Genomic DNA, 61,734 nt, shown 5'->3' with positions numbered 1-61,734 from the left:
CAGTATATATTTTCAGTTGAGTTCTGTTAAGTTTCGGTTCTAGTTTTTTTTTCTTCTTCTGTTTTTCCTTTCTTTTTCTTCCTCTAGATATATATATATCAGAGGTCTCAGCTGTACGTAACATTTTTCATTGAATAAGAGAGAAAGATTTCTTTTCTTGCTTATCTGCTGCTATACTCTGTTTCATGGTATCAGAGCAGAAAGATTGAGAAGGTCCACTGCAATGTCTACTTCATCCATTTCAATGAGCAATATGAATGAAGAAAGTAATCCATACCACTTACAAAGTGGTGATTCACCAGGCACAATGCTGGTTTCGAATGTCCTCACCGGGGAAAATTATCACACATGGAGTAGATCCATGATGATGGCTTTGAAGGCGAAGAACAAGATTGGGTTTGTAAACGGAACAATTGCCAGACCATCCTCAACAGATGCTTCGAATGCTATGTGGGAAAGATGTAATAATATGGTATCTTCTTGGATCATTAATTCAGTATCAAGAGAAATTGGGGCTAGCATTATTTAATCTCACACTGCCAAGGATATGTGGCAAGATCTCAAGAACAGATTTACACAAGGAAATGGACCAAGGATTTTTCAACTTCAAAAGGATTTATCCAGTTTAGTCCAAGAAAATATGTCGGTAAGAGATTACTATACGAAATTTAAATCTTTATGGGATGAATTGGCTGCTTATAATCAGATTCCTACTTGTTCTTGTGGTGTTCTAAGAACATGCACTTGTGATGCTATTCGGGAATTCTTGAAATATCAAGATAAGCAACATGTCATTCAGTTTTTGATGGGATTAAATGAAAGTTTTTCACATGTTAGAGGATAGATTTTGATGATGGATTCTCTACTAGAAATAAACAAAGTTTTTTCGTTAATAGTTCAAGAAGAGAAACAGCAAGAGATCTGCAAATCTGGTATAATTGATACAGTTGCTTTTATGAGCAGAATACCAGAATCAAATTTTGCAGGCCACAAAACTACTTCTGGTAATCATTTTTCTGGAAATCAGCAGCAGCAGCAGCAGAGGAGAGCAAAATTATTTTGCACTCATTGTGGATTGAATAATCATACTGTTGATAAATGCTACAAAATACATGGGTATCCTCCAGGTTATAAATTCACCAATTCTCGACAGAAGGGAAAGTCTTCATCAATTAATCAAGTCATAAGCCATCCTATTGATGCAAATTTTGAACCTTATAACAAACTGCCTTTTTCTCAAGAAGACTGTCAGAAATTGTTAGCTTTAATCCACTCACAATCTAATGAAACCATCAATCATCAAGCAGCTAATGTTGTTTCTAACATTCTTCCACAAAATACCCAAGGTATGATACTTTCAAGTTTTCCTTCAAGTTGTTCAGTATCTTCATCAACATCCCAACATCTTTGGATCGTAGACACTGGTGCTACAGATCATATTATTCATTCAACTGATACGTTTACCTCTATTACAAAATCTTTAGACACTACTGTCATGCTTCCAAATGGATATACTGTTCCAGTCACTCATATTGGCACAGTTCAATTGTCTGAAAGTTTAATTCTCAAAGATGTACTTTGTGTACCATCTTTTTCATATAATTTACTTTCAGTTAGTAAACTTACTTCATCTCAAAAATGCAATTTTATTTTCTTACCTGATGTTTGTTTTATTCAGGAATTTACCCCATGGAGGATGATTGGGATTGCTAGAAAATCTGCTGGGTTATATATTTGCAACAATTGGCTGTTCATGCTGTTAGTTCTTCACCAAAATCAACCATTGTACATTCTGTCATAAACTCCAAAATCTGGCACAGCAGATTAGGGCATCCTTCCTTGTCTCGTTTGAATTTTCTTTCAAAAACTGTATCAGACATTAGTTTCCCAGATAAACTAGATAATCATTGTACAGTTTGTCCTTTAGCAAAACAGAAAAAGCTTCCTTTTGAAGTTCATTCATATAATAAAAGTTTTCCTTTTAATCTTGTTCATGTTGATATCTGGGGGCCTTTTTCTGTTCCAACTCATAATGGGTCTAGATACTTTCTTACCTTAGTGGATGATCACTCCAGATTTACATGGACCTAATTAATGAAGCAGAAATCTGAAGTTACAAATTTTTTTACTGTTTTTTACAATATGGTTGAAACACAATTTGAGACAAAGATTAAATGTATACAATCTGACAATGGTTTAGAGTTTAAAATGATAAATTTTTTTAATTCAAAAGGAATTTTGCATCAAGTTTCATGTGTAGAAACACCTCAACAAAATTCTATAGTTGAGAGAAAACATCAACATTTATTAAATGTAGCAAGAGCTTTAAAATTTCAATCAAACATTCCTTTAATTTTTGGGGGAGAATGTATACTGACAGCAACATATATTATCAATAGAATTCCATCATTGATTTTGCAAAACAAGTCTCCACATGAAGTTTTGTATAATTCAGCTCCAGCATATAAACATTTAAAAGTCTTTGGTTGTTTATGCTATGCATCAACCCTTGTTCAACACAGATCAAAATTTTCACCAAGAGAAAATGTATGTTTATAGGTTATCCATTTGGTATAAAGGGCTACAAGCTTTATGATTTGGAACAGAAAACTTTCTTTGTTTCTAGAGATGTCATATTTCATGAATCCATATTTCCTTTTTCATCTGATTTCAATATGATTTCTACACCTAAACATTCATTTCAGTCCATCACACCTTCAGAAAGTTCTATTACAGTTTTTCCCAATCCAGTTTCAGATTCTAATAAGAATATAATTTTCTCTGAACCATTGACATCAGCACTTCCTACTCCAGTTTCTGTTGTTCCATCTAACAATAATTTACCTTTCCATGATATAAATCAATTTCCACCATTGAGAAAATCAACTCGACAACACAAACAGCCTGGTTATTTACAAGCTTATCATTGCAACTTAGCTGCCTCTAAGTCTCAATCATCTACCAGGGATCCTGTTAATATCTCAGGTAATAAACATAGCATTTCTGAACTACTTTCTTACTGCAGATTATCTGAATCACACAAAGCATTCTCCATTGCTATTTCTTCTAATTTTGAACCTGTCTTTTATCATCAAGCTATTCAGCATGCTCCTTGGAGAGCTGCTATGTCTACGGAATTGTCTGCACTTGAAATGAATAAAACCTGGGTTCTCACAACATTACCACCTAATAAAACTCCCATAGGTTGTAAGTGGGTATATAAAAACAAATACAATTCTGATGGTTCAATAGAAAGACATAAGGCAAGACTTGTTGCTAAAGGTTATACTCAAATGGAAGGCTTGGATTTTTTTGAGACTTTTTCACCTGTTGCAAAGATGGTTACTGTGAGGTGTATTTTATCACTTGCTGCAATACATGATTGGCATCTCCATCATTTATATATTAATAATGCATTCCTATATGGGGAATTAGATGAGGAAGTTTATATGAAGCCTCCTCCAGGCTATCTTAGTAAGGGGGACAAAAGAGTATGTAAATTGCAAAGATCTTTATATGGTTTAAAGCAAGCTTCAAGACAATGGAATTCAAAATTCACATCCGTGTTGTTTTCAGTGGGTTTTTCTCAGTCCAAAGCTGATTATTCTTTGTTTACTAAGAAGGAAGGAGGATCTTTTGTTGCCTTGTTATTGTATGTTGATGATATCCTCTTAGCTAGTAGTGATTTAGCTGTTCTTGAGAATGTTAAAAAATCAATAGCTGCTGAGTTTAAGTTGAAGGATTTGGGGTCTACGAAATTCTTTCTTGGAATGGAGATAGCTAGGTCGAAAAAAGGTATATCTTTATCTCAAAGAAAATATTGCTTGGAATTAATTTTAGATGCTGGATTACTTGCTGCTAAACCAGTCTCATTTCCCATGGATCCTCATACAAAATTATCTAAAGATGCTGGTGAACTAGTAGATGATGTTTCAGCTTACAGAAGACTTATTGGAAGATTATTGTATTTGACTCATACCAGACCTGACATTACATTTGCTGTACATCATCTTAGTCAATTTTTAGATATTCCTAGAATGCCTCATTTACAAGCTGCTATGAGAATTTTACGATATCTCAAATCTGCTCCTGGAAAAGGCTTATTTTTTCCATCTTCATCTAAAGTTCATCTCAAAGCTTTTTCAGATTCAGATTGGGCCAACTGTCTTGATACTCGTAGATCCATAAGTGGTTTTTGTATTTTCATTGGGGATTCTCTTGTATCATGGAAATCAAATAAGCAACACACCATATCACGATCCTCAGCAGAAGCTGAATATAGATCCATGGCTATCACTGTTTGTGAAATTATTTGGCTTAAATCACTGCTTGCTGATCTGCATCAACATCATCCTCAATCATCTCTTTTATTTTGTGATAACCAAGCTGCTCTTCACATAGCAGCCAATCCGGTTTATCATGAACGAACTAAACACATTGAAGTCGATTGTCATTTGGTTCGTGATAAATTACAAGAGGGTCTTATTACCACTTTACATGTATCTTCTGCTCATCAGCTTGCCGATATAATGACTAAACCTTTAGGTTCTAAATTTTTTGAAGTTCTTTTATCCAAGATGAATGTGCATAATATCTACACATCATCTTGAGGGGGACTATTAGTTTTTCAGTTTATATTTTCAGTTGAGTTCTGTTAAGTTTCGGTTCTAGTTTTTTTTTCTTCTTCTGTTTTTCCTTTCTTTTTCTTCCTCTGGATATATATATATATCAGAGGTCTCAACTGTACGTAACATTTTTCATTGAATAAGAGAGAAAGATTTCTTTTCTTGCTTATCTGCTGCTATACTCTGTTTCAAGAAGTTTCATTCATCTAAAATAAATGGCACAGCTTGCAAACGTGTCTCCAACTCAGCTCACACGTCTCTAGCTCAATTCACACGTCTCCTGACTCCAGCACAACAGAAGCCTCTAGTCTCAGATGGGATTTTATGACAATCAATGTGTTTACCCTAGTTATGTGTTTTGTGGGGGTGGGGGTCCAATGATTTTGAAAAAGAAACTAAGTAGGGCATAATAAACACTTTAATAGAATTTTATTAAGTGTAAATTGTAGCATTGTTTTTCATCTAAAATTTGACTACTCATTCTATAAAGGTTTCATCTCATTTGTGTCAAAGATAGCATATCTAAAGAATGGATAAGATGAATCAAAGGTGCATGTATGAATATTATTTGTTATGAATCTAAAGATGGCAACATTATTGAGAAAAATGTGGCTTCAATGCATTTTTTACTTTTATAAATATTTTGCTTCAAATTCTCAATTGTAGTGAAAAGGCAATGCGAAAAGGAGCACTCATTGATTTGAAAAATGGAGCACGAGATAGTGCCATTATAGCCGATGCATAGTTAGAAAATGGAAACACCAAAAGAAACAAAAATAAAAGTCAAAGTACAAGTTATTTGTATTCCGTGTTTGAGAATATGAAATTCAAATAAATAGCACTCATTTATTTAGGAAATGGAGTACAATACAGTGCCATTGTGGCTAGTACATAGTTGAAAAATAGAAACACACGAAAAGAAACAAAAACAAAAGTCAAAGTACAAGTCATTCTTATTCCGTGTTTGAGGATATGAAATTCGAACCATGAAATTGGATACGTGTGAATTTGAACAGGAAGTAATATGAGATCATATTACGTTTCTTTCAAATTCACATAAATCCAAATTTATGCCCCTGCATACTCAAACACAACCTCAGCTAGAGTCATCTAAACCTATAAAATCTAGATAACATTGAGCCGATCAACCATCTCTTGATTCATTTCTTGTCAACTAACCCAAATTCCTCGTTGGAAAACTTCTCCATTTCTTCCTTGAAACTTGGTAGGGTTGTATTTGGCAGAAACACCAATACCCTAAACCCATTCTTCTTCCCCAGATCTAAAGAGGAATGTGGCAAGAAAAAGCAAGGCTCAACACTTCCAAGAAATTTCCTGGAGATTGGCAAAATACTAACTGGCCCTCCAGACCCAAAATCTTGTGTTGAATGATCATAGTGCCTCCAGTTAATGAACGAACTCACCCTCTTTCCTGCCGTGATCCCCTCTTGGTAATTGAGCTCCTGGAAGTCTATAAAGGAGCGCACATATTCCTCAGTAGCATTGAATTTGCTCTTCTTGATTAGATGTGCAGTTTCCCAAATAGGTTGCTCCACCAACTCCTTGGCACTGAGCTGGACGTACACAGGGACACAAGCATTGCCACAATAGCCATCTGGTAGTGGTGACTTTAAAAGCTTTCTTATATTCACTGAATACACGAACTTCACCTTCTCGCCATCTACAATCCCGGAAGCTTTAACCCTATTCCATTAATAATTTTCAAAACCACATTAATTGTGTGTGTAACAATTTCTCTTGAAATAGTATGCTGTCTTTATAATAATAATAATAATAATAATAATAATAATAATAATACCGCTCCTATACTTTCAAATGTGAGATTAGAACCTTTTGTAATATTTATTTAGATATAAATACCCCTTCTACCAACCAAAAATTGTTAAATTTGATAGATTAGCAATATTGTGTGGCATATCAACAATTAATAACTTTTTTGGAAAAAAAAAAATGTACTTGTAAGCAACGTAAACATCCTACAAGTTAACTTAAAAGAACTTGCGTGCATGACGTCATGAATACTTTTCATTGAAGTCTGTAATGGTGTCATATTTTTAGCACTTTACATACACTTTGATGTAGTTTTGATGTTTTTATCATCGATCCATTAAGTTGATAGGAGAATTATTTGAGATTTTCATTATTAGTTCGTTATTAGAAGTTTTATTTCGTTCTTGACACAAATCTAAGTTAAGCTCTCTTCACTGAATATTTATTGTTAGAAATAGAATGCTTATAACAAAAGATATTGATAGTTTGCACAAAACGGAGTGTGTTATTGCCATAAAGTAAGATAAAAAAGAAAATGAGAATGATCAATAGATGTGACAAATGAACGTTTCAATGATAGGATCTATTGATCATAATTTTTTTTAAACTTATAAAGCTAATTATATCCAAACAAGCTAGTTATTAATCATGTGCCATGTACTACTCCATTAGATTTAATAATAAAGGCGTTTTCATAACTAAATAGATATTTTAAGGGGTTTCAATGTTAACTTCAAAAGTAGAGGGAAAAATTTTGTATCATGATAGATGGTATAGGAGGTATAGGAGTATAACGCTGCGTTTGGAAGCATGAATTTTAGACCTTGGATTTGGATTTGGACAAATTTTCATACAATTGTATATTACATTTTGTCCAAATTTAATACAACTTCAAATTCAAGTCTTCTCCAACATAACTTTGCTCTTTAAAATTATTTCTCAAAATTACATGTTTAGGAATTTGGAATTTACACCTTATGTTTAAGTTTATGTAAATTTGAATAAATAATAACAAAAAAATTATATTGAATTTGGTCCAAATATGTATAAATCCAAATTCTAGAATTGAAATCAATACTCTCAAACAAAACCTAATCCTATTTTGGTAGTTTGGAATTGAAACCCATTTAGGTTGGTGTGAATTTAAACAAAATATAATATAAAATTATTTAAATTTTTACTAAATTTATACAAATTGAAATTCAAATTTTGATATAAATAAATTATATTAAATATTTATTAAATTTACACGCATTTAAATTTAAGTTACCATGCAAACTATTGTAGGGAGTAAAAAGAAAGTGAATTACTTGGCTCGCCAAATGTAAGCGCCGAGAGCTTCAAATGCTGTAAATTTCAACCCCGACTGCTCGAACAGCGTCGTCCTGAACCGGTCCAAGCACTCGTCTTCGACGCTAAAGCACTCCCTGCGAGCAGAACCGCTTATGTGACCGTACGGCGAGCTGCTCTTATCCAAACTCAGAAACTCATGCCACGGTGCCTCCACGTGGGGCGGGTCCCTCGGACCCACCTGAGCAGGCCGTTCCAAAACCGGGTCCAGAGACGGCCGGGTCGCCCCGCGGGCGAGCTCGCCCATGCCGTCGAAAAACTGAGCCGCGGCAAGTCCATCGCACAAGGACTGAATAAGTGAAAATCCCAAGCAGTACCCGCCGCACGCGAAAACCGTGACTTGCAACACGAACGGGTTGACCAGTTCCTCTTCCGGATTCGGGTCGGGCACCAGCCGCTCAATAAAGGGGGCCGCCGGGTCGTCCAGGTAGTTCACAGACTCGAGCGTGAAGTTCGCGGTAGCGCGAATCAGGGGGACCCCTTTACCCCTGGCGCATAGTAGCTCCAGGCGGTGGTTGCCGGGGTGGCGGCGGAGGGAGCCGCCGAAGAGAGGGTAATGGACGAGGGCCTCGGAGAGGGCGGCGGTGATGACGCGGAAGGGGTCGGCGGGGTTGGGACTGTGGGCGGTGGTAGTGTACACACGGAGGCAACGGATGGGGACCTGGAGGTTGCCGTCGTTGTCGAGATGAGAGAGGGGGATGAGGTGGTCGTGGGGGAAGGGAGCTCTAGCTGGTAACACTGAAATGGTCTCTGAAATTTTAACGTCCATTATATTTCTTCTTTGGGTTGGTTTGTGATCTCTGGATGACTGATGTGAGGTCTTCCCGGCTTCATACATATTTATACATACATACATAGAGAGAGAGAGAGAGAGAGAGAGAGAGAGAGAGTAGTTTCGTTCGAGTGTTAGCTGGGTTAGCCCGTTTGACTGTTTAGCAGTAGTAGTATTGTAGATGAATATATATATATATATATATATATATTAAAGAAAGAGCAGAATGAATCAGGACCCATGAATGCCCATATAAGAGAGAAAGAGAGAGAGAGAGAGAGTAGTTTCGTTTGAGTGTTAGCTGGGTTAGTCCGTTTGACTGTTTAGCAGAATGAATCAGGACCCCATGAATGCCCATATATGAGAGAGAGAGAGAGAGAGAGAGAGAGAGAGAGAGAGAGAGAGAGAGAGAGAGAGAGAGAGAGAGAGAGAGAGAGAGAGAGAGAGAGAGTTGTTGCTGTTGGGAAAATATTATATATGAACTAATTCTCATAAGTAAATCAATGGAATAATGCAAACAATAAAAAATTGAGACACAAGAAATTTAATGTGATTCCCTCAAATATTGAGGTACGTCTGCGGGGCACGGCTGTCCAAATCCACTATCACCAAAATATGTTGTACAAAGTGGTTACAAAAGGCATATGCCTTACAAATACACAAGAGTGTATAAATAAAAGTAGTAAGATGGAAATGCCTCACCAAATATTCTAAATAAAGCTCCAAAGAATCAAACAAAAGACCACAATAAAAGAAATTTCAATATACTGTAAATAATATGTAGCTAGAGACACACGAAGAATAAGCAGCAGTAGCTTGCTGCAATGAAGAAGATGACCAGCATTGGTGCGTGGGCCTGCTGCACGTGCTGGCTGCAGGCGCTGGGAGCTGGTGAGGAGAAAACGGAATGGAGATCGCAGCACTCTAAAAGAACCGAAAATCAGAATGAAAAAAAATATTGGGGCGGCCACTATTTTCAAATTTATGCGCATGAAGCGCTGCTTGGGAGAAGCGTAGGAGCAGCTAGGCATAGCAGACAAGCTTCTTGAGAAGCCAAACAGCATTAAATAAAAAAATTTCCAATCTCTTGGGCCCCACAAGGAGGGAAAAACCCAACAAATCTCCCCCTCCCGACTTATGGGAACGACTCCACCAATCCGACCAAAACTCTACACTTCACATGCTTGTCTCTTGACAATGCTTTAGTCATCATATCCGAACCATTATGATCAGTGTGAATTTTGTCAAGCTGCAATAATTTCTTATCCAATACATCTCGAATCCAATGATATCTAACATCAATATGTTTTGACTTTGAATGGAAGATAGAATTCTTACTCAAGTGAATTACACTTTGGCTATCACAATAAAGAACATACCTTTCCTATTCCATCCCCAACTCTTTCAAGAATCTCTTTAACCAAAGCAATTCTTTGCAAGCTTCCGTAATGGCAATAAACTCGGCTTCCGTAGTAGATAGAGCAACACATTTCTATAATTTAGATTGTCATGCCACAGCTCCCCCTGCAAAAGTCATCAAATAACCCGAAGTGGATTTTCTAGAATTAACATCACCGGCCATGTCGGCATCCGTGAATCCATGGAGCGTAGATTTACCATTTCCAAAGCATAAGCACGCCTTTGAAGTGCCTCTAAGGTATCTGAGAATCCATTTTACTGCTAACCAATGCTCCTTTCCTGGATTAGAGAGAAACCGACTAACAACTCCAACAGCATAAGCTAATTCCGGTCTTGTGCAAACCATTGCATACATTAAGGAACCAACGGCCGAAGCATAAGGAATTTTCTTCACCTCTTCCTTATCTTTCTCACTTGTAGGACTTTGTTTTGAACTAAACTTAAAATGACTAGCAAGTGGGCAACCAACGAGTTTTGCTTTATCCATATTGAACTTTTCAAGCACTTTTTCAATGTAACTTTCTTGAGACAACCAAATTTGCCCTTTTTCACAATCACGAACAATTCTCATGCCAAGAATTTGTTTTACTGGTCCCAAGTCTTTCATAGCAAAAGACTTGCTCAACTCCAACTTCAATTTGTCAATCTTGGAGAAGTCTTGTCCTATAATGATCATATCGTCAACATAGAGTAAGAGAATAATATAAGTGTCATTTGAAATTTTTTTCACAAATACACAATCATCCGAAGAAGCTTTTGAGTAACCATGATCAATCATGAAAGAGTCAAATTTCTTGTACTATTTTCGTGGTGCTTGCTTCAACCCATACAAACTTTTCTTTAATTTGCACTCTAAATTCGCTTTCCCTTTTTGTTTGAAGCCTTTCGGTTGTTCCATGAAAATTTCATTTTCCAAGTCAACATGTAAGAAAGCGGTTTTCACATCTAGTTGCTCAACTTCTAAATTCAAGTATGCTATCATGCCAAGAACAACCCGAATAGATGACATCTTTACAACCGGTGAGAATATTTCATCAAAGTCAATTCCCTTTTTCTGACCAAAGCCTTTTACCACAAGCCTGGTCTTGTACCGAAGATTCTTTCCATCATTTTTCAGCCTAAACACCCATTTATTTTTCAAAACTTTCTTTCCAGGAGGAAGTTTAACCAAATCATAAGTGTGATTGTCAACTATGGAATTCATTTCCTTTTGCATAGTCTCCACCCATTCAACTTTATTTTCATGGTTCATGGCTTCTTCATAGCTTTCGGGTTCCCCTTGATCCGTTAGAGTAACATAGTCACTTGATGGATATTTAGATGAAGGTCTTGGCTCTCTTGAAGACCTTCTCAATTTAGCTTGCTTTGAACTTGTTGCTCCCCCTCATTTTCATTTTCAGTATCATTACGAATTTCATCATTTCCAACATCTTCAAAAGGTGGAAGAACATCTTCCATATTTTCATCATGTGCCAAAGGTGGAGAAGGTAAGTCTAAGTCAACAAAACATTCCCATTACATTGTGATTGCTCAACCGTTCCAAAATCTTCAATTGTTTGATCTTCAAAAAATACAACATCTTAGCTTCTAACAATTTTCTTGTCAACCGGATTCCACAATCTGTATCCAAATTCATCATGCCCATAACCAAGAAAAATACATTGCATTGTCTTGTCATCAAATTTGGATCTTTCATCTTTTGGAATGTGAACAAATGCACGACAACCAAACACTTTCAAGTGATCATAAGTAACATCCTTACCTTTCCAAATTTTTTCAGGAACTTCACCAAGTAAAGGAGTTGAAGGGGACAAATTAATCAAGTCCACCGCCGTCCTCATTGCTTCACCCCAAAATGATTTTGGCAGCTTCGCATGAGAGAGCATACATCTCATTTTCTCCAGTATAGTGCGGTCCATCCTTTCAACAATACCATTTTGTTGAGGGGTTTTCTTAACGGTCTTTTGATGTCTAATTCCTTGGCTATAACAATATGCATCAAATGGGCCAATGTACTCTCCACCATTATCCGAGCACACACATTTCACCTTCTTTCCAATCTCCCTTTCAACTTTAACCTGAAAATGCTTAAACGCATCTAAGACTTGATCTTTAGTCTTCAAAGTGTAAGCCCAAACTTTTCTTGAACAATCATCAATAAAGGTAAAGAAGTAAAGTGCACCACCCCACATACATTTGAATGTATCAAATCTAAAACATTAGATTTTTTAGTAACAAACTTTACACGAAAAGGAGCTCTATGTTACTTACCGGCCAAACAATGAACACAAACTTTAAGAGAGGTACCTTTCATCCCGGGTAGGAGCTTCTTTTTGAACAAAAATTGCATTCCTTTTTCACTCATGTGCCCAAGCCACTTATGCCACAAATTGGTGGAAGAGTGACTTTCAATTGCATTCACAACACCATTACCAATTTTACCTTGCATCATATAAAATGTACCGATTTTCTTACCTTTAGCCACCACCAAATTACCCTTTGTGAGCTTCCATTTTCCATCACCAAAATGATTGTCAAATCCTTCATCATCAAGCTTTCCGGTAGATATCAAATTTAGTCGAATATCGGATACATGTCTCACATCTTTGAGTACCAACTTGCATCCCAAATTTGTTTCCAAACAAACATTTCCAATGCCAACAATTTTTGATAGACCTTCATTTTCCATCCGAACAACTCCATAATTTCCTTTGGAATAAGAAGTGAAGAAATCTCCCCGAGAAGTGACATGGAATGACGTATCGGAATCAATAACCCAATTAGTCTCTTGACTTGTCAAAATAATGCAGCTTTCATCACAAACAACCATAAGATCACCATCAGATGCAATTGAAGTTGTGTCTTCATGCTTTTTCTCAAAATTTTTCTCTTTGTTTTGGTCCTTGAATTTCAATTTTCTATACTCCCGCTTCATATGCCCCTTTTTATGACAATAGGGACACTCAATATCTTTCTTTGAAACTGAGTTGGACCGACCTCTTGATTTATCATTACGGTGAGAATATCTGCTTTTACTTCTACCTCTCCCTCGGTTTTCTGTCACAAGTGCCTCTGAATGAGAAGAGCCAACCGATTTTCTTCTAATTTCTTCATTCAACATGCTGCTAGTTACTTGGTTCATAGTGACAATTCCATCGAGAGCCGAATTACTAACAGTCATAACCAAAGTCTCCCAACTTTTCGGCAAAGAGCTAAGAAGCATTAAGGCCTGCAATTCATCATCAAAAACTATTTTCATAGTAGCAAGCTGATTGATAATATTTTTCTTCTCATTCAAATGTTCGGTAATAAGACCACCATCTTTATATTTCAAATTCACCAATTTTCGCAAAAGAAAGGTTTTATTTGTAGCCGATTTTCTATCATAAAGACCCTCTAATTTTTTCCACAATTTATGTGCCGAAATTTCAGTAGAGACATAATGAAAAACACTATCATCAATCCATTACCAGATAACACCAACGGTTTTCCTATTAAGCTTATTCCACTCATCATCATTCATGTCTTTAGGCTTTCGGCTATCACCCTCAATAGACCCATCCAAATCTTTGCAAAATAAAAGATCTTGCATTTTTGTTTTCCAAGATACCCAATTGCTTCCATTGAAGCTAATCATACGGCCAACACTACCATTCATGATTTATACAAATTTAATGCGTACAAATAACACGGCTCTAATACCACTTGTTGGGAAAATATTATATATGAACTAATTCCCACAAGTAAATCAATGGAATAATGCAAACAATAAAAAATTGAGACGCAAGAAATTTAACGTGGTTCCCTCAAATGTTGAGGTATGTTCACGGGGCACGACTGTCCAAATCCACTATTACCAAAATATGTTGTACAAAGTGGATACAAAAGGCATATGTCTTACAAATACACAAGAATGTATAAACAAAAGTAGCAAGATGAAAATGTTTCATCAAATATTCTGAACAAAGTTCCAAAGAACCAAACAAAAGACCATAATAAAAGAAATCTCAATATGCTATAAATAATATGTAGTTGGAGACGCACCAAGAAGAAGCAGCAGTAGCTTGCTGCAATGAAGAAGAAGACCATCACTGGTGCGTGGGCCTGCTGCAGGCGCTAGGAGCTGGTGAGGAGAAAACAGAATGGAGATCGCAGCACTCTAAGAGAACCGAAAATCTGAATGAAAAAAAAATATTGGGGTGGCCACTATTTTCAGATCTGTGCGCACGAAGCGCTGCTTGGGAGAAGCCTAGGAGCAGCTAGGCATGGCAGACAAGCTTCTTGAGAAGCCAAACAGCATTAAATAAAAAAAATTCCAATCTCTTGAGCCCCACAAGGAGGGAAAAAACCAACAGTTGCAACCTCACCCATATTGCTACATGCATGAAGGTAGTAGGGCTGAAAAGGTTATGTAAAACAGTGATGGTTCAAAGTTACAACTGATATCTGTGGCTAGCTTCTGGGATTTAAGTGCGATCTAGCGGCGGTTTTTATATTATACTGCTAAAAACTGATCGAGGCAGGATAATGTAATAATAAAACAAAAAAAGGTCTAAGACTCTAATACATACCAGGTAACTTAAAAGAAAGAAGATTAGAAATTTGAATTATAAATAGGTGATATTGGAATGATTAAGTTTGGTCTTAAATAAAAATTGCTTAAAGATAACAAATAAATTTGAATTTTAAATTTTCATAATAGATAGAGAATCCAAATATTAAGATTAATCCTAATAATATAAAATTGAATGTAAATATGACTTTATTGTTGGTAAAGGTACATAAAAAAATGCATTCAAAATATACTATTTCATTAAATATCACCTTTAAAATACATAATATATATAATATTTAATTATAACTTTTTTGTATGTTTTTAGTGAGATTAATTGTCATATATATGTATTTTGGTAATTAGTTCTGACAATAATATCATAATTTAATACATTATTTTATATAACTTGTTCAACGTAATTGAAAAATATTGATAAATTCTTATGAATAATATAATATTTATAAAAATTGTGTGTAGTGCATAAAATTTAAAAATGATGTGGACATATGCATATGATATAAATTTATTTGTGGCAGATCAATTTAAATGTAAAATTAATTGAGAAAAATAAAATAAAAATATAAGTCATAATAATATTGAATGAGGATTTAAAATGTAAAATTTGAGTAAAATTTAAATATTTTATGTTATATTTTTTTATAAATATATATTTATATATAATCGTAATGATTTAACATGATAACTTTTTGATGGAAGATAAGTGAGAAAACAATTACTTATTCTGATTTTAATGTATATAATATATGTAAGTAGAAACATAACATAGTGCATATATATATTTATATATTTTTGAACAATATTAAATAAAATTAATTTTATAATTTTAGTGGGGAAAAATTATATTGTAATGTACATATTATATTAAAATTTTTAAAAATATTTCCTATCATTTATTTAGTTTTAGTTCATATAATATATGTAAATTGAAATGTAACATGGTATATATATTTTTATATTTTTTAGCAATATAAACTAAAATTAATTCTATACTTTTAGTAGATGTAAATATAAACAAATAATAAAGAAAGTTGGAACAAATAATTTGAATTAATTTTATAATATATAAGTAATAAAAAAGAAATTGATTGAAAGTTGTTGAGTTAGGATTATTTTTTAAAAAACAAATATATAGTGGAATTCATTAATGTTGGAATTTATAATTTTTTTCTAATAAAAAAAAATATTTTTTTTTTTTTTTTGAGAAAAATAATGCAATCAATGTGGGGAATTTGGTGGAGCCCACATGGGATCAAATCATCAAAGAGAAAAGAAAAATAAATTTTAAAAATTAGTTGGGCTTGCATATGGCCCGCTACGTATGCAAGAGAGAAGAGGGGAAAAAAATAGAGGGTTAAAAAACATGGGCTCACGCCAACAAGAGAGTCATGGTTTTTAAAACAGAGGGGCTTGTGTTTAAAGGACAAAAGCCAAAAAAAAAAAAAAAAGGTAAAATAATATTAAAAAAAAAAAGAACCCAACACCACATGCATGGCACATTAGATTGAACCTGAAATTCAGAAATCATATATATATATATATATATATATATATATATATATATATATATATATAAAAGACATTAATTGCCTCAAATAAAATTATGATCATATTTATTGAGATAATGTGAAAGGTCTTTAATATTAAATATAATAATATTATATATCATAATTTACAATAATCATATCTCGGAATATGAGAAGTCTATAATTATGATAAATTATGTATATTAATTAATCATTTGATGGAAGTGATTAATATATAAAGGAGGTTTGGGGCTGGTCCTATCTCAACCTAAAAAGTTTGCGCTAAGATTTTCATCAAATTAAGATAGAGCATAAGGAAGCGTAAGGTTGTGAAATAGAAACACAATATTGACTTTTTGAGTCTGATCCCTGATTTTGATTATGACAAACTGTATATTACTAATGTGTGTGTCTAGTACTTGAACAAAAATTTCCTTCATAGAGCAGCTTGTACAGTTCGGTCAATTTCCCTCCATGAAACAGGTCGGCCAACTTCCTTTCATGGAGCAGGTCTGATAGGTCGGCAAAAGTCCCTCCGTGGAGCAGCTCGACACAAGTTGCTCGGTAACTCGTTCGGTAAATCATGCCTAAAAAAAAAAAAGAGGGAGCATTAAACCTTCTAAGGGGAAAGATGCAGACAAAGCAATTATTCAAAATTCCGTCCAGAAATTTGAAATTGAGGGGGGGACAACTGATACGCCCAAAATAATCTAACTAATGAGGGTAGGTCAACACCTGTCTCACGCCTTCTCCGGGTCAAACATTTTGACGAGTGATTACCTCCAACCTAATAAATAGGAGGAAAGATCCACACTAACGGCTTAAATAGCTAAGTAATAGGCATAAGCACTTTATGACTGGGGAGCGACTCACGCCCCCGCACAATGAATACGAACTAACCTACGGTCAACTCGAGCCCCTATAAGAAGGGATCTAGAGAAGAGGCCAAGGTAAGTCATTCAGCACTATTCTACTGTTGCATTCAGCCTCTCAAAAAGCATTCCTTTTACTTAGGCATCAGAGCGATCCCCCGGAGTACACCCCAGGTCCTCCAAACCTTTCTTTTCTTCTCCTTTCAGGTTAACGGAAGTCGAAAGAGCATCCTTGCAAATTTTCACCCCGCAACAAAATTAGTGTGACACGTGGATGAAATTGAACTTGTGAACATTTGATATTATTGATATGAACTATGGGAACGAAGTTCCAACTTATATTGAAAATGTGGAAAACAAAAGCCGGTTATACACCGAGTTGTATATGTGAAAAGGAAAAACCGAGAAGATATGTGCTAGTTTAAACCTGATATGGGTATATGAGTTTCTGAAAATATTGAAAATTGTACAGGTTATCATGTTTTGTTATAAATTGTATATATAATAAATAGAACCGCAACTTGTTACCAAAGGAATTGAAAGATACTCCAGAAGAAGGGGTTGAAAGATACTCCAATGTGAGAAGTTAAAAAAACTTTATTAATGGAGGTGAAAGATATTCCCAATGGCAGGGAATTCCTCAGCTGAAAGGATACAGTGCAACCACACATGTAAATTAGTGTGGATACATAGATAGTCAGCTAGCAGGAGTAATGAAACCACTGTTGAAATAATAGACCAGATGGGGACAGTCGGACTATATATTTGATGCTTGACGAATGCCTGCACGAACAGGACATTGTTAGAGATATTAATGCACAACCCGTGCCATGGGGTAAAATAGGCATTATATGTGATACAAAGTTGTTGGTCGTTCTATATTCATATACATGATTTAAAAGCTGATATGGAAAAACAGTATTGTTTATATTGATATATGTGCAGTACTTCGATATTGAAAACCTTTATCTCATACGTATGGATACTCGTTTTAAATTGAAATACGCACATGTGGTCACATTCTGATTGTAATACTTTCTTCCTCACTGAGAGGTGCCTCACCCCATTTTACAACCTTTGTTTTCAGGTCCACCAGGACGTTGGTCCTAGTTGATTAAGGGACTTGGAGAATTGTTTTTGGGTTGTAGCATACGTAAGTAGTTTATGTGTATATTGAACTTAGTTGGAATATCCTTTTGGGGTTGTATTAATAGAATATGTTCTATGTCTATATAAATGTATTTGAGGATACAACAGTAAACTCTAGTATATGTCTATTAGAAATCCCAATGAATGTTTATGTTTTTCCGTAACATTTACATTCCTGTTATGTATGAGTTACACCCATATGTCCCTGTTTTAGGGCGGGTCGTATATGTATCTTGAACAGGTAGAGGTATTTTGTATGAGTGAGTGACACCTGAGTCCATATAAAGGGTCGGGTTGTTATATTTTCTGTTATTTATGTTTTCCATTTTCGTATACATAATTACTATGGAACAATGATAACATGATTATCTCAATTAAGTCATTAAAGTTGGACCTAATGTATGCCTCTCACTTAGACATCATTTTATGTAGTGGAACTTGTATCATAGTGAATGGAAGGGACTATGCTAATAAAGATGATATGTAACCGCCATGACTCATACAAGTTTTCTACATATTAATGATAACTAATGTATGCACATTATGTTTATATGATCAACTACATTAAGTAATTTCACTTGAGTCAAGTGGGATAATATAAGACATTAATTGCCTCAAATAAAGTTATGATCATATTTATTGAGGTAATATGAAAAGTAGATTTCCATCCAATTAAGATAGAGCATAAGGAAGTGTAAGGTTATGAGATAGAAACACGGTCTAAGGATATATGTTTGGAGGTTATGGATCAAGGTATAATTTTCTTTTAACGTTTGTTGTGTAAAATTACAAGTTTCTAAGGTCCTTAAAATTAAGATGTATAAATCATGTTTATCGTGGATGTTTAAACTTACAATATATATATATATATATATATATATATATATATATATATATACACATACCTAGCTTTTACATTTTAATGCAAATTTATAGGTATAACCTCATTGCCCCACTAGGATGAGCAACTTTGGCAGCAAACAAGTGGCCAACCCATAGACAACATTATTGTTACAAGATGACTCATAATAATATCTTCCTTGTCAGAAAAATATTGGGCCAAAGTGCACACGCACATGAGCCACTGTCCTTCTTGTTGGGATTCCCATATGGTCCAGCTAGGATTAGGAAAAGCTATTTTTGGGGATTGTTATGTTGGACTTTGGGGTGAAAAAATGGGTTCACGGGCCGAATCCAAACGAATTGTTAATGGCTTGTGGATTTAATTCAACTGGATAGTGTCATAGGCTAGATTGATTTATTATATTCTATATGTTTAAATTTTAATTATGAAAATAGATTAGTTATTTAAAGAATTAAATATTCTTAATAAAAGAAAAATATAACTTTTAAAAAATATATTTTTATCTTTTTTTGTTTTCTACTCCAATATTATTGTTTATTATTTTTGGGTGAAATTGTGTAATGGGCTAGCATACTTACCTGTATATAGACCTAGCTTTTACTTTTCAAAGCAAATTTATATGCATAAAGTAGAGATATAATTAACTTATAAAATATAAAATTATTTTTATTTTTATTTGGATACTTGGGAATTCAAATTTGGTGGCATCTAACAGTCGTTCAACTTTTAGTCATCATCTAAAGGTATCATTGTTTCTGGGAGAAATTGTACATGCGACTTTCCATTTATGTATTCGTATACCTATTTCCTAAATTATACACTCATTGAAAATGAGTTGCCCTTTAATATTAATGAATATAAAATTAATTTGTTACATGTATAACATTTAAAATGCAGATACACAGACACGTGCAGGGGGAGGTTTTTTGTATAATTTCTATATTTCATGGTTAGTTTTTATAATAAGAACAAGGCTATACAATTGAGGAGTTAATTGTAATTATTTAATAATAAATATAATTTTAATAAAATTGTAGAAGGCTATACAATTGAGGAGTTAATTGTTATTGTTAAATAATAAATATAATTTTAATAAAATTGTATTATTTATTTTGAAATTTAAATTTAAGTTTGTATAAATTTATATAAAATTTGATATAAATGTGCATTACATTTTATTTCATTAATCAAACAGAATTTTTAACTATTTTCTGGAATGAGTTAGGTTACCTTTTTCTCAGATATCATTCTACCCTACAACCCTCAAGTATTCCATTATAGTAGGACTTTCCTCACCTCAAATCACATTGAGACCAATGTCGTGCCACTTCAAGATTCTATCATCGGATTAAATGATTAGAGTTTTAATTTCATTTAGCTTGGTTCACTCAGATTCAAATGAAACTTCAAATCTCATCAAGCCATCATTACTTTTAGGGTTATTCAAGCATACATTTATAATGCAAAATCCAAGCAGAATTCAATTCACAGTTCACATGAATTAATACTAGGTACAAACATATCATAGAATGAAGTGAATTAAATATGCATGCTAATCATCCAATCATGACAAATCAATTCATGAAAAATAAATTATTCATATGAGTTTTGTTGCCCTACCATAGTATTCCTTTGCTAAAAGTGAGGATATATTAATAAATAAAAAAGGTGCCGTCCTCTTTTCTCAAAAAAAAAAAAGAGCATCACATGTATTCCATACACTTGAGATAAGATAAAGGCATACCATTCACAATATACAACAAATAATGCTTGCCTTCAAACCCTCTTGTTGTCTTTTCTTTTTGAACCTACTCTAAGATCACACCAGGTCCAAAACACTCTACAAACTCCAAAAACTCATTGGAAATTAACTAGGATTTGTTTTGAAATTTTATTAAAATTTTCTGTATTTTTTAAAAATTTTAAAACAATATTTAACTATTAAAATGGAATAAAATTCAAGAAAACACTATAAATAAAGTGTAAAACAAATTAAAATACAAGGGGAAGTCATAATAAAGATGAAAAAAAAAAAAAACACTGAGGACATTTTATTTTAAAAAAGAAAATATTTTTGGAATTAAAATATTTTTTTAAAATCACATTCTAAGTTTGAATACTTAAATAAAAGAAAGCAACATTAAAGTATAAAATAATTATAAAATTTGTAAAAACATGTCCTAAAATAAAAATAATCTTTTTTATTTATAATTTTTCAATTTTTTTAAAGATTTAAAACTATTCTATAAACTTTTTAAAATAAAAATAATTTAAATGAAAGAATAAATAAATAAATTGGTTAGCCGATTTATGTGGATCGGTCAACAGGTCCATGCAATTTTAAAAAACTAACCTGCTCACCCATGTGAACTATAGCGTCACCACCTTCTTCCTCCGGTTAAAGGTTCTTAAAGAACTATAGTTATAGACACCTACTTTGTCCGGATCATTATAAAATGAAATTACATCTAACATTCCTACACTCTATTATTTTTAGGTGTCATCTAAGGTCTCGCCCATGTGAACTATAGTGCCACCACCTTCTTCCTCCAGTCAAAGATTCTTTAAGAACTATAGTTATAGACACCTACTTTGTCCGAATCATTATAAAATGAAATTACATCTACCATTCCTACACTCTTATCATTTTTAGGTACCATCTAAGTTCTTTCCTAACATCTTAGTTGGGTGACCCTCTCTCTCTACCCTCATCCTCCCTTTGCATTGATAATAATGAAAATTTCAATAAGTGTCTCTTACATTCATACATACATACATACATACATGCTTTGGAGTGACGGAGTTTTATTGGTGAATGAGATGGAGGCTTAGGGAGGATACCGAAAAAGAAAAAACTCTATGGTGTTTGAGAGTGAGGTAGGGCTGGTGGAGAAATTAGGGGAACTGGGTTGAGTTGGAGAAGAAGCCGAATTGCTTGAAGCTGCAAAAGGAAATTCAGAAGAAAGGAGGTTGCCCAGCCATGACCAAGGTGTTCATTCCCCAATGAAGAAGTAGTCGGTGGCTGAAGAAGAAAGCAGGGGGGCCATGCGCGGAAGCTGAAGGAGAAAAAGAGCTTTTAAGGACTTTTAATTTTGTTTTTCTTTTTCTATTCCCTTTCTTTTGTTTTCTGGGATTGCACAAGCACATGGGGGGTGGAGGGGGGTGCTTCTCAACTTTTAGGTCATTCTTTATTACTAATATTATTATTATTATTATTATTATTATTATTATTATTATTATTATTAGTATTCTTTTTTTAATTCATTATGCTCCCAAAATTTATTTAAAATAGGAGTATTTTGAGAAAAAAAAAAAAAAAACATGAAAAAATGTTGGAAAATTCAGAAATTATTAAAAAAAAAAAATTGAGAACCCTGTTTTGATATATTTTGCTGAAATAAATAATTTATCCTTTATAAAATCAACTATAAATTAAAAAAAAAATATTTAAATATCATGGAAAGGGGAGGGATAAAAATATTTAAAAAAATACAAATTTTTTTAAAGAAAAAAATCTAAAAAAATAGAAAGTCCAAAAAATCACAAAAAATTTTAAAAAAATGAAATCCATAAAAAAAAGATCAATAAAAATCTTGAAAAATAATGAAAAATCCTAAAAAAAAAAATTCTAAAAAAAAAAAAAAAAAGTCTTAACCCCCTAGGAGCTCTTTTCCAATTATGCTTTATTGTTTCATTTCTACATGAAATTTGCATGGCAGCATTAGTTTTTGTTTTCGTTTTGCACGCACATACGAGTGTGAGTTCCCTATGATGGAATAACATGCTTATAGGGGTCTATTGGGGGGGGAGTGTGGTTTTGGTGGGTGTTAATTATCGATAATTAATCCAAGGATGAAAATTTAAAGGACAATTGTGTTTCTTTAAATTGCCTAGGTGAGATGTAGTTTACATCCTTGAATGGAATTCCGGATAGGATGTAAATGAATTCAATATTTGAAGGTCGGTAATTCACTAATCAAGTGGTTAATTACATGAAAACGTTATTAACTAACCTGATGACTACAATTTGAAGAAGGACTATTGTGTTTCTCCAAATTGCCCGTTAAGTGAGATAAAGTTTACATCCTTGAACAGAATTCTAGATGAGGTGTGAATGGATTCAATATTTAATGGTTGGTAATAATAATTAGAAATTAATTATGTAAGAACCCGAACCGTTGTATGTGGGGTTGATTTTGGTAAAAGAGGGGTAAAATGGAAATTTTGCAGGCTTCGTTGACGAAGCCAGAATTCGTCGACAAAGGTAGTAGGATTTTTGTCAACAAAATTTAGAGGTTCGTCGACGAAGGAAAGTCGAGAAGCAGAAAATGGGAAATATCAGACTTCGTCGACGGGGCCTCCGAGTGCTCGACGAAATGCCGAATTTTTCGACGACGAAGAAACTTTTCGTCAATAAAATCCCTCGGGTCAAAGGTCTATAAAAGGATATTTTGGGTTTCTTCATTGCTAAGTTTTGGATATTCTCTCTCTCACTCTCTCTAGGATTTCGAAGCTCTCTCTCTCTCTCTCTTCGATTCCTTCGCTGTTTGTCGCCGAATTCACAAATCCACAGTTACTGCGAGGATTAGTGAAGGATTCTCTACGTTTCTACTGGATCGGAATCTCGTTTCGAAGGATTTCGGGTTTCAGTCCAAAATCGAGGTAAGACTCGGTTTTCATTTCTGATTCAGTATATGTGTAGTAGTACGGATTGTAAGTATGTTTTGTACTGTGGTTTGAAGATTTCGGAGTCTCGGTTCATAGTTTTGAGGACCGTAGAGTTCGTAGTTGGATTTCGGGTTAAGGTAAGGGGATTCTGTTTATATCAGTCCATTTTTGAAATCAGGATTGGTAAGCCTATAGGCTACGATCGTATGTATGTTTTGACTACTTATTTAGGAAAATCTATCGGGTAAAAATATGGGATTTTCGGGTTATAGTTTTTGAAAAAATTAGGGATTTCGGGTATCATCTCTAATTTGTTTGGAAAACCGTTTGTCTTATTTAAACTGTATTATGGAGGTGACCATAATCCATATTTGCATAAACTGTATACTTGGAATTGTAAACGATATGATTTGCCATAAACCAAATAAGTGTGGTACGTATGAATGTATGTATGTTGTTCTAGATATTTGTGAAACAGTTATGTGGCGGTTTATTACTATACGTTGAAATGTATAGGGACATGAGTTCCCAAAATGATTCTAGGTTTTGTGAAATCGGCTAGTGGCGGCCAATTACCATACGCCGAGAGCGGCTGGCTCTATATCCAAGGTGTAAAATATCACCAGTATGGTTCGGCTGGTCACCGAAGGTGTGATCTACACTGTATGTTGCAATGGATTCACAGTGGGCCTAGGTCGTCGCAGCGTAGTTGTCACATGTTAATGTAAAGGGGGTTAGACCAGGTGACCTTGTGTAGTTGCGTATGTAGCAATAGATTTACTATTGGGCCTCAGTCATAGATCTTCGTAGTTACATGTGTTGGAACGTAATCGCTGTGAGACTAGGTGACCTTGTGTAGTTGCATATATAGCAATGGATTCACCATAAGCCTCAATCGTCGCAGTGTAGTTGCGTGTATAGCAATGTAATCACTGTGAGTCTGTGGTGACCTGGTGTAATTGCAAACTAGTGTGACGACACTAATCGTATGTATGTATGTATGTATGTATGTATGTTGGGTATCGTATGAACTGGAATGGTTTTTGTGAAAATACTAGAACTGTATGGAAATGTATGGAAATTGTTTTGAAACTGTACGAATTGTTTCGAACCGTATCGTATGTGTAGTGTTATGATGTATGTAAATGACACTAGTATGCCACACGCTGATATAACCTGTTTTCTCCCTTACTGAGAGGTGTTTCACTCCGAATATATACAAATATTTTTCAGGTCCTTCGGCTAGCCGAAACTAGCATCCTAGCATCTGAAAGTGAGGGGTGTTGTTTAGCTACTACTAGTGCCTAATAGGTACGAGTTTTTGTATCCAGGTTGTCGTGATGGATTTTGTAGACGACCGTAGTATGTATGGTATTCGTAGGGATGTATATCCTTGTATGGTATAGACTTTGGTATGGTACCGTTTATGTAAAAAAAGACCGTATTCCTCTGCGTATTTTGATGAGTATGGACATTGGTATGTATGTACGTAGGGCATCCGTTCACCCTACGAGGTCGGACCCTCTTTGTATGTTGTATCATGTATGTTTTAATTGATACAGAGATAGGTTAGGTTACTTAAATTCACCCCTGGGTCCCATTTTCGGGTTCGGAGCTTGACAAATTATATGTCATTTGATTCAATTTGAAACAATCAGACATTAATTTGGCATCGTTTGAAAAAATGGGTGTGTAGGGTGTGCTTGTGTCTTCTCCTCACATAACCGCACTCCTTAACTTGGCTCTGGTAACGCAAATCATGATTATTTGTTCTTTTGGACCTAAGCATAGTTTGGAGACCAATGAACACATAGTAATTAATTAGGCGTTCTAACCTCACCTAGGATAAAGTAAGTTAGTGGCGACTCTATGGACACAAAAGCTGCTACAAGCCTTCTATCACCAAAGCCCCCTGCATAGTTTTCAACAAATCTCACAACTAACAGTCCACTTTGTTGCCTGCCAAATCACCCCATTGCATCATCATGGGGAACCTTTGACATATCTCGAACATCACAGCCCGTCCTTGGGTACCAAGCGGTATACATTCCATATCGATTCTCTATAGAACCCCCTTGAGACGAAAAATGAAGTCTCCCCGCAGTTCCATTCACAAAGTCACCCTGAGATAACTAACAGTCATTTTTTTTTTTTTTTTAATTTCTATCTTAAGCCCATCACAAACAATAGTTTCCTAGAACTTAAAGTTGCTTAGCCCTCATGTGCATGGGCGCATTAATTCCTATAAATTTTATACTAATTTCAGGCTTAATTAATTAATACATGAAAACTGGGAACACATTAATATGGAGAAATAGAAACTAATTAATGTTTGCTATCGTTCCCTTCACAAACCAAAAAGATAAAAAGTTATGAAAAACCGATTTTGTAACTGCAACAATAATCAAAACTATATAGCAATAACAATGTGATACAATACAAATACAATGTCCCTTAAGGCATGAAACATTCATGCAATCTTAAAATTTTCAAATTAGGAGCGAGTCATGAAAGTGATATGAGATCAAAAAAGATTGGTTTATTTTGACCCAAAAAAAAAAAAAAATACAAATATAACCAAACCTAACTTCATTGTGTCAATGTAATTCAAATTTGTTGCTAGAGAACAACTCCATTTCTTCCCTGAAAGTAGGCATGGCGCTCTCTGACAGAAGTACCAAAACCTTGAACCCGTTCTTCTTCCCTAGAATTGAAGAGGAATGTGGCAAGAAAAAGCAAGGCTCAACACTCCCAAGAAGGTTCCCTGAGATTGGCAAAACGGCGACGGGCCCTCTCCACCCAAAATCTACCGTGGAATGACCCAAGTGCCTCCAATCAGTGAACGCGGTCACCATTTTCCCCGGCGTGATTCCTTCTCCATAATTGAGCTCTTGAAAGTCTATATAGGAGCGCACAGATTCATCGTTGACATTTGATTTGCTTTTCTTGATCAAATGGGCAGTTTCCCAAATGGGTTGCTCCACCAGCTCCTTAGCACTAAGTTGGACGTACATGGGGATGCAACCATTGCCCCAGTAGCCGATAGGTAGTGTCGGTTTTAGTAGCTTTCTTATATTAATTGAATATGCAAACTTCACATTTTCTCTGCCTACAACTCCTGAAGCTTTAACCCTGTTCCAAAAGTATCGTCTAAGGATTCAACTATTTCTCAATAGAATTCTGTCTATATAAAATCGATAGTACCATATACAATGGGTTCATGTTTGGGTGTAGACTCTAGTCTATATTTTCTTAGGAAGCTCTCAGGATTAATACTGTATTATTTTCCATTTTTCTAAAGTCCAAGTCCTAAGTCAATGATGTGTGTGAGTGTGTGTGTGTGTGTGTGTGTGTGTGTGTGTGTGTGTGAGAGAGAGAGAGAGAGAGAGGAGATCTAAAACTAATTGTGAGCACTTTTTATACTTCTTTACCCCCAAATTTTTTACTCTCGGCTGAGATAGGAAATTTCTTTGCGTTTATCTAGGAAAATATGGTCATAAAAATCAAAACGTTAACTTCAAGGAGTGGACTCCAGTTTAGCTTGGGAAGTATTTTATCTATTTTATTTATTATAAATCAGTAAAGCTATTTCTCAAAATTAAATAATTTCAGCATAAAGTTGAGAAGAATTGTACTGTACTTGGCTCGCCAAATGAAAGCTCCCAGAGCTTCAAATGCTGTAAATTTCAACCCCGATTGCTCCAGCAGCATTGTCTTGAACCGGTCCAAGCCCTCGTCGCTCACGCTAAAGCACTCCCTGCTAACCGGACCGCTCCTCTGACCGTACGGAGACCAGTTCTTGTCCAAACTCAGAAACTCGTGCAACGGTATCTCCACGCGGGGCGGGTCCCTCGGACCCAAAAGAGCCGCCCGTTCCCAAACCGGCTCCACCGACGGCCGGGTCGCCCCTCGGGCGAGCTCGCCCATGGCACTGAAAAACTGAGTCGCGCCAAGTCCATCGCACAAGGAATGATAAATTGACGCACCCAGGCAATACCCGCCGCACGCGAAGACCGTTACTTGCAACACGAACGGGTTGGCAAGTTCCTCTTCCGGGTTCGGGTCGGGCACCAAGCGCTCAACGAACGGGGCAGCCGGGTTGTCGAGGTAGTTCACGGACTCGAGCGTGAAGTCCGCGGTGGCGCGAATTAGGGGTACTCCTCTGCCCCCGGCGCAGAGTAGTTCGAGGCGGTTGTCGTCGGGGCGGCGGCGGAGGGAGCCGGTGAATGGGTAGTAGTGCACGAGAACCTGGGAGAGAGCAGCGGAGATGACTTGGACGGGGTCGTCGGGGTTGGGGTTAGGGCCGGCGCTAACGTATGCGCGGAGGTAACGGAAGGGGATGTGGAGGTTGCGGTCGTTGTCGAGGTGAGAGAGAGGGAGGAGGCGGTGGTGGTGGGAGGGAGTAGCGGCGGGGAAGACGCAGATGGTTTCTGAGATCTGAACTTTCATAATATTGGTGTTGGTTGGCTTGTTCTGTGTGGCTGAATATTGATGCTTTGGCTCAATGTTTGATTATGATGATTTATATTTTATGGTAATGGAATGAAATGGATGCAACTCCCACCAACCCCAGAGAGAGAGAGAGAGAGAGAGAGAGAGAGAGAGAGAGGTTCACGTGTACGTGTGGGTTCTTCTGACTTCTAAGCCCCCGTTGTAGACCTAGTAAAGCGGATCGGGTCGGTTTATCCGTGACGGATAAGGCGGATTATTGAGTGAAAAAATCATAATTCATATTCGACTCGTTTAAGTGGCGGATTAGACGGTTTTGGGTCGAATAATTCATGGCGGATGGACGGATAATCCGCCATTCTCAAATATAATTTTATTAATAATTTATTTTTATCATAATAATTTAAATTGTATACGATAACTTGCAATTAGTTTGTGTATTAACTTTTTTAGTAACTATATCAATCATTCAATCATTTATATTAATTAACAACTCCTAATTTATGCAAGTAAAACTGTAAGTAATAAAACATAATAAATTAATCTCAATCCAACTCAAAATAAAAACTCAAACTGTGTAACTCGTATGAGTCTAAAATCTAAATATTATAATTGTTCTTACAGCATGTGAGTTTCTTTAAATACAATTATTATCAAATCGTGTGAATCTCTCAAAATAAAACTATCAACAAACTAAAAAAAAAATTTCAATCCATCCTTCAAATAACTTCAAAATCATTTGAATGCCTTAAATTAATTGAAATGCTTTCATTTGTGACATCAAAGCTTTCATCTTCTTCTCCTTGTGTGCCTATCATGTAAAAATTCAAAATATAATTTAAGTTATGAATCGAATAACATAAATTGAACTTATTAATTAGCGTCTCAAAAGTTACAAGTTATCAAATTGGAAAAAAATTACAAATAATTTATTCAACACTACAAGTTAAAACAACAAATAAACAATAATTTATTGACTACATAATTTTCAAAGATAAATAAAAGCACTAGCTGCACAACCTATGCTAGTGTAGTAATATTCAAATAAAGTCAAACAGAGCAAGATGAGACACTAGATGAGGTACAACCTGCTCTTTCAGCTTGAGCAATATCTTCAGCAAGTTCTTTCTTATCTACAAAATCTTCAACTACATTCAAAATTCAAAATATAAATAAATAAATAAATATTGCATAATACATAGTAATTATAATAACATAGAAATATAATTAAATAAGCATACCTCCTCGACTATACAGTCAATCACAAGTTAAAATGATAGTTTCAGCATTATCAGGTGTAAGAGAACTACGTGACATATTTATCACTTTTCCTCCAATACTAAATGCTAATTCCAATGCAACAGTTGATATTGGAATTGATAAGATATCTCTTGCCATTCGAGAAAGAATTGGATACCTATATTCACGACTCCTCCAAAAGTCCAAAATATCCAATTCTTTATCACAATCTACCATCCTCTCTCTAAAAAACATTTCTAGTTCTGACATTGGAGTTTTTTCATCTTCTTTAGCAAAAGCTTTAAAGCCCTAAAAACAAATATATAACAATAGAAATATAAAAATTCTATAGATGTATAATAAAAGTAAAATAAAATTTGTACTTAAAAAAAAAAAATCTTACTTTCAATGTCACATTAACTGATGTTGCAGTAGGTGTCATATGACCACGATCATGACTAATAGTTGCTTCAAAGGAAGACATTTTCTTAAAAGTTGAAGGGGAGTGGTGCTTCACTACTCATCAAAAAGTGAATGCATCTCACGTTGGATGTCTTTTACTCGATATTTCCAAGACATTGGTTGCACTTCTTTTAAACAAAAAGATACAAATTGTATCTTGAAACGAGGATCCAAAATAACAACCATTGCCAAAATTTTACTATAATCTGACCAGTATTTGTCAAATTTCCCTTACATTTGAGTAGCCACATTCCTTAAAAAGACATCATCACCCAATTCCGCATTAAGTAAAGTTACTTGTACCTTTTATACTCCTTGAAAGTACAAATTTGCAGTTGGATAAGATGTCCCAAAAAAAAAAATTTGTCAAGTCATAAAAAACCTTCAAGAAACTAGCAATTTTCTCAATTTCCTTCCATTCATCATCGTTTGGGCAAAACTTGAAATTCTCCTCACTAAACCTGAATTGGCAAATAGCATCTCTATAGTATAAAGCACTTTCAAGCATCATATAAGTAGAATTCCCACCTAGTAGGACAATCTTGACGAAATCCTCTCACACGTGGCACTCTCACCTTTTCACAACATTCATGAAATCTAAACTTTCGATGTTGTGAATGCTTCACATATTTGACATAATCTCGTATTTTGTCCATAGCGAAATGAGGTAATTTTAGGCCATCTTGGACAATGAGATTCAATATGTGAGTGCAACAACGAACATGAAAAAATGTTCCTTCCCTTACCAAAGCATTTTTCAAGTTCAGATTAGACTTCGAAAACTCTACAAAACAATCATTGGATGTAGCATTGTCCAATGTTATGGAAAATAGCTTCTTGTCTATACCCCAATTCACCAATAAGTCCATGACTTTGTTACTAAGTGCTAGACCAGTGTGTGGAGGAGGCAGGCTTGAAAAACTCAATACTTTCTTCTGAAACTTCCAATTTTTATCCACAAAATGTGCAGTTAAACATAAATAGCCATCAGTATTTAATGAAGTCCATAAGTCTGAAGTAAGAGAAATTCTACTAGAATTATTCAATAAAAGCTCACAAATGTGCTCTTTTTTCTTGAAAAAAACTCTTATAACATCAGCTTTTACAGTATTTCTTGTCACAAATTTTGTCTCTGGATTTAATTCTAAAGTCCATTCATGAATTTCTTCATACTCAACAAAAGAAAATGGCAAATTGTGTCTCATAATTGCCATTGCCAACTTCCTATGTTGTACAGCTTGATCAAGTTTTCATGTATGCAAAGACAACTTTCCATCACCTTGACTCATTAGCATTTGTTTCAGATCATTATTTTTCTTTCCCATGCATTTTCTTATATGACAATGTAAGTTTGATGTCCCAGAATTCTTACTATGGTAGAGATATTTCTTAGGACAATACTTACATTAACCATATTGTTTATCTCCACTTTCAATCAACTCAAAATCTGTCCAAATACTAGATGTTTTTTTCCTAACTCTTTTTACCTGTGGAGTTATTTCTTTTGTAGGTTTTGTGTTTGATGAATGTGGGAACTGAACTTCTTCTTCACTCATTTCATCATTTTGATCAATTGAATTCGCTATTGACTGAGACATTTTTTTTTCCCAAATCCTTGTAATGCACTGCAAAAAATTATGAAATGGGATTAAATGTTTTCATTGCCCAGCGAAGGATTAAATTCATCTTGAAATAGAAATAATGCTACTATGCAGGCCCACAACAATAATAGTGCAGAGATGTCAAAGTATTTAAAATGACAAAGGCGTACAGCAATAGCAATGCAGAAATGTCAAAGTATTTAACATGACAAATTTCCAAGGAACAATCGAGAAATCATTATCCTTAAAATTTTTAATTTAAAATTTGGAAGCAGAAACAAGGAATTACAATAAGGAACTTGAGGAACACATGATCACTTCTAGAGAAGGTGTAAAACAAAGAGTTTACTACCAAATATTATACGATTTAAAAACAAAACAAGATCATCTCTCAAATCTCAACCGTCATCCGGATAATAAGACTAAATATAACGTAAGAATTTAAACATTATGAAAAAATTAATCTATAACTATAGATATTTTAACAGTGTCTACACACTTCTTACTTCATACTACCTTTTCAAAAGATGTCCACCATGTCAATTTTTAGTGACTTTTCTTACAGTGCAAGCTTCATTCTCACCGCTTTTCAAAACTTAAAAAAGACACTTAATTTGAATGGGGGGGGGGGGGAATAACAGAATTTCCATGTGCTTAATTGTGAAAGGGAAAAAATATAATTAAAAACTCATTTGCATGTAGTTAATAATATCATCCATGACAATGTAGCCTCCCAAAGGAGAAGGGCTAAGGGTACCAACCACAGCCTTAATTTTCTTGCTCTACACAGAACAAAAATAATTTTCAAACAAAGGAGAGGCAAGGGCAACTAATTCCCTAGGGAAACTGGGTGGAGAACCAATGTTCATTCCTAAGATCGCCTTTTGTTGATGGGCAGTCACTCAGAAAAGAATATCTCACTACTGATATTTAGTGAAGAAGGAGATATGTACACAACCAGTTAGTGTTTTTTGTTTTTGGAACAAAATGCAAATATCAGGGGAAGTAGTTGATCACATTTTATTATATTGCAGGTGCACGAGAGTTCTATGGACTTAATAAAAATATACCTAAATCACCGATAAAAACAATAAAACAAACAACCAAATGAAAAATGACTCAATATTGCAGATCATATCAAGATCAATACTAAAAGTTGTTGCAGCTAGATCTAGTAATACTACGTAGGAAGGATATGGAACATTTTAAATTTCAAACAATGAAAAAAATGAAAAATTGTACATATGCAATAATAAGAAAATGAAGAAACCTTATCAAAACCTCCGAGTCTCTGACCTTTCGCGACTCGCGAGTCTCTTCGATCCTTCAAACCAAACAAAGCCACGAGGGAAGACAGGCGTTGGCTGATTAGCCGAGTGGCTGGCGACTGGCGAGAGACGAAGATGACTGGGCGAAGCTGCAAGCCGCAAGGGAAGACTGGGCGAGGCCGCGAGGGAATCGTGGCTCGTGGCCATGGGTGGCAGTCAGCGACGGCAATGGGAGTCGCCGTCGACTCAACGTCGTGGGATGTGGCTGCGCAGCTGGAAAGGATAGTTTGAACTTTGAAAATTGAAAGAATGAAAGTATGAAAATGAAACCCTAATAGGATTTGAGAGGGGCTGCTTGTGGCCATGTGGGGGTGGGCTTAGCTACTGGTCACTATGTTGTCCGTGTCTATGTGGCGTGAGCGATGGGCCGTGTGGGCACTGTGGGCTTTCCAATTTCCATACTTGGGCAGTGGGTTGTGGGCTCTTCAGTTTTTATGGGTTAATTAGTTATGAATTTTTAAATGGTTTGGTGGATATCCACCGGATAAAATCGACCCGACCCGTTAAGGAGGCAGATATGAAAATTAAAAACTATATTCGACTCATTTAACAAGCAATTGATGATAAATTGGTTAAAATGGAACAGATACGGGTCGAATTATCAAATTTTTATCTATTTTGCCAAGTCTATCCCGGTGGATCCTTGCACAGGCGTGTCTCAACGGAGGCTTTTGAGGAAATTTAGGTAGCGGATTTAAGAGCGTAAATGCATTTGGACCGTCCCTCCACGTGTAGCTGCGCCTAGCCTTTTAATTTTTGACACGTTGCATATGGGGCTCACGTCTCTTGGAAATGGCTTTAACGATGTTGGATTTTTTAAAATGTTTAGAAAAGGAAATGCCCCACATCATGTGATGGGTTCTGACTCCTCTGAGCCCTGGTGGGGCCTGGCACTGGTGTCATTAGGGAAATAAAATTGATGGGTTTAGGAATATCAATGGATTTGGGTTTTGTGAATATTTTAATTGTTATAGAGATAAATTTTGTAATTTTTAAATAGATTTCAGAAATTAGTTGAAATTAGTTTTATGTTCTAAGATGGAATCACGACAATAAATAAAAGTTGTGTACTTTTTAGTTTCGAATTTGTCTCACTTGGAATACTGTGTCATTTAATCAAAAATTATTTCAAATTAATTTTGAATATAAATAAATATTCATATATGTGCATTAAATATAGTATTTTGATTTAATTATTTATAATTTTTTTTTTTAAAAAAAATTATTTATATTGTTCTGCTACTAAGAAGATCATGTTATCTATAATAATATTAAAATTATGATAAGTTAAGCTATTTTTTTAATATAAAAAAATGAAAATTTTTTTTTAACTTATGCATATTTTTATAGTTGAACATGGAGCACATTCAGATCCTCGGTGGAATGTGGATTCCCTTTATGAGGTAGGGATGGGAAAATATAAATAACGTTTTGAGATAAATTAAGCATGTTAATCGAGACAAGTAGTTCCTGACAATGTAGATTTAGGTTCTACCCTTTCCACTCTAAATCTATCCCATTTACATCCTTAGGTGGGTTCAACCATAATTTTAAAATTCTAATTAGTGACCAATCGGTGAAATTACTAGGTTGATTTTGCCAATCAAACCAATAAGCCAAATTAGTTGACGATCAAGCCGCTAACATACATATGTATTTATTATTTATAAATTAATTATAATAGTCGATTAAAAAGAAAAAAAAATGATAAATAAGATAACTTGAACAAATTTTATACTTTTCCCGCTAATAAAATTTTTTTGAAACTTATTTTTATTAACAATATTTAATTATTATAAAAAAAATTGATTCAAATTGATTCAATCAATTATTAACACTGATATGATGTTTCAAAGAAGTCTCTAATTTTTTTTATTTTTTTTATTTTTTGCCAATTTTCAAGAAAACTAAGTGAACAATTAAAAAGAAATTTGTGACTATGTAATAAAAAAGTTTTTATATATTTTTGAAACTAAAATGATTCCCATTAGTCTCCATGAGTTGTTCTTGATGTGACACTATTTACTAACCTCCACATATTAGAAAATTGTACAAATTCACTTTTAGGATGATCAAAATAATAAATTATGTGAATTCAAATAAGAAGATCATGTCTAACTATGATCAAATTGTTATAGCTTTGGAGAATTACAATTTCTTTAATAAAATGTATATAAAAAAATTAATTTATGTTTTAGAATGGATAAAATATTAGGTGCATCAAGTGTATACACTGAAAATCAATATGATTTCACCATAGATGTGTATTTTAACTAAATAAAATATTTATAATTATATAATTTCACAATATATCTGTATTTTAACTAAATTAAACTATCACGATTATGTGTTTTTTTTTTTTTTTTTTACACATTGTGAAATCATAATGATTGGTAACACATACAATGTACCTAGGGATGTGCAATCGGCCGATTTGGCCAATTCACCATATTAACTGAAAAAATTTGGTTAACTATTCATTATAATCAAACCGACCGAACTACCTTTCTTACTCGAACCTTACCCGACCAAACAAAATTTTCAGTGAATTTGATTAACTGAATTTAACCTAGTCAAATTAAAATTAACTATGGGAAAAAATATGATCGTATGCTTTAAATATTTAATTTATATTTAATTATTAATTATATAATAATTATGGAACCTTAATTATAAATTATATAAATTATATTTAATTATTAATTAATTATATAATTCGGTTAAATCTGTTAACCGAAACGTAATTTCTCCATAACCAAACCGAAAATTGAATAACTAATTTTATTGTAATATAAAACTGAACCAAACCGATCAAATTTGATCGGTTAATTCGGTTTTTGTTGAAAATAAACTTAACTGGGGATGGCCGGCAGCCCACCGCTGTTGAATTTGGGCAGGAGTCGGCCACCAACCTCACCAACGAGTCTACCATTATTGAATATACTATTCTAACAATTGCTATAAATAGATGTGTGTGTGTGTGTGTGTGTAACGTAATGTGTGGTGTAGTAAGGGTGAATAACCAGTACAAAGAGAGTTTGTGTATTTAGAATTCTTCTATAATATTTTTTTTTTTCAAAATGAAATCAATTGAGTGTATTTGTGTGCAATTCTCACTGAGTTTTAGTCACAACCAATGATTGAGTGAGTCCCCTCTACCCATCAGTGGTATTAGAGCATCCAGGTTCACTGAAATTCGCCAAATAGAGGTGAACAGAGGGAAATTCGATTTTTTTTTCCCAGATTTGAACTTGCTTAAAATCCAAAATTGAGCCTACCAGTGTGAAATTTGCATCGAGACAATTTCAAAGGTGAAAATCGTGCTTTAAATGAAGTCTGGAAGACCCCACACATGCTTTCATGAAACAACGTCCTCCATATGCGCCCCACGCATCGGTGAGGACATTGACTACTGACGTCACGCTCCACACACACTTGCACGCGCCTTCTTTGCTCGGTTGGTGAGATCCGACCCAAAGACCAAAAAACCCGATTCGCGACCCAACCCAACAACCCAGAACCAAACCCACTTGGATGACCCAACTTGGCTGACGGGCACGCATCCAATCGCTGGCACACGGCACTCCCAAAAGCCGCCACGTGGCCCTAACAGTAATCATTCACGCCATTATCCCCATTAATGTTCGTTAAGTTAAACCGGTCTAGTCAAACCAGTTCAGAATTTTTTTAGCTGGTTCAGTGATTTTTAAATCGATTTTTTACAACCTAAAATCGGTTCCTAAAGTTTTTTAACCTTCTAAACGCATTGGTGGCATTATATTTTCCAAAATCAATCTCTATCACACTGTTTTTGATATATTAAACCTGATAGCGAATAGTACTACCTAAGCGGTCATTCCAAAGTTGACACGGGAGAATTATGACAACTGGTCTATTCAAATGAGAGCTCTTCTAAGTGCTCAGGATGTCATGGACATCGTTGAAGATGGGTACAATGAAAGCTCATCAAAAGAAGCCAAAGTTGTAGAGGCCCGAACCCGTAAAATAAGACAAAAGGGTAAAAAGGTAATTTTAGCAGGCTTCGTCAACGAAGCCAAGGTTCTTGTTGACAAAGGCCCTTCTATGATTCATTGCCAAAATTTACAACCTCGGCGACGAAGAGATCTCAACCGAAAGGAAAAATATCGGATAAGGGTTCGTCGACAAAGAGCCTTCTGTGGCTCATCGACGAAGGAACCATTCGTCGATGAGTTTGACCGGGCCAAGGGGTCTATAAATATCATTTTTGGTTGCTTAAGGGTTAAGAAACTCAAATATCTCTCTCTCTCTCTCTCTCTCTTCGATATTTCGCTATTTATCAACCGAATTCACGATCCGACGTTACTATGTGGATCAGGGAGAAAACCTTTATGATTATAGTGGATTGGATCTTTGTTTTGAGGACTTTTGGGTTTCATCCTGAAATCGATGTAAGGGTCTAAGTTCATTTTTGGTTCGGTAGATCTGTAGTAAATAGGATATGTTAAAGTATTGTTCTTTGATTTATAGGTTTTGAGAACTAGGTTCACTGTTTTAGGAGCCGTATAGTTTGTGTTTTGAAATTCATAAAAAGGTATGGGAATTTGTTTACATTAGTCTTTTTAGAAAACTAAACTGCTAAAAAGTTAACTTACTTTTATATGCATGTATTGACTGCTTATTTGTGAAGTTTCATCAGGTAAAAATGTCGATTTTATAATTTTACAGTTTTGGTAAAAATGAGGGTTTTGGCGTATGATCTCCAAACTTTCAAAACTTCTTTATTTATATTAATCTTAATGTAGGAGATGCTTGAATCCCTTATTTTCCATTTAAATGATATTTATCGAGTTATATGCGATATAGTGGATTTTGACCAAACAAGTGTGACATATGATATAAAATGGAATATGTGAACTTGTTTAAATACATATATGAACTATAGGAACTGGAGTTCCATTTTTGCTATCTAAAAATGTGGAAACCGAGTTTTATATGTGAAAAGGGTTAAACCGAGAGTTTGTGTACCGATTTATACCACAATATGAATGAATGAGGTTGTGAAAATACTAGAACTGTACAGGTGATTTGTGAATTTGAAATAAGTTAATTCGTTTTATCATAAATTGTATATATGATATTTGAAACTGTGGCTTGTTACTATTAGAGCCTTAAAAAGCTCACCGTTATATCAAAACCTTAAAAAGCTCAACGTTACATGAGAGCTTTAAAAAGCTCATCGTTATAAGAGAGCCTTAAAAAGCTTAATGTTATATGAAACCTTAAAAAGCTTAAGCACGGTTCTGTTGCTTTATACTAGATACAGTGCAACCACACATCTGATTTTCAGTGTGGGTATCGAGATAGTTGGCTGGATTTGGAGTGTGCCACTAGTGGATTAATGGACGAAGTGGTTTTTGTCGGACTATAGTAAATCACACAACCCGAGCCAAGGGGTAGTGTTGCCATTTGTTATTATTGTTTCTAAGCTAGATAATGTTCTAAATATGCATATACATGATTTAAAAACTAAAATGGGCAATGTCACATGTTTGAGTACCGTGCAGAGGGATCATATGTATGGGTCTGTACCCTACCCTAACCTCAAGAACTCTCGCTTGCAACAATGCCTAATTATCTATTGTAGGAAATATCTATATATCTTCTATATTACCGTATTGAGAATATGTTATATATATATATGCAACTGCTTTCTACTAGTTTGAATATGTATGGTCACACACTGATGTAATATCTTCCACCTTACTAAGAAGTGTCTCACCCCAACATACAACCTTTGTTTCAGGTCCTGCAGGACGTCGATCCTAGTTACTAGAGGGACTTGGAGTGTCGTGTTATGTTTAGATTACGTAAGTGTTTTGTATATGTAATAGACTCATTCTGAATATCTTTTGGAGATTGTAAGAACATGTTATGTTTTAAGTACGATTATATGTATTTGAGGATACAGTTAGAAACTCTAGTTTTGTCTTATAGATTCCATATGAATGTTTATGTTCTCTGATGTGCATGAGATTAAATATCAGAATGAAACACCCATATGTCCCTAGTCAGAGCGGGTTGTATATGTATGTTTATCAGAGACGGGCAAATTATACAGGTGTAGTAGCACTCTAGGGCCGCATAACTGGTCGGGGTGTTACAATTTGTATTAGAGACTTAGCCAGCCGGAAGTGTGATATGGTTCACACTACCTAGTTATGGAAATGATCAGAGCTTAGGTTGCTAGGTTTTATAGATTAGACTATACCAGAGTTTAGGATGGGAATAAGACATTTGAGTTTTGCTTAGTAGACCTGGGGATAGAAATCCATTAACAGACTTTTGTGTTTTTCTGGATCAATCGAAAGGTTCAGAAAATCACGGCAATCCATCAACGGGTTTTTTTTTTTTTCTAAGTGGAGGGGTGGAACTTGAGTTAGAATGAGAATGTTGAGTTATTAGAGTACGTCAGCAGTAGGAATGTGGTTTAGGGAACTGAGTCTATAGTAATGTAGTATTAGCTGATACTTAGGTTATTACGCTTCTAATCGTTATTCAAAATTGCTTTTCAGGATGGAATCCAGGGAAAATACTGTCAATGTGGGAGGCAATAGTAGTGAGGGTGCCGGCCATGAGGCTGGCAATGACTCCAAAAGTGTATTGCAGGATTTCATACAGCAGCTTATGGCTGAGGTGGTGTAAACGAGTAGGGGGCAAGACCACCCTACCATTGAGTTGGGTTGTTCTATCGATCAATTCACTAGACTGAAGTCTTCCATTTTCATAGGAAGTGCAGATCCAATTCGAATTGAGAATTGGATCCAGGAGATCGAGAAGATCTTGGATGTTCTTAACTGTACGGAGAAGCATAAAGTAACCTTTGCAACATTCAAGTTATGAGGGGAGATAAAGAGATGGTGGGTGTCGGTAAAGAAAATGGAGGAACACCGACCGATACCAGTTGCGATGACGTGAGCTTGTTTTAGAGAATTATTCTTGAACGGTACTTTCTAGCCACAGTCAGAAACGCGAAGATGGAGGAATTCATGAGTCTAAATGTAGGAGTCGCTGATGGTGCAACAGTATGCTGCCAAATTCCAAGAGCTATCCCGATTTGCTCCATTCATGATACTGGATGAGGCAATGAAGGCCTGAAAATTTTAGAGGGGTCTAATGAAGGAGATTCAGAGACAGACAATGATCTTGTAGTTGCAGGTTTTTGCTACACTAGTAGACAAAGCCACTGTTGCAGATAAGAGTCTGCTAGAGGATGTAGAGGTTCAAGTACCAAAAAAAGAGGCTAGCGCCTCCCAGTTCTCCTTCTGGGGAAAGGCAGGGTCACTAGAAGAAGAATAGTAGTGGTACATCTCAGAGCACCACATCTTATTGTGATTGCCCTACGTGTGGTAAGGGGCACTCTAGGCAGTGTTGGAGGACTACAGGGGCTTGTTTGCGGTGTGGTAAGCAGGGAAATATGGAAAAAGATTGTCGCAAGTAAGGGAATAATGGAGCCCCACAATAACCATACAGAGAAGGTACATAGGCACAGCATGGTGGTCTACAGGGGGGTACAACCTAGGCTGGGGTGTATTCCCGGACTCCAGGCGAAGCAAAGAATGCTAGCAATGTAGTCCCAGGTATCATTTACATGCTTTCTCATATAGCTGTTATATTATTTGATTCTGGGGCAACACATTCGTTTATCTCCCGGGGATTCGTTAATCTATGTGGGTTAAAGGTTCAACGGCTAGATCATGAACTGGTAGTAGCCACGCCATCTGGGTCTGTAGTCGTGTGTAGTAAAGTAGTACGTGATTTTTCAGTAGAAATTCAGGAAAGGATACTACCAGTCAGCCTTATTGTATTTGACGTGCATGGCTTCGATATCATCTTAGGGATGGATTGGTTATCTTCCAGTTATGCTAGTATCGATTGCCACAGGAGAGAGGTTGTTGACCTTATTGGTCATATCCTATTTTAATTATGAAAAATACTCTGATATTTAATGGTTGATGAGTTTGTGTGCAGGACTAATTGGAAGTATCATATGGTGCAAGCACATGAGCTTAAAGAAGACGAAGACTCAAAATGGTTATTCATTGCAATTTATATTTATCATTTTGGGTCTGTAATAGTAACATAGGAAAATGGTCTGTAATAATTAATGCATTACATGCATGATAGGGTTGATGAGCTCAAATGACCATAGCTAGACCTTAGGGAACACCGATTGATCGTTGCCAATTTTTTGGAGTTAATTCTCAAATGCCTTAGACTGACCTTAGGACCCACAAATCTGCATGAAAAAGTTTCTTATTGCATTAAAAATAAACATCATATGAATAGGGTTAATATATAAAGGGATCGATCAGGACTGATATGCATTAAAAATGAATGTTCGGTCGACCGAACCTGAATGCTTTAAAAGCATTCGGTCGACCGAACTAGGAAGTGGTCAATAGTTTGACCGTGGCTCGGTCGACTGAATAAGACCAGTTCAATTACGTTGGTTGATCGAACTACCCCAAGGTCAATACTTTGATCCCTAGGTTGATCGACCCAAAATGTGTTGCAACACTATGGTCGATCAAAGGTCCTCGGGAGATACCCCAACTACTTAGTCGATTGAACCACTCAGTACAAATCCACAAGGTCGACCAAACCGCGCTAAAATGGAGAAATTGCCTTGGAACCCCTAGTTTGATCGACCGAACCTTCAGTTCAAATTTCGCCCAGTCGACCAAACTTTGTCACCTAGTCAACCAAACCTCAAGTCCGGTTGACCGGTGCTCTCGGGTTGGAAAATTTTTTTACTGCAATTAAAATTTTTAAACAGGGTTAATGGGGTTAAAATGTTTTTAAATAATCCTAATAATACCTTACATGTCCTGAACGGTTATATTTTTGGGGAACTCTACATATACCCCTTCATTTGCAAAAATTAACATGAGATTAGTAATAATAATTAGCAAATATCCTCTAATTTTCAAAAAGCCAAAATCTCATATTCAAGCCATATACTACTCCTCTTACTCTTTCATATTGCACATACCTCTTTGTAAGAGTATTCTTGTGTTTTATCTCATCAAGCTTAAACTCTCTCTTGCTTGTTCTAATTGAGATTTATTTTTTATAGAGAGTAAGCTTCTAGTTTTTCTAGGGGGCTTTGTAAATAAGCCTTCCGTAGAATAACTTCTTAGAGCTTCTGAGTTTTGCATTTTCATTGCAATACTCAAAAGTTCATATTGTATTTTGGTTGTGAAATAATATTTTACAAATAGATTTCAAAGACAGCTTTTTGAACTCAGTATGGCCATTATGAATTTATGGTTATGCCTTTCGATTTGACGAATGCACCTGTAGCATTTATGGATCTGATGATCAGGGTCTTTCATGAATACTTAAACCAATTCATCATGGTATTTATAGATGACATCTTAGTATATTCTAGTAGTGCTACAGAATATGAGGTTCATCTGAGATTGGTACTGCAAATGCTTAAGGAAAAGAGGTTATATGCTAAACTGAAGAAATGGGAGTTATGGCTGGAACAGATTGTGCTTCTAGAGCATGTAGTGTCTAAAGAAGGGGTATCAGTGGACCCGAGGAAAATAGAAGCAGTAGTGGACTGGGCTAGGTTGAAGAATGTTTGGGAGGTCAGAAGTTTTCTAGATCTTGCAGGATACTACCGACGGTTTGTAGAAGGGTTCTAGTTTAGCAGGTCCATTGACACAACTCACGAGGAAGAACATGAAGTATGATTGGACAGATGAGTGCGAGCTGAGTTTCTAGGAGCTGAAATAGTAGTTGGTCTCTGCTCTAGTTCCGATCATTCCATCTAGGGATGGTGGATTTGTTATCTATAGTGACGCCTCTAAGAAAGGCCTCGGGTGTGTTCTAGTGCAGCAGGGAAGGATGATTGCTTATGCTTCTCGTCAACTCAAGGAGTACGAGAAGAACTAACCGACACATGATATGGAATTGGCAACAGTAGTGTTTGCATTGAAAATCTGGAGGCACTACCTGTACAGTGAAAGGTACAAGATTTTTACCGACCATAAAAGTTGTAAGTATATTTTCACCTAGAAAGAGCTGAATATGAGGCAGCGTAGATGACTCGAGTTGATAAAAACTATGATTGTACCATTAGCTACCACCCAAGAAAAAGCAAATGTGGTAACTGATACTCTGAGTTAGAAGTCTGTTGATGCATCAGTCTCAGCAGTGAGAGTTCAGCATCAGATCTGTATGGACCTGGAAAGGTTGGACTTAAAGTTTGTAGAAGGAAATCACCAGACATTTCTTGCTAGCTTAGTGGTATAGCTGACCTTATAGGAGAGGATTAGAACATCTCAGAAGGAGGGATACATAGTGGTTCAAAGCTAGATTTCAATATCGCTGATGATGGGATATTAAGAGTCCATGGTAGGGTTTGTGTGCCGAATGATGCGGATATTAAATGGGTCATTCTGGAGGAGGCACACTGTTCACTATACACCGTACATCCAGGAAATACGAAAATGTACCGAAACCTGAGGGAATCTTTCTGGTGGTCGAACATGAAAAGAGAGATTGCCCGTTTCGTAGAGTAGTGCCTGACCTGTCAACAGGTCAAAGAAGAGCACTAGAGGCCAATAGGACCCCTTCAGCCACTTGACAGTCCCAAGTGTAAATGGGAGCATATCTCAATGGATTTCGTATCATGGTTACCTATGGCGGTGCATGGGCAGAATTCTATATAGGTTGTAGTTGATTGACTGATGAAGACTACACATTTCATTCCAATCAGAGTTAGCTATTCTCTGAATAGGCTGGTAGAGCTATATGTGCAGGAGATTGTACGACTCCATGGTATTCCTGTTTCTATCATTTTAGATTGAGACCCATGCTTTACTTCTCAATTCTGGAAGAGTCTACAGGATGCCTTGGGATCACAACTTACTTTCAGTACGTCATTTCACCCGCACACGGATGGACAGTCTGAGAAGACTATTCAGATATAAGAGGATATGTCGTGGGCATGTGTACTAGACTTTGGGATAGTTGGATATGGTATCTATTGCTGGTGGAATTTGTGTATAATAATAGCTACTAAACCACTATAGAGATGGCACCATATGAGGTATTGTATTCTCATCTGTATCGATTTCCGTTGTACTGGGATCAAGTAGGTGAGCGGCAGATACTTGGATTGGAATTGATTCAGCAAGCCTCTGCAAAGGTTGAGCTTATTAAAGAGAGAATCAGGGCAGCTCAAAGTTGGCAGAAAAGTTATGCAGATACTCGCCGACGAGAGCTAGAGTTCGAGGCTAGAGATATGGTATTCTTGAAGGTCGCTCTGATGAAATGGGTAATAAGATTTGGGAAGAAGGGGAAACTAAGCCTTCGGTACATTGGGTCATTCGAGATCCTAGAAAGGGTAGGTCTTATTGCTTATCGAGTGGCATTACCCCCAGCACTATCCAGAGTTCACTATATGTTTCACGTGTCAGTGCTGAGGAAGTATGTGTCAGATCCTTCGCACGTGCTGAGTTACGAGCCTCTAGAGATCAATGATGCATTATCATACGAAAAGGTTTCGGTATAGATATTAGATCAGAAGGTACAACAGTTACGGACTAAGGAGATACTGTTAGTGAAGGTACTATGACGTAACCATGCAGTGGAGGAAGCTTCATAGGAATTAGAGTCAAAGATACGCCAGAAGTACGCTCAGTTATTTAAAGATAGTTAGAGTTACATAGGTAAGTGGAATAGGTGGTTGTGTTTATTTTATATATGGTTTCAGGAGAGTTTTGTATGTGTATTGTAAACTTTCGAAGCATCACATTATAACCACGGTATTCCTCCACCATATGTGAGGGTATGTAATAAACTTGAGCCGGAGCCGCTATGTGGGTGGCTGCCGACTCTTCTGTAGAACTAAGTTATAAGGTAAGGTTATGATTAGAAATGGTTAATAAATTTCGAGGACGAAATTTTTATAAGGAGGGGAGATATTGTAGAGACCCGAACCCATAAAATAAGACAAAAGGGTAAAAAGGTAATTTTAGCAGGCTTTGTTGACAAAGCCAAGGTTCTCATCAACGAAGGCCCTTCTGTGGTTTGTCATCAAAATTCAGAGCCTCAACGATAAAGAGATCCCGACTGACAGGAAAAATATCGGACAAGGGTTCGTCGATGAAGAGCCTTATGTGGCTCGTCGACAAAGGCACCATTCATTACCGAGTTTGACCAGGTCAAGGGGTTTATATATATATATATATATATATATATATATATCATTTTTGGTTGCTTAAGGGTTAAGAAACTCAAAACACACACACACTCTCTCTCTAGAACCAACAAACTCTCCCGCTCTTCGATCTTTCACTATTCGTCACCCGAATCCACGATCCGACATTACTATGTGGATCAAGGGGAAAACCTCTACGATTATAGCGGATTGGATCTTTGTATTTAGGACTTCCGGGTTTCATCTCGAAATCGAGGTAAGGGTCTAAGTTCGAGGACTATGTTGAAGTACTGTTCTTCGGTTCATAGGTTTTGAGAACTCGGTTCATTGTTTTGGGACCCGTATAGTTCGTGTTTTGAAATTCGCAAAAAGGTAAGGGGATTTGTTTACATTAGTATTTTTAGAAAACTAAACCTCTAAAAAGTTAGCTTATGTTTATATGCACGTATTGACTACTTATTTACGAAATTTCACCGAGTAAAAATGTCAATTTTATGATTTTTACAGTTTTGGTAAAAATGAGGGTTTTGGCGTATGATCTCCAAAATTTTCAAAACTTATTTATTTATATTAATCTTAATGTAGGAGATGCTTGAATCCCTTATTTTCCGTTTAAATGATATTTATCGAGTTATATGCTATATAGCGGATTTTGACCAAATGAGTGTAACATGTGATATGAAATGGAATATGTGAACCTATTTAAATATGTATATGAACTATGAGAAATGGAGTTCCATTTTTACTATTTGAAAATGTGGCAAACAAGTGTTGATTATATACCAAGCTTCATATATGAAAAGGGCTAAACTGAGAGTTTGTGTATCGATTTATACCACAGTATGAATGAATGAGGTTATGAAAATACTAAAACTGTACAGATGATTTTTGAATTTGAAACAAGTTAATTTGTTTTATCATAAATAGTATATATGATATTTGAAACCGCAGCTTGTTACTATCAGAGCCTTAAAAAGCTCACCGTTATATGAGAGCTTTAAAAAGCTCACCATTATAAGAGAGCTTTAAAAAGCTCAATGTTATATGAAGTCTTAAAAAGCTTAAGTGCAGTTCCGTTGCTTTACCGGATATAGTGCAACCACACATCTGATTTTAGTGTGGGTCGAGAGATAGTTGGCTGGATTTGGAGTGTGCCACTGGGGGATTAATAGACCAGGTTGTTTCAATTGGACTATAGTAAATTGCACAACCCGAGCCAAGGGGTAGTGTTGGCATTTGTTATTATTGTTTCTAAGCTAGACAATGTTCTAAATATGCATATACATGATTTAAAAACTAAAATGGGCAAAGTCACAAGTTTGAATACCAGGCAGAGGGATCGTATAGTGTATGGGCCTATACCCTACCCTAACCTCAGGAACTCTCGCTTGCAACAATGCCTAATTATCTATTGTAGGAAATATCTATATATCTTCTATATTACCATATTGAGAATATGCTATATATATATATATATGCAACTGCTTTCTACTAGTTTGAATATGTTTGGTCATACACTAATGTAATATCTTCCACCTTACTGAGAAGCGTCTCACCCCAACATACAACCTTTGTTTTAGGTCTTGTAAGACGTCGATCCTAGTTGCTAGAGGGACTTTAAGTGTCGTGTTGTGTTTAGATTATGTAAGTTTTTTGTATATGTAATAGACTCAGTTCAGAATATCTTTTGGAGATTGTAAGAATATGTCATGTTTTAAGTACGATTGTATGTATTTGAGGATATAGTTAGAAACTCTGATTTTGTCTTATAGATTCCATATGGATGTTTATGTTTTCCGTTGTGCATGAGATTAGATATCAGAATGAAACACTCGTATATCCCTATTCAAGGTAGGTTGTATATGTATGTTTATCAGATACATGCGTATTATACAGGTATAGTAGCACTCTAGGGCCGTATAACGGGCCGAGGCATTATAGAAGCAACTATGTCTAACGCTCAAAGAACAATCTTGCAAGCCGATCAAAAGAAGGATTGCAAGGTGAAGTCCGTAATCTACCAAGGCTTTGATGAGGCAACATTTGAAATCATCGCCTTTGCCAAAACATTCAAAGAAGTTTGGGACTCTTTCCATTAAACACACAAAGATGCTGACAAAGTAAAAAAGATTCATCTTCAAACATTGCGAGGTGATTTCGAATCCTTAAGAATAAAATCTACTGAATCTATTGTTGGTTACTATACACGAGTTATGGTAGTATCAAATCAATTAAGAAAAAATGGAGAGACTCTTAATGACGAGAGAATTTGTGAAAAAAATTTGCAATCTTTGGATCCAAAATTTGATTATATAGTGGTGACTATGGAAGAAACAAAATAGTTGGAAACCATGTCTGTAGAAAAACTTGTGGACTTACTCCAAGCCCATGAGCAGAAAGTCAACAGAAGAAGTGAAGATAAATCACTGGAGCAAGCCCTCCAAATGAAGTTGTCCTTCACTATAGATAAATACAACAAAGGGGGGACGTCACAGCGAGGTAAAGGACGAGGCCGACAATCTCATGGAAGAAATTTTGGAAATTTTGAATCTAGAGAAGGTGGCAGAGGCGGAAGAGGTCCCACTAGAGAAGGACGAAATCAACAGAACTATGTCCCACGAGACAGAGAACAAGGAAGAACAAAGGGATACAATAACCGTTTGAACGTAGACAAGAGAAAAGTTCAGTGCTACAACTTCCACAAGTACGGACACTACAACAATGAGTGCAGAGGTAATCCCCAAAATCCCGAAGTAAATGAAAATGCTAACTTTGCAAAAAATGAGAAAATCGAAGGAGAATCATTGATGCTGATGGCACACAATTCAACCCACCAGGACCAAAATGTTTGGTACCTTGACTCTAGAGCCAACAATCACATGACTGGAAGAAAGAACCTGTTTAATGAACTTGATGAAAAAGTTTAGGGAGAGATATCATTTGGTGATCTCTCTAAAGTCCCAGTTCGAGGAAAGGGAAATGTCCTAATCAAGAGGAAAGATGGAGACCATGTTTTTATCTCCAACGTGTACTATGTGCCAGTCATGAAGACTAATATACTTAGTCTCTGACAACTTGTGGAGAAAGGCTACCGAATTAGTCTTAAAGATAAGTAGATGGTGATAATAGATGCTAGAGGTAAGCTCGTTACTCGAGTACAAAGGGCAAAGAATCGAATGTTTCCTCTCACCATTCAACATGATACGCAAAGGTGTTTGAGCGCTATCATCAAAGACAAAGACTAGCTATGGCATCTCAGGTACGGACATCTGAATTTTGAAAGTTTGAAATAGTTAGGAAGCAAGAAGATGGTGAAAGGCTTACCCATTATCCACTACCCAAATATGATATGTGAAAGCTGTATTCTGAGCAAACAACACAGCAATAGCTTTGGAAAGCAAGCCGACTAGAGATATACCATGCCACTCCAACTAGTTTACACAAACATGTGTGGTTCATTACGGTCATTTTCACCGAATTATGCACACCCCTAAGTGTACCTAATAATTTTTCCTTAAAGGTGTCATAGATTTAAGTACCATTAGTGAGAAGCAACACTTGGATGATTGGCCAACTTTAAGACTTCTTTTGAAAATAATAAAAGAAATTTATTTTATATTGTATTTTTGTCTTTACTAAATTTTTTTTGAAATAAATACTTGTAATAATGTAATTAAAAATTAAAATAAAATTAAATACTAATTATATGTAAAATCAAAATTCTATTTATTAAATGTTCATGACTTTCTCCGCCTTTTTTTTTTAACTTCCAACCTTACTGTTAAAATTTTATTATACTTACGGGGGTTCATTTCATCCATTGATCTCTTCCAATTCCTCCATTAATATTCAAACTCATCACTTTTCGTCTTCCCCTCGATCTAACCTCCATTAGCGCCCATCCCTCAGTTCCTCTATATAATAACCAAACTCCTTAGCAATTCCCTCATTCCAATCAAATATGGCTTTCCTCATCAAATTCCTCGTCGCAGCTTGCTTAGCTTGCACCATCGCCGCCTCGCCTGCCGCGGCGGTGCGGCCTCTCGCTGCCCGGCTACAGGCGGACAACTCGTCGGAGAGCAACAACTGCTGGGACTCGCTGTTCGAGCTGCAGTCGTGCACGGGGGAGGTCATCCTCTTCTTCCTCAACGGCGAGACCTTACTCGGCCCCGACTGCTGCGGCGCCATCCAAACCATCGAGCGCCATTGCTGGCCCTCCATGCTCGGCTCCCTCGGCTTCACAGACGAAGAGGGAGACATCCTCCGGGGCTACTGCGACGCCGAAGACGGTTCCAACGCCGACCACCTTCACTCGGGGCCGCCGCCTCCGTCGCAGGGAACTGCCGCGGGAAACGCCGTAGGTGTCTTGCAGAATGAGCTTCCTTAGCTAATGAATGCGCATGTACTTTTCTTTTCCCGTTTTCCACTTTTGATGGATTACAAATAACTTATATAATAAAGTGAAAAATCGCAGCAGTTGAACAGACAAGAATTCTTTTTTTTTTTAATTACGTGATTTACTATGGAATAACATGCATCTTGGGTTTTAGGGATGTAAGCTTTGACTCTCTGTTTTAGTTCTGTTTTCAAGCTGTGCAGGTCTCACTTTTAAGTGAATCTGCAGCTTTGTATTCCGACAAGGTACCTGCATGCTTGTTCCATAATATATCATTCAGTTACTACTTAAATAATAATAATAATAATAATAATAATAATAATAGTCAATATTTAACATTTTTAGATTTTTTAAAAGCCTCGATAAATGTGGACTTGCACTAAAAATATATTTATCACTGCTAACCTCATCTTTTATATTTGTATTGAATTTCAAATCATAGAACTTGGAAGACATTTTTAACTTAAAAAAATTAAAAAAAGAAAAGAAAAATTTGAAGAAATATATTTTTTCATGTTTTGTTGTAGAAAAAGAGAACAAATTTATAGAATTAATGATGAAGATTTCACATGATTTATCTTTTTTTTCCATAAAATATATTAACAAATTTTATTTTTATATACAAAGATAATACATTGTAAAAAAGAGATTTCATTTTTATCTTCTTTTCCTTTTTTTTCCCCTCATCCAAACGGAGGTACATGACATGATTAACATTATTACCAATCCTTTTAAGTGAATTGAGTGCTCTTGTGAGATGATGACTGCTTTAATGATTAAAATGCAAGACTTTAGAATAAGGCCTTTGATCATGTAAGTAGAGAATGTTTATTAGTCATTTTGGGAACCTTGGGATTTGGATCAAAATGAAGGAGTTGGATTGCCTTCAGTATATTTATAGTTTCCTATTCGTCACTCATTAATGGAGAGGCTTCGGGCTTCTTCCAAAGTTTTAGAGGGCATTATTAGGGAGACCAACTCTTTTCTTTTTTCAATAGTCATAGAAGTTATGACTCGAATGATTAATAAAATAATTGATCTTAAGCTCGTAAATGGAATCACTAACTCAAAATAATGTTGAACCTATCAATATCTCTCACTTATTTTTTGCATATGGTACGATAATTTTCTATAATGACTCTGCTAGAATTCAAAAGTTTGAGAACTTTACTTCTCTCTTTTTGTGACAGTAGCTAGAATCAAAATTAATCTTCTTAAGAATAATTTTTTCTTGATTAGTAAATTGGACAACCTTGAAACTTTTGCTGAAATTTTGAAATACACAATTAGTGGTTTTCATACCATTTACTTAATTGAGCCTTCCTTTGGGTGACAAAGCTAGCTCCGAAAGCATTTGGGACCTAAGAGTGGAGAGGATGGATTCCAAGTAGGCACTTTAGAAAGCAAGATTTTTATCTATGAGAGGCCGACTAACTTTGATTAGACCAATACTAGTCAACAAGCCAATTTATTATTTGTCTATTCCCTCATAGGTTTCTTTTAGGATAGAAAAGCCTGGAACTTCTTATGGAGAGGTAATTGAGAGAAGTTTATGTTGACTTTTTGAGTCCGATCCCTATTTTGATTATGACAAATCACAGTATTTCATTTGTGTGTTTAGTATATGAACAAATTTATATCTCTGTAAGCACGAATGACAGATGGAAAATGGAAGCCATATCAACACTTAGATGATCATACCTCGGCGTATTCCATGATGTATTAAGGAGCAGAAGGATGAAGATTGTAGACACCCTATTTTGTCTGAGCCAAATATAACAAAGGCGTTATTATTATTATTATTATTATTATTATTATTATTATTATTATTATTATTATTATTATTATCAAGAAAAGTACAAAAAAAAGAGAAAAAATGCATCAAAATACAAAAAGAGAAATACATAAGAAACAAAAAAATAAAAAAAAATAGTACAAATACAATATATATATATATATATATGTGTGTGTGTGTGTGTGTGTGTGTGTGTGTGTGTGTGTGTGTCTATTATGTATATATGTATATAAAAAAAAAAAGAAGAAAAAAAGGCCTATAAAAAGGCTATGTGCAGGCCGAGGGTACTAGGGGGACTGTTCACGCACAGCACACGCGAGGGGGGCATTATTACGGAGTTTTTTCCTGATTTATCTTTATTTTAAAATAATATATTAAATAATACCTTATTCGAGAAAATATTTCCTAGAATGATGCTCACGTAATCTCGCTGCTTGGTCCAGCGAGATTTAAACAAATCTTGTTGGACCAAGCAGCGAGATTTAAAAGGCCAAGGAAATCGAGTGTTAATGCGTGTCAAGGCAAATCTCGCTGGACTAAGCACCAAGATTTGCTTGGAAAATGGAACGACCGATCGGTGTGTGACGCGTGGCAAATCTCGCTACTTGGTCCAGCGAGATTTGCCTTGACACCCTTGATCAACTCCTCCTTTCTCCTTCACTTCCCTCACGAATGCACAGTCACAGCAGAGAGATCACATAGTCTGGCAGGGAGGAGGATGGCAGCAGCAGCAGGCTAGTAGGTGGTCGTTCGTTGTGGCAGGTGACCATTCGGGAGCTCGAGTAAGCTATAAAAGGGGAGAAATGGAGTATGTATTTCTTACCCTAAATATATTTTGTTTTCATTGATTATTCTTGATTAATTTGAATTGGATTTGAAGATTTGTTATTATATATTCATAATTTTGTATTTTGCTTTCGATTTGTTGTTTGGAAGCTGCATTCGGAACGTCGATCTGAGGTAAGGCTTTTATTTCATTATTTGTATTTTATCAAATTAAAATTGTTATATATAGATTTATTAAATATTTTTGGTTAATTTGCTTTATAACTACAACAATGGTACAATTGTTTTTTAATCATTAGCATATAAAATTTTTTCCAGTGAGGTGTTTTCAATGTATAAAAAGATATGTAAATGTGATTTTGCTACTAAAATCTTTAAAATTCTTCTTTTTTGTTCACTTAATGATCAATTATTTTGTTTTAAAAAATTTGAATAAATTTAAAATTTATTATTTGTTGGCACTTCTAGATCTAAATTTTTTTTCTAATTTTTTTTTTCAAAAGTCATGTTATTATTTATCTAAATAAATGTGTTTTATTTGCTAATATTATTTTTAGGTACTACACTTCTATTGATGATTTTATTATCTTGCACAATAATTATAGTGGTAAAATGATTTGGTTTTAAAAATTAAGGGTGTGTTTAAAATGATTCGGGTTGCCAATTGATGGGAGGCCCGTCACTGGTTGTACGGCTAGACCAGTAGAGGAGGGGGCAGTCGGTCAGGGAGGAGCATTGTGTCGTATGTGCAAGCGATTGTTAGGGGTGGTGCCACCTGATAGCGAGATGGTTAGTGCCCACATCCGCATGCAGTTTCTTGAGGGGGAGATGTTTCGCTAGCTCTCGACAGATGCAGATGTTCATATTGTAGCGTGCCACTCACAAGCCCACTTGTTGCGTTTGATATGTGGGACGCTGTTTTGCCATTTTTCAAGGAGTTATGCACACCTGATGTTCCTTCCACTTCTTGCGGAGTTGACAGAGATGCGCTTGTATAGTTGGGGGTTCACGACGTTAACGTGGCTTTATAGGGAGATGTGTCGCGCTACTGACCAGTTGCGACAGGAAATCTCTAATCCACTCCGCTTACTACAGGTTTGGGCTTGGGAGAGATTCACTTCCTTAGCACCTATGCGCCGTGGTGTCCTACATATTGGGAGGGATGAGCACGATCGTCTGATTGACCCAGTCCCTCTCGCATTCCGGTTAGTAACTTCATTCACAATGCATACATACTAGTCGTTGTACTTATTAACTTACGTATTATTTTGTACAGATAGAGGGATGAGTTGAGGGAGCTGTTGGTTGTGCAACATACGTTGCCCTGGTACAGGTTCGAGTTGGACATGCACCGGGAGCATGAGGTATAGTTAGATTCAAGTGTAGCACATCATAATCGTTTTCTATCAAATACATGACCCACCTTTTACATTTTACTTATCTTTAAGTGCAGTTCATATGGACACCCTACAAAAATGATATTCTAGCCGACCTACCCACTGATTATGTCACGCCCCGAACCTGACAATGGGACCCAGGGGTGAATTAGTAACCTAACCTGTCCCTGTATCATACAAAACACCAATGATACAATAATGAATGAGGGTCCGACCCCGTGGGGTTCCCATACACCCTATACACATTCACATACATGATATATACACAGTAAAAAATGTTCTTTCTATATATACGTTTTACCATACCAGAGTCTATACAAAAGGAGTGTAAGCTCCGTAATACAACACATAAACCTGGGTGCCAACCAAAGCCCAAAACGACAACTCGATATAGTCCTAGTACTTACACTAGTACTTCACACAGTACACTGACCACTACACTCCCAACACAAGGACACTAGTTCCGGTTACTCGAAGGACCTAAAAAACATGTACGTCTGATAGGGATGAGACACCTCCTAGTAAGGCAGATTCAGGTTATATCCGTATGTGGCATATGAGTGTTATCATGACATAAAACATACACATTTCAATACAGTTCCAGTATTTTCATAAAAACAGTTCCAGTATAGTGCTCTTCACACACACACATGATCAAGTAACCCGATGTCGTCACACCCTTCGGCTTGAAGCTGGCCCGCATTACACGGTGTCCCCGGCACATGGCGTAGCCCTAGGCTCCCATGGAATCGTACCGGTACATCTGGTGGATCCACATCCTTCGGTGATCAACCGAAAATGTGGTATTTCACGCCCTTGGATTTAGAGCTGGACACTCTTGCCACTGGCAGGTGGTATTTCACACCCTCGGATATAGAGTCGGGCACTCTTTCACAACTTGGAACAATTCGGAACCCCGTTCCTATATCTCATTTCAGAAAATCACAATTCATGCATGTTCATATAACAATTCAATCCACACCCATTTGGTAATCTAAAAATCATGATTTTCCAAATATATAGTTTAAACAAGTCAAGGCACGACCATCTCCATAACACAATATATATCACAATATATCCACGACTTTCTAACGAAACCAGAGATGTAACCTAATGCCTCCTTTTTCCCAAAACTGTAACATGAAAATCCCATAATTTCCACCCATTAGATTTCCCCAAATGAGTAGTCAAAACACACACAGGATCATGAACTACAATTCTACCAAATATGATTTCGAAAATAACAGATATAAACAGAATCCCCTTACCTTTTCCCAAAAATCCAAACCCGAATTCTACGGCTCCTAAACAGCGAACCGAGTTCCCAAAACCTATAAATTACAGTATAAAACATACTTACAATTCCATTCCCTACAGAACTACCAAAATGGAAATGAAAATCGAGCCTTACCTCGATTTTAGGTCAAATCTCGAAAACGCTCGAAACGAAGATCTGTTCCACAAATCTCGAAGAGAATCCTTCCCCGATCCTCGTAGTAACATCAGATCATCGATTCTAACAATGTACAGCGAAGAAATCTAGAAAGAGAGAGTGGAGTTCGAGTTCTTAGAGAGAGAGAGAAAAAAAAACTTGATAACTTAGCTTCTAAGCAACTCAAATGGATATTTATAGCACCTTTGACTCGAGCAACCATGTCGACGAGGCGGCGTCTTCATCGATGAGTTAACGTAGGCAATTCATCGACGTAGTGGTGGCCTCATCGACGAGCCTAAGATTTCTGGATTTCCCAAAACCTCTCGGCTTCTCCTCGTCGACGAGCCCCCCTTTTTGTCGTCGGACAACAAAAGAGCCTTCGTCAATGAACCCTGGCTTTGTCGACGAAGCCTGCTTAATTTACTGTTTTCCCCTTTCCTTATTTATATATTCCAGATCTCATAGATCGGGTTCTTACAAATTATGCATTCGGAGGGATCACAATTGACGTTCAGTACGTTTTTCCACCCGCACACGGATGGGTAGTATAAGAGGACTATACAGACACTAGAAGATATGCTACGGGCATGTGTACTGGATTTCGGTGACAGCTGGATACGGTATCTACCACTTGTCGAGTTCGCGTATAACAACAATTACCAGACCAACATAGAGATGACACCTTGTGAGGCATTCTATGGTCATTAATGTCGATCTCCATTATACTAGGATCAGGTAGGCGAGCGGCAGATACTGGGTCTAGAACTGATTCAGTAGGCCTCTGCAAAGGTCGAGTTGATTAGGGAGAAAATTAAGGTAGCTCAAAGTCGGCAGAAGAGTTATGCTGATACTCGCCAATGGAGCTAGAGTTTGAGGTAGGAAGTATGGTATTCCTAAGGATCGCTCCGATGAAAGGGGTGATGAGGTTCGGGAAGAAGGGGAAGTTAAGTCCTTGGTATATTGGGCCTTTCGAGATCTTGGAAAGGATAGGTTCGATTGCTTATCGAGTGGCTTTACCCCCAGCACTATCCAGAGTCTACGATGTGTTTCACGTGTCAGTGCTGAGGAAGTACATGTCAGATCCATCACATGTGCTGAGTTACGAACCTCTAGAGATTAGTGATGTTTTATCATATGAGGAGGTATCAGTACATATATTAGATCGGAAAGTTTAGCAGTTGCGAACTAAGGAAATACCGTTAGTGAAGGTATTATGGTGTAATCATATAGTGGAGGAAGCTTCATGGGAATTAGAGTCAGAGATATGCTAGAAGTATCCACAGTTATTTTCTGATGGTACGTAAGTATGTATAGTAGTATAGGTGGTCCAAATTAAATAATATGGCCTTCGGGAGAGTTTTGTATGTGTATGTAATCTTCCAATACATCATGTTATAACTATGATATTCCTTCGCCATAAGTGAGGGTAAGTAATAAATTCGGGACGGAGCTACTTTATGGGTAGATGCCAACTTTTCTGTAGGTCTCCGATGTAAAGTAGAATATGCATAGTATCTATTAACAAATTTCGAGGACGAAATTCTTATAAGAAGGGGAGATTGTAGAGACCCGAACCCGTAAATAAGGAAAATAAATAAGAAAAGGGTAAAAAGGGAATTTCAGAGAGTCGTCGATGAAGAAATATCGAGCGAACCAAGAAAATATCTGGATGGAGTTCATCGATGAAGGAAAAGCTTTGTCCACGAACAATCCAGGTGGTTCTTTGATGAAGGCACCGCTTCGTCAGCGAATTTGGCTCGGTCAAAGGTTCTATAAATATCATTTTTGGTTGCTTAAGGGGTAAGAAAACCCAAACGCTCTCTCTATCTCTCTCTAGAACCAGTGAGTTCTCTCTCTCTCTCTCTCTCTCTCTCTCTCTCTCTCTCTCTCTCTCTCTCTCTCTCTCTCTCTCTCTCTCTCTTTCTCTCTCTCTACGATCCTTCGCCGTTCGTCGTCTGTTTCTATGATTGAAAGTTTCTACTTGGATTAGGGGAGGAAACCCTATAATTATAGCGGATCGGATCGTTGTTTTGAGGATTTCGGGATTTTTCCTAAAATTGAGGTAAGGATATGAATTCATTTTTGATTCGGTAGATTTGTAGTAAATAGGATTATATTGATGTATTGTTCTTCGATTTTTAGGTTCTGAGATTTCCGTATCATTGTTTTGGAGCGATTCGTTCGTGTTCCGATATTTAGGATTAAGGTAAGGGGATTTTTTTACATCAATATTTTTAGAAAAAGAAACCACAAGATATGTTGTTAATGTTTATATGTACTTATTGACTGCCTATTTGCAAAGTTTTACCAAGTATAAATGTTGATTCTTACAGTTTTCACAATTTTACGGTTTTGGTAAAAATGAGATTTTTGGCATATGATCTCCAAATTTCTTAAACTACTTTATTTGCACTAAAACTAAAGTAGAAGATGCTTGAAACTTTTAATAGCAGCAGAAATGATATTTTACGAACCAATATATATGAAATGTATATTTGACCAAATAAGTGTGACGTATGATATGAATTGAATCTATACTGATTCAAGATGCATGTATATGAACTATGGGGACTAAAGTTCTAAGTGGTTATCACAAATTGCAGAAATAGGTGCCGGTTAGATACCGTACCAAGTATGAGAAAAGGGTAAAACCGAGAGGTTGCAAGTCGATTTTTACCACAGTATGAATGAAAGTATGCATGAATGAGATTGTGAAAATACTGGAATTGCACAGGTTATAATGTTTTAATGTAAATTATATATATGATATTGGGACCGCAACTTGTCTTAATAGTATATGAAGCCTTAAAAAGCTTATATTATGCAGGCTCGATATCGTTGCCAAAATAGAGGTACAGTGCAACCATACGTAGCTACTTTTCAGTGTGGGTACCTAGTAGTAGACTTGGTAAGAAGGGCCACTGGTCAAAAGGGATCAGGGTGGTGATGGCCAAGTCGGAATACAGTATATTATGATGCCTGACAATGCCTGCACGAACAGGGCTTGATCAATGCTTTCTTATCGCACAACCCTTGCCACGATTGGCATAGTTATGATAGTTTCCAACTGGACGGTGTTCTAAATATGCATATACATGATTTAAAGGCTTTAATGGGCAAAGCCATAGGTTTGAGTATTGGGCGGAGGGATTGTACAATGTATGGGCCTGTACCCTATCCTAACCTCGGGAACTCTCACTTGTAATGATGCTGGGTTATACATTATCAAGAATTTATATATGTACTATATATATTACAATATTGAGAATGTGCAATCTATGTAACCGTTTTCAAACAAGAATATAATTGTTTAGTCACACACTGATGTAATATCTTCCTCCTTACTGAAAGTGTCCCACCCCAATCTTACAACCTTTGTTTCAAGAGTTATAGGAAATCAGTCCTAGTCTTCTAGAAAGACTTTGGAGCGTAGCGTTTGGTTAGTTGACATAAGTTTTGTGTGAGTTTTGGGTTATTTAGCTAGGATGGGTTTCTTTTTTGAGAATGTACTACAGTTTATATTTTATGTACGTGTTAATGTATGTAAGGAACAGTTAGATACTCTGGTATGTCTATTTGAATCCATATGAATGTTTATGTTTTTCCGCAATATATGTGAGTACAGATAATTATGAAATACCCGTATGTCCCTGTTTAGGGCGGGTTGTTATGTATGGTTTCAGGATTTGTATAAGATATGTATGCATAGTAGCACTCTGGGGCCGTATTAAGGGTCGGAGCGTTACAGTTCCCCTCATTATCATTCACCCTATACTATATTCTCCTCTTTATTATTCACCCCATGCACTATTCCCCTCATTATTATTCACCTCATGCATTGTTCCCCTCATCATCATTCACCCCATACTATATTCCACTCATTATTATTCACCCTATGTTTTATTCCCCTCATTATTGTTCACCCCATGTTTTGTTCATAATTATTCCCCTATGTCTTGTTTCCCATGCTTACCCCAAGCTAAGTCTATAAATAGTCTTCTCATTCTAAGCACAAAGGATGAGATTTTGGGAGATATTGAAGTCTTGCATTGTTAAGTTTGTTTCTCTTTGTGAGTGAACGGTAAGGCTATGTTTCATTCTATTGGGAAATCCAGTGGTCGACCAATCCTGTTTCCTACTACTGCCAGGTCATCCCATTTGAAGAAAGTACTCCGTAGTGCCTCAACTTAGAGTTCATGAACCATTCCCGAAAAGACGCTATAGACTAACCCCCTGAAGACTAACCAACAGGAAAAGAAGATCGGAGGAGAGGAAGACGAGAGGTAAAACTAATAGGCTTCTTCCTTGTGAGTTGCATTCTAAAATGTGATAGAATAGGTATGAAATTGTGAATGCAGGAATTCAAGCTCAACGTTAGGTTCAACCATAGATTTAAATCCCGTTTGCTCCTCTAAGAATCATTGGAATCACTAAACCGGTTTGAATCGGTTACCCAGTATTTTTCTTATTTATTTTTATACTATGTTATCTATTTGAAAATTCGGGCTAAATGTAAAAAAATAAAAATAAATAAATAAAATCCAAAAAATATTTTTTGAGACTTAGAAAATTGTTTTGTAAAATTTTCATCTTGAATGAATTTAAAAACCTCGCAGAAAAATTTTAAAATACTATTTGATATTTTGAAAAATTCTATAAACCTTGCGAAGCAATTCTGAGAGTTATTTTCATAAAATATCTTCTTGATTTTTATCCCCATGATTGTAACAAAAGGGTATGAGCTTTTCAAGCTTCGTGTATCTCGATTATGAGGAAATATATATGTATATATATAATGTAAGAATCAGAACCGTGATATATGGATTAATTATATAAAAAAGGGTAAATTGGTAATTGAGCAGACTTTGTCGACGAAGCCAGAGTTCGTCGACGAAGTCTAGGTGTTGTTCGTCGACAAAATTTAGAAACTCGTTGACGAGAAAAAGCTAAGGGATTTCGGGAAACTGGTAATATCAGGTTCATCGACGACGTCCTTGTCTCGTCGACGAGATATCTATATGGACTCGTCGATGAGGACACCATTCGTCGATGACGACACCATTCGTCGACGAGGGCGGCCGAGTCAAAGGGGTTATAAATATCAGTTTCCTTACTTCCAAGCTAAGAAATCACAAAAAAATCTCCTCCCTCTCTCTCTAGAACTTGAAGATCACTCTCTCTCTCTCTCTCTCTAGATTTCTTCGCTGTTCGTCGCCTGATTAGTAAATCCGACGTTACAGCGTAAATCAGGGCAGGATTCTCTTCGCGAATAGTGGATCGGAATCTCGTTTCGAGCGATTTTGGGTTTTGGTCCAAAATCGAGGTAAGGCTCAGTTTCCATTTATGTTTTGAAATATGTGTAGTAGTACGAATTGTAAGGAAGTATTGTTCTGCGTTGTTTAGGTTTTGGTGTCTCGATTCATAGTTTTGGGAGCCGTAGAGTTCATGGTTCGATTTCGGGTTAAAGTAAGGAGATTCTGTTTATATCAGTTTATTTTTGAAATTGAGATCGGTAAACCTGTAGGTTACGATCGTATGTATGTTTTGACTACTTATTGTGGGAAATCTATCGGGTAAAAATGTGGGATTTTCGGGTTACAATTTTTAGAAAAATCGGGACTTTCGGGTATCATCTTTACTTTGTTTGGAAAACTGTATGTGGTGTTTAAACTGTATTATTGGGGCGACCGTATCCCTATTTGTATAAAACTGTCTGCTTGAGTTGGAAAATGATATGATTTACGGTATATCAAATAAGTGTGGAATGTATGGTTGTATGTAATTGTTCCAGGTATTTTGTAAAATAGCTAGTGGCGGCTAATTACCGTATGTTGATAAGTATAGGAACATGAGTTCCAAAATGATTCTAGATTTTGTGAAATCAGCTAGTGGCGGTTAATTACCGTATGCTGAAACAACTATGTGGCGACTAATTACAATATGCTGCGCCATGTACTGGTTCATTACCGTAGGCGAGTGTCCTTATATCCGAGGGTGTGAAATATCACCAGTGTGTTCCGGCTGGTCACCAATGGGTGTGAGCTACATGTATTGGTGACGTACCGCTGTGAGGCTTCGGTTATCACAGGGTATCGGTTGCTTGAGTGTGACGACACTGACCGTATGTTTGGGTATCGTATGTACTGGAATGGATTTGTCAAAATACTGGAACTATATGGAAATGTTTTGAAACTGTATCATATTGTATGGTGTTATGTTTTATGTAAAATTACACCAGTATGCCACACATTGATATAACCTGCTTTCTTCCTTAGGGAGAGGTGTCTCACCCCGAATGTATATACAAATGTTTTCAGGTCCTTTGGGTAGCTGAAACTAACATCCTAGCATTCGGAAGTGGGGGTGTCATTTAGCTACAGTTAGTGCCTGGCTAGGTACGAGTTGTCGTGATGGTTTTTGTAGACACCCGGAGGATGTTTTGTAATTATGGGAACGTATATCCTAGTGTTGTATAAAACTCTCGTATGGTATGTTATATGGATAGAATGAACATTTTATGCTCCGTATTTGATGAGTATGGATGTGTATGTGTATGTTTTTAGGGCTTCCTTATACCCCACGGGGTTGGACCCTCTTCCAATATTGTATCATGTATGCTTAATTGATACAAAGACAAGTTAGGTTACTATTTTCACACCTGGGACCCATCTGTGGGTTCGGGGTGTGACATATAATGTAAATATTTGTATGATTCATTCATGTATATTTGCATTTTGTAAATTCTCAAAAGGAGTAACATAAAAGACTTTTTCGAATTTACTTTGGGATAATTTTATAATTAATTAGGTACCATTCGTAAGAACGGGCGTATAGGGGGTGCTCGTACTTTCCCCTCGCGTAACCGAATTCCTAATCCCTGTTTTGGTAACGCAAACTAATTCTACCCTTAATTGGGTAGTAATCAAGTGTTCTAACCACACTAAAAGGTTAGTGGCGACTCCATCACACCACTTTTTTTTTTTTTTTTTTTTCTGAAAATTAAATCTTACATTTTTCAT

The 61,734-nt window shown here is 36.1% G+C and overlaps 2 protein-coding genes across 2 annotated transcripts; both read right to left on the bottom strand.

Annotated features, from left to right (window-relative positions):
• Positions 1 to 5,451: 5,451 nt before the first annotated feature.
• On the bottom strand, positions 5,452 to 8,981 carry LOC131144966 (spermidine coumaroyl-CoA acyltransferase-like). Its single transcript, XM_058093964.1, has 2 exons — positions 7,727 to 8,981; positions 5,452 to 6,329 (listed from the first exon to the last, which is right to left on the bottom strand). Exons 1-2 carry the CDS (start codon positions 8,620 to 8,622, stop codon positions 5,786 to 5,788), a joined length of 1,440 nt encoding a protein of 479 aa, XP_057949947.1. The 5' UTR covers positions 8,623 to 8,981; the 3' UTR covers positions 5,452 to 5,785.
• Positions 8,982 to 25,994: 17,013 nt separating this feature from the next.
• LOC131144965 (spermidine coumaroyl-CoA acyltransferase-like) lies at positions 25,995 to 28,245 on the bottom strand. The gene is made up of 2 exons (XM_058093963.1): positions 27,251 to 28,245; positions 25,995 to 26,742 (listed from the first exon to the last, which is right to left on the bottom strand). The coding sequence occupies exons 1-2, from the start codon at positions 28,057 to 28,059 to the stop codon at positions 26,208 to 26,210; spliced, it is 1,344 nt and encodes a 447-aa protein (XP_057949946.1). The 5' UTR covers positions 28,060 to 28,245; the 3' UTR covers positions 25,995 to 26,207.
• Positions 28,246 to 61,734: the final 33,489 nt, after the last annotated feature.

This window comes from Malania oleifera, chromosome 12 (genome assembly GCF_029873635.1).
Source record: "Malania oleifera isolate guangnan ecotype guangnan chromosome 12, ASM2987363v1, whole genome shotgun sequence".
Taxonomy (NCBI): Eukaryota; Viridiplantae; Streptophyta; class Magnoliopsida; order Santalales; family Ximeniaceae; genus Malania; species Malania oleifera.
This window is presented reverse-complemented; position numbering and strand designations above follow the sequence as displayed.

Excerpts from the sequence above, each read along its gene's own strand:
- LOC131144966 (XM_058093964.1), bottom strand. The coding sequence starts at position 8,622 with ATGTATGTATGTATAAATATGTATGAAGCCGGGAAGACCTCACATCAG. Across the intron at positions 6,330-7,726 it reads GCTTACATTTGGCGAGCCAA|GGTTAAAGCTTCCGGGATTG; the intron begins GTAATTCACTTT and ends TTAATGGAATAG.
- LOC131144965 (XM_058093963.1), bottom strand. The coding sequence starts at position 28,059 with ATGAAAGTTCAGATCTCAGAAACCATCTGCGTCTTCCCCGCCGCTACT. Across the intron at positions 26,743-27,250 it reads GCTTTCATTTGGCGAGCCAA|GGTTAAAGCTTCAGGAGTTG; the intron begins GTACAGTACAAT and ends CTTTTGGAACAG.